General features: G+C 45.7%; 5 protein-coding genes across 7 annotated transcripts in view; 4 read left to right on the top strand and 1 right to left on the bottom strand.

The window, feature by feature from the left end:
• LOC124482645 (hepatocyte cell adhesion molecule-like) overlaps window positions 1-3,918 on the top strand; it is a 5,212-nt gene extending 1,294 nt beyond the window's left edge. The window contains exons 2-6 of the mRNA XM_047043089.1: window positions 585-745; window positions 1,319-1,645; window positions 1,886-2,143; window positions 3,241-3,372; window positions 3,498-3,918. Coding sequence (XP_046899045.1) covers window positions 697-745; window positions 1,319-1,645; window positions 1,886-2,143; window positions 3,241-3,372; window positions 3,498-3,610 — 879 coding nt within the window. The 5' untranslated portion in view covers window positions 585-696 and the 3' untranslated portion in view covers window positions 3,611-3,918. The remainder of the gene's footprint in view (window positions 1-584; window positions 746-1,318; window positions 1,646-1,885; window positions 2,144-3,240; window positions 3,373-3,497) is intronic.
• A 2,622-nt stretch (window positions 3,919-6,540) lies between these two features.
• Window positions 6,541-13,789, top strand: LOC124482643 (T-cell surface antigen CD2-like). Of its 3 annotated transcripts, none has more exons than XM_047043086.1 (7): window positions 6,541-6,907; window positions 7,329-7,604; window positions 9,356-9,523; window positions 10,888-10,989; window positions 11,637-11,708; window positions 12,094-12,174; window positions 12,506-13,789. In XM_047043086.1, exons 1-7 carry the CDS (start codon window positions 6,826-6,828, stop codon window positions 12,592-12,594), a joined length of 870 nt encoding a protein of 289 aa, XP_046899042.1. In that variant the 5' UTR covers window positions 6,541-6,825; the 3' UTR covers window positions 12,595-13,789. The 3 variants fall into 3 exon arrangements, with proteins under 3 accessions (XP_046899042.1, XP_046899041.1, XP_046899040.1); XM_047043085.1 differs by having other exon boundaries at window positions 9,353-9,523; XM_047043084.1 differs by having other exon boundaries at window positions 9,284-9,523.
• A 15,336-nt stretch (window positions 13,790-29,125) lies between these two features.
• Window positions 29,126-34,951, bottom strand: cdx1b (caudal type homeobox 1 b). Its single transcript, XM_047043094.1, has 3 exons — window positions 34,543-34,951; window positions 30,189-30,337; window positions 29,126-29,935 (listed from the first exon to the last, which is right to left on the bottom strand). The coding sequence occupies exons 1-3, from the start codon at window positions 34,949-34,951 to the stop codon at window positions 29,738-29,740; spliced, it is 756 nt and encodes a 251-aa protein (XP_046899050.1). The 3' UTR covers window positions 29,126-29,737.
• A 4,938-nt stretch (window positions 34,952-39,889) lies between these two features.
• LOC124482619 (platelet-derived growth factor receptor beta-like) lies at window positions 39,890-57,787 on the top strand. The gene is made up of 23 exons (XM_047043040.1): window positions 39,890-40,680; window positions 45,270-45,332; window positions 45,711-45,992; window positions 46,410-46,664; window positions 46,840-46,970; window positions 48,057-48,216; window positions 49,041-49,224; window positions 49,659-49,774; window positions 49,902-50,019; window positions 50,167-50,375; window positions 50,592-50,686; window positions 50,923-51,055; window positions 51,289-51,393; window positions 52,248-52,358; window positions 52,504-52,648; window positions 52,769-52,920; window positions 53,571-53,674; window positions 53,985-54,107; window positions 54,570-54,681; window positions 54,907-55,006; window positions 55,117-55,222; window positions 55,443-55,660; window positions 56,525-57,787. Exons 2-23 carry the CDS (start codon window positions 45,284-45,286, stop codon window positions 56,664-56,666), a joined length of 3,150 nt encoding a protein of 1,049 aa, XP_046898996.1. The 5' UTR covers window positions 39,890-40,680; window positions 45,270-45,283; the 3' UTR covers window positions 56,667-57,787.
• A 210-nt stretch (window positions 57,788-57,997) lies between these two features.
• On the top strand, window positions 57,998-70,143 carry LOC124482531 (macrophage colony-stimulating factor 1 receptor-like). The gene is made up of 20 exons (XM_047042886.1): window positions 57,998-58,259; window positions 60,440-60,721; window positions 60,887-61,029; window positions 61,320-61,491; window positions 61,678-61,942; window positions 62,181-62,296; window positions 62,609-62,720; window positions 62,836-63,005; window positions 63,909-64,024; window positions 64,515-64,641; window positions 65,179-65,283; window positions 65,465-65,575; window positions 65,945-66,107; window positions 66,443-66,510; window positions 66,947-67,053; window positions 67,203-67,325; window positions 67,645-67,756; window positions 67,909-68,008; window positions 68,690-68,795; window positions 69,179-70,143. Exons 1-20 carry the CDS (start codon window positions 57,998-58,000, stop codon window positions 69,386-69,388), a joined length of 2,970 nt encoding a protein of 989 aa, XP_046898842.1. The 3' UTR covers window positions 69,389-70,143.
• The last annotated feature ends 411 nt before the right edge of the window (window positions 70,144-70,554 follow it).

Here is a 70,554-nt window from a genome sequence, read left to right as displayed (position 1 = left end):
TTATCCAAATAGTGTGGCAGGCCAGATATTTTAGCTGGCAGGCACAGATAGGGTCAATTTAAAGAAATAGAAATCTAGAAATAACGTAAAAATATCACAAAAACACCGAACACAATATCTGTTTTAAAATGCTGTTCTATAGCCAACATTGTCAACCCTGGTCTATAAATAACATACTTCCAGCAACCCATGACTATAAATATCATAAACCCTTTCATCTGAGTTTGTACACTGGCCCTCAAAAGCAACACTTCAGAAACGGCTTCTAGTCTTCTAGTAGTAGTATGGTTTTAGGTGAGTAAAAAATTACTACTTCACCAGAGAAACCTTAGAATTAGTGTTACTACACTGCCCTAAAACCCTTTACCATCAGGAGGTTTTAATTTCTCAGAGATTAACTGGTTTGTCAAGCATAAGATGTTACTTTCACAGTGATTAACTATTAACTGTCATACAAAGCGGACAAAGGCTTTTGGAGTCCCTGAGCACTGGCTATATCTTGAAGACCTTTAGATGTTCAAAATGAGGCTGACATTTTGTTTGTGTGGTCTGTGTGTGTTCACACTGAGTCTCACATGAATAAGGACCCCCCTTAAGAAACATCGACCATACCACCGAGCTCATCGTACACAAAGCCAGAACGATCTACTGGGCGGTTGATGTTCCACTAGGAGTCTTCTGGTTCAGGCAGAACAAATGGATCTTATTCTGGTTGTGTTCCTGGTGGTCTTCAGAGCTACACAGGGTAAGATACGTGGCAGGCTGTACCTCGGCAGGGTGAGGTGGAGAACACTCTGTAACAACAGCACACCCAAAGATGGAGGACGGGACCTTTCTCTTCCCCTTCTTGGCTCACTCTTTTAAGCCTGGAAGCAGGGACATGTAATGACATTAAGGCTTAGAAAAGCACACTGGAGGTCACTTTCAGCGTGTCATCCAAACTCTCAGCTGTATCGTAAATATAATATTGTAACATATTTTGCATTATAGCATGGGGAATGTAACCAAAAGCAAAAAAAAAGTTGTTCAAATCATCATTTTAAAAGCTTGTGTTTACGTAAACAAGAAACCTTAATTTGTGACAGATATAGACATCTTATGTTATCAATGGATAGTGTAGGACTAAAATTCAGATAAAGTGTGACAACTATGCTACAGATACTGCTTGTATTCTTACTACTTGGGGAGCAATGTTTTAATTCTTACTAAGGTTTTTGTGGGTTCTTGGTGCAGTGTCTACGATTTCTGCTGCGAGTCCTGATGGTTGAATTTAGTTGTCAAAGAGGAAGTAATTTATTCATTTTAATTTTGGTATCAGGTTCCAGAATCTGCAATCTTTCTGATGCTGTTGGAACTGTGAAGTGTTCTGGAACATTAGGAGAGCCATTCTTCCTTCATCTGACTTCAGACACAACTGGAAAAGATATTAGGCTGAACAAAGAAAAAGAAAGTCTTGTCTTTCGATTCACAAATAATGTGTCTAAAGTCTTGGATCCGGACTATATGAATCGGATTAAGTTCTTCACCAATGGAACCTTCTGGCTGGACTCAGCAGTCAGGACCGACAGAGGTTTGTACCAACTTGAGGTCTTCAATCCAGACGGAAACTTGTTTCAGAAAGTAAACATGACCCTTGACATCCAAGGTAAGTTAAGGTATTATTTGTATTTTGGCCGTTTCCTGTTTTGGTTAAGGTTCTGTTAAGGTTTAATTCTATGGATTTTACTGTTTTTAACTTTTGTCTAAATCCCCCCTCCGCCGTGCATTTCTACGTGAACATGTGTGTGTTTGTCTATATGTGTGTGTGTGCATGCGAGTGATGGGTGTCTGTCTTTTGTATTTGTGTGTGTGTTTGTGCTTCTGTCTGTGTGTGTGGGGGTGTCAGTCCCCGTGTCTGAGCCAGTCCTGTCTCTCATCTGTCTGTCTGGAGGAGAGACTCAGGTCACATGCTCTTCAGAGGGAGAACCTGTCGAGTACCGCTGGAGTCTGGCCGGCCAATCACTGACCAAAATTGATAGCTCCAACCAATCTCATCACACCACCACCATCACCTTGCAGGGTCATATGACGGGAAGTGTGACTTGTGAAGTTCAGAATGACGTCAGCACCAACAGCAACACTATCCAGCTTTCTGCCTGCTCAGGTATGGTCAAGAGAGAACCACAGAGGAAGAAGTTAAGAATCAGGATGCACAAAACACTTTAAGCTTAATTATGACACTTAAGGGTACATTTCTCCTTACCTAAGGGATTTACTTAAGGGTGTTGCACAGAATCCCTTAAATGGTTTACTTGGCTAATGTGAAACGTTAAGGGATTTGGTACATCGAATGTGATTTCACAGCAGTAAAATTCGACCAAAGGGGAGAAAAGAAGGCAAGAAAAGCAAATTGGTCTGAGGTGGAAAATATTGTTATGCTACAGGAATACAACAATAGAAAGCACATACTAAAACGTTTGAACCATAAATAACTGCAAACAAAAAACAACGAATGCAGGAAGAAATTGCAACAAAAACAAATTCTAGAAGTTTGGTGAAGCAGTCAATTCAAGAAATAAAAAATGTATATAATATCTTGACTGTTATATCCAAAAAAGAGAGCCAATTACAGGAAGGAGTCCAATAAAACTGGTGATATCAACTTTACTTGTTGGTCTAGTTGCTACACAGGAATGTTTAAGTTACTTCTTCTAAGTGTGTAGATCAAAATGAGATCAACTGTTACTTTGCATTTACTGTGAGTCTAAGCTAGCTACTTACAGCAGTAGCGCCGCGTAAATTTAGCCTTTATGTTTAGAGCAGCACAGTACCCTAACAGAGTGCTATACGTGTGGGATGGGTTAATTTATCTCCATAAACTCTGCCATTTTGCAGTAAAGAATAAGTCTTAAGTTTTGTTCCTTACTTTGTTTGCTAAGATCTTTCGTGCAACGCTTTAACGAACTTAAGGGAATCCTTAAGTATAAGACCAAGATAAGGAGAAAACCTTGAATACTTAAGGGAACCTTTAAGGAAACCTTAAGGAGAAGACTTAAGGGTGCTTTGTGCAACCGATTATATTTTAAGGAAACCTTAACTCTGACTTTAAGGAAAATCTTAATTTAAGGTGTTTTGTGCAATCAGCCCTAGAGCTTACAAGCTAACTAGATATGTTTACTTTCCATAAAAAATCAATGCAGCTAAAATATTCATGTGTTTTTTGTCATCTCTCAATTGTCACTGTTGCGGTTGTCCCATCAGAGTTTCCCGACATAACTTTGACTGTGACTGTGACGGTTTCTATCACTGTGGCGACCCTCATCCTTCTCTTCTCTCTGTTTCTGGGCGTCAGACACCTTTTGAAGAAGACCAGGTTCCAAAATGTGCACTCAGGTGAACTGCAGGAGCCTTGTCTCTCTAATCAAATACTACCCCCGTCCTAGACCTAACCCTGTCGTAGCCCTAACCTTGACCTAGACCTAACCTACTCCTAGACTTAACCCTGTCCTAACCCTCAGGTGGAGGAGGAGAGGAAGTGATCTACGCAGACGTGACAGTGGGGAGGACGAGAGAGAAAGCCACACCCTCTCCTGTTCCTCAGGAGGTGGAGTACGGACAGGTCGCTCTGTAAAGACGCATTTGTATGTGGGGAGGAGGTGGAGGAAAGGGTGGGGATGAGAAGGAGAGGGTGGAAGGGGGGGAAAGGGTGGAGGAGGTTATGGTGGCTCCACCCTACAGGCAGACTAGCATCTCTCCTGACCAGAGAAGTTGCACACAGATCGACTGAGTTCGTGAAAAAATACATTCAAACATTCAATTATGACTGTAATTTGTCCTGTACTGTCATTCATTCATTACTGTAATTAATTACTTTCTGTAATTTGTTCTTTACTTTGGAGGAGTCAGATGGCTAAGCGGTGAGGGAGTTGGGCTAGTAATCAGAAGGTTGCCAGATCGATTCCCCGCCGCGCCACATGATGTTGTGTCCTTGGGCAAGGCACTTCACCCTACTTGCCTCGGGGGGAATGTCCCTGTACTTACTGTAAGTCGCTCTGGATAAGAGCGTCTGCCAAATGACTAAATGTAAATGTACTTACTTTAAGCTCGTCCAGTAAACTGAATAGACATCATGTAACCTGTTTGTGTGGCTTTTGTATTTTTTAGGTGGGGTTTAGCTGTGATGCAAACACACACACACACACACAGACACACACACACATGCTCACCCACACATAAACATACATGTACACACACAATTACGTACACACCCAAGCATGCATGCACACACACAAACAACCTTTGTGGAAATGTCCATTAGATACCATAGCTGGCAGGTCAGGGTTATTGTTCTCTTCCATTACAAGTGGTTAACTGTGTGCATGTGTACTTTGTGTATGTGTGTGTACGGGTGTGAGTACGCTGAGTTCCACCGAGAGATCATGAGCGAGCAGTGAAGCTAACCCAGGCTAGCTGAAACCAACAATTCTTTGTTGCTTTCAACACACAACACAATCTTTGGTGGTGTGGATGGTTTGTATGTGTGTATGCAGGACAGCCGACTATGGAAAGAGATGTCTCAAAATTATTTGTAAATGTATGTACCATGATCCACAAATGTTCCATGATTTACAAATGTGTTTTTTGATCCACAAAAACAAAATTCTTAATCGTGATTTGTAAGTTAGCATTTACATAAATGTGCTATGATTTGTACACATAGATGTCTATATTGTAATTTACAAAAAACTTTTTTATAATACTTGTGCATTTCTCCTGGTCTGTCACTTGTAAATCTACAATTCTGCATGTGAAGTGTTGAATCTGCATAGGTGGATCGCCCAATACACACGTTCAATCCTTCCAATGACATCATTTTGAGATTCTTTTTTGGTAGGAAGTAGGAATGGTATTTTTCGCCGTGAGGCTCAAACATGTCAAACATTTCTCATGCTCTCACGCAACACCTTGTATTTCTCAGGCTGAGAATTAAGGGTTTAATTCACAATCCCGCAATATACAATGAATTGCAGAGGAACAAGCATACGGAGGTAGATTTTCTGCTGAGTTGAGTGCTGTCTCGAGTCCCCCTCCAGAGCCCAAATACTCCTGTGTTTCTCAGTTCTCCGTTCTCTCTGTTGTCCCGGTTACGGTTGTCTCATCCCAGTTCCCTACATAGCTCTGACTGTGCCTGTCACCGTGGCGACCCTCCTCCTCCTCTTCTTTTTGTTTCTGGGCATCAGACACCTTCTTAGACAGACCAGGTCCCAACATGTGCCCTCAGGTGAACTGCAGGAGCCTTGTCTCTCTCTAATCAAATACTAGCCCCGTCCTAGACCTAACACTGTCCTAGCCCTAACCGTGTCCTAGGCTTTACCCTGTCCAAGACCTAACCCAGTGCTAGTTCTAACCCTGTCCTACAACTAACCTTGTCCTAGACACAGCCATGTCCTAGAGCTAACCCTTTCCTGGGCCTAACCCTGTATAATCCTAAATGGTCTATAATTGGGAGTACAACGGTACTTAAGAATGATTTGCTGAACCCAGTGCTAGTTTCCTCAAGGATCACAATGACTCTTGCTTAGAGACTTGTTGCTCTTGTTAGTGGTAACCGATTTAAACTGTTGTATTCGCTGCAAAATATTCAATTTTAGCTAATCTTATTTCTAGTTTTACTGTTGCTTGCTTTTCTACATTTAGACTTGCACTTAGCGATTCATGTTGTTTAATTGTAACTTGCTTAACTACATGCTCTTATGGTTGTTCCCTTTGGCACTTTTTTGGGGGTTGTTCACCATGTGTGCTTCTTGTTTTGGCTACCCGCAATGCTTTGGGGCTATCTTGTTGTTATTATCAGTGACCTATGCACTTTGTAAAGTTCTCTCTTGGTAGTCGCTTTGGATAAAAGCGTCTGCTAAATGATTAAATGTAAATGTAAATGTAGCTTTTTATTGATTATTTGATCGATATAGTCCAGTAAACTGAATAGACATTCTGTACTCTGTTGTTACTGTGTTTTTTGTGTGCATGGGGTTTAGCTGTGACGCACACACCCACACACAAACACACACACACAGATGCATATGCTGACCAAACCATTCACAGGCATTCACACACACAAACACCTACACACATGCACACACACAAACAGCCTGTGGGAACATTTCCATTTCAAACCACCACTGGCAGGTCAGGTTATTTTTCAGTTTCATTCTGAGCCAAGTGTTTAGTGTACGTGTGTGAGTGTGTATGTGCGTTTGTGACTATGTGTATGTGTGTGTAAGGGTATAAGTGTGGTGAGTCCCACTGAGAGATCATGAGCGAGCAGTGAAGCTAAACCAGGCTTGCTGAAACCAAAATGTTCTTACTTTTAACCCACAACACAACCTTGGTGGTGTGGATTCTGTTTGTTTGCATGTAAGTGTTTGCAACTGTCTTCTTGGTTTGAGCACCAACCCTCTCTATGGGAGGGTGAGGTTTTTAATCTTGTAAGCCATCTTACATTTGACAGGTGTATCTGATGCACTGTGCAGAAACAGGAAATGACCATTTCTTAGAAGACACAGGCATTGTGTACACACTAAAACCCTCAATAAAGCTCCCCAGCACATGCAAAAATGACAGGAGAAGCGATCCAATATTGATACAGCTCATTTAGTTAAATTAATAGATGGGGATACATCAAGCACACTGGATATTTTTTTGCGTCATGCAAACATTGTTGATGTGAGAGTGGGAGTTTGTGGTGTGTCAGGTCAAAACTCTGAACTGTGAAGGACGCAGTTCCTCCCCGAAACCTCAGACTTCACAGCTCAAGTCTCTCTTGAGCCCTCCGTCGTGGACGTCAGCATGTCATCGGGGAGGCCTGGAAGTTGTAGGGGGGTCAGCGGGGTGTCTGGATGGACACTTTTGTTCCTCACTCTAACCTACAGTAAGATGCTGGTGCCTCTCAAAGTACATTCCGTTTGTGTGTGTGTGCATGTGTGTGTGTGTGTGTGTGAATGTGCTTGTGTTCATGAGTGTGTGTCTCAGGTGATTACATTCCCATTTCCACACTGTACATCATTTAGCAGATGCTTTTGTCCAGTGCATAGTGCATATAGAAAGTATAGTAGGAAAGAAATAATTTGAAGTATACAGTTCTAATGATGTTTTGGTGGTTGAAAAGCAGGATTGACGATACCAACAGCTTGAGGCTAAATCTATATTAGCTCCAGACTAGCTCAACGTTTGTGCCGGGTTACTGCAAGTTAGCTCCCTCTCCAGGCTGGCTTCAGGTTGGCTTCAGGTTATCTCCAGACAATCCATATCCTTCCCATATGAGTCAGCTCCAGCTCTCTCTCTCCTTTCAGCGGCAACGGAGGACTTCAGGCACGTGATCAGTCGCAGCGGGGAAGCAGTGATGCTGGACGTGAACATGTCGGAGGTTGACGACCCGAGGTGGAAGCATGCTGGGATGCTCCTGGCCAGCCACAACAAGACGAAATATGAGCATTTCCAGCTCTTGCCTAACGGCTCCCTGCTGCTGCGCTCCGGGAGGAGCACCGACAGTGGGAACTACACTGTGGACGTGTACGATAAGAGGGGAAGGAAAACCCTAACCATGACCTACAGACTCCTCATCCTAGGTGAGTTCCCCAGAGCCCAGACATTGCTTTGTCCTCTGGAACACAGGCACAGAGCAGTAGTCTGTGGTGGTGTTTGTGTGTGTGTTCCAGATGATGTGTTTCAGGGTGTGTGAGAGTGTGTGTATCTGCGTGTTCCAAAGGGTGTGTCTCAGAGATCTGCAAGTGTATCTGCTTGTGTGTGTTCCAGACGGTGCGTATCTGTGAGTGTGTGTGTATCTCAGGGCGTGTGTTCTAGAGGATAGGTATTTCAGAGTGTATGTGTGTGTGTGTGTGTATATATGGGGGTACTGGGGGGATTGTGTGAGTTTCAGGAGGTCTCTATCTCAGGGCTTGTGTGTGTTCCAGAGGGGGCTTGTCTTCGAGTGTGTGTATGTGTGGGTTTGTGTGTGTTCTATAGGGCATGTATGTGTGTATCTCAGGGTATGTGTGTTCTAGAGCAGTGGTTCTCAAACTGTGGTACATGTACGACTGGTGGTACGTGTGCCCCCTTCTAGTGGTACGCAGAGGAATCTCTGAAATATTTAAATACCTTAACCATGATATCATTGAAATGTGATTTAAAATACGTTTTGCCTCCCCTATGATATTTTTGTTTCAAAACAAAAATAAATGTTGGCATGCGCTACTACCTGACTGTTCCCGGGTAGTGACGCATGCAAACATCCACGATAGTTACTGCGTGAACTGTATGTAGCTCAATAAGGTAGGCTTACGCTACTGTATTTTAACGTCATAATGGTGGTACTTGGAGACAGGGACTTGCACAGGAATTTTGAAGGGCAGTTGCTCTGGCCTAAAAAAAGCCCCCCCCCCCCAAAAAAAAAGAAAACAATGGCATGCCTACTAATGATAATAATTCATGTAATGCATTACTTCCATCAGTTATTCTTCTTGTTAAGACAAAATGATATAAACTAACCATCAGCAGACATGTAGCTTAGTTTTCCTACCAAAAATGTAACATGTGATAACAGGCTGGTTGTCTGGTAGGCAAGCTAGCCGTCTGATTATTTAGGCTAAACGTGGCAAACTGAGCCTGGATTTATGAAGATTTTCATTTATTTCATAAAGCTTGATGATGATTGTTCGTTTATTATACATTTCTACAACTTAAAACTCATCTTTTCTGACAACGTCAAAGCAGTTTTTTATCGACACAGAATAGAACAGCTGTGACCGTCTCTTAAGTGCAAGAAAATGCAGGCTCAGGTGGCGGTCGCGTGCAGTACCGCAGAGTAAATAGAGTAGGGGGCACACCCCCTTCCCCTTGTGACTTCCACTCTCGTTGCCCATAGGCTTATCGATTGGAAGTGAATAAGGCTACTTTATGAAATGTTTCGGGTGGCGATTTTTTAAATCTAGGTCTACATGAAATTCTGCAGCTGTTTAAATTTGTTATTATTTATTTATTTTCCTCGGAGGGGCACTTTGACTCGAGGAGGGCAAACGGGCAGTTGCCCGGGCAACTTTAGCCATAGCGTGTGCACGTCCCTGCTGGGAGAGTCAAATATTTTCTGAGGTGGTACGGGGTGTAAAAAGTTTGAGAACCACTGTTCTAGAGGGTATGCATTTTAGGGTGTGTAGGTGTGTGTGTGTGTGTGTTCCAAAGGCTGTTTATCTCAGGGTGTGTGTGTTCTAGAGGGTATGTATCTCAAGATGAGTGTGAGTGTGTGTTTCAGATGTCCCTGAGGTGCATGCTCGCTGTGCTCTGGATGGCAGTCTGGTTTTGACATGCTCTGTCCAATCAGAAGAAAACGTTCCGATGAGGTGGGTCGGACCCGATGTTCCAGCCAATCAGAGCATGACACTGGGATTGGAGCTGACCCTGTACCTGCCCAGCATGAAGGAGAACATCACCTGTGAGGTGGACAACAAATTGAGAATAGCACACAGCCAGCCCCCTCTGCTGGAATGCAGAGGTACTGCACCCACGGTCCTGTCAACACATGTGTTCATTTAGCAGATGCTCGTTCGTTGAAATACTGTGCGTCTCCTCAGAGTAAAAGTGTTTTCTTAATGAACATAATGTATTTTATCATGGAGGAAAATGCATGCTGTGGTAACCATACATATATATATATATATAAAGGCATAAAGGCTATATGTCTTACGGCAGAGTCTAGAACGTCCGCACATGGCGGCCATCTTGCTACAGTCAACTCGCTCACCCATAACATTGCGTTGGTGCCATAATAAAAAAATAACCATAACTTGCTCAATTTTCAACCAATTTTTAAACGGTTTGGTTGGTTATCACGTCAGAGATGTCGTTATGCCACTTGCCATGCAAGTTATGGTTATTTAAAAAGTACATGTAGCATCAACACAATGTTATGGGTGAGCGAGTTGACTGTAGCAAGATGGCCGCCATGTGTGGACTTTAGACTCAGTTGGCCGGCAGCGCGGACGAGACATCTAGCCTTTATATATATCTATGGTGGTAACCACACAGGCCTTATACATGAGGGTTTCCTGTTACATTCTGGGACTTGGGGAAGTCTGTCAGCCATGTTGATCAGAACGATGTGCATGCTTGGTCTGAGAAGGATCAAGCGGGCCTGTCAACCTCTACACGGCAAACATGCCCTGTCAAATTTAAGTGCATAAATATTTGAGCTTTCTTATGTTATAAAAAAGAATGTTTGGCTGCCAGTTCAGTAAGTGAATTTCCCTTGACAATATTTCCTAACATATTGTGTCACTCAATTAAATGAAGTCAGATAAGCCATTTATACTAGAAACAAGTCCAACTAGATTTAAAATGTCGTTTTTGATTTTCATATGTGCTTGTCCTGAGAAGTTGATCAAGTCGTGATCTTTTGCTGTCATTTCTACAGGCCCTATTTGTACATTGTATTGGATAAAAGCCTCTGCAAAATTCATAAAGTTGTCAGTTGCAGGTAGTTATCCAAATGAAACTTATTCTGTGGTTCTGTCATGATGAGCATTGGTCTCCTGCTCTAACCGTTTCATCCAGGTTCTAATAATAATGTATTCACCCGTTCATCCAAGTTCTAATAATAATGTATTCACCCGGTCATCTAGGTTCTACTAATAATGTATTCACCCGGTCATCCAGGTTCTATTCATAATGTATACACCTGGTCACCCAGGTTCTACTAATAATGTATTCACCTGGTCATCCAGGTTCTATTCATAATGTATACACCTGGTCACCCAGGTTCTAATAATAATGTATTCACCCGGTCATCCAGGTTGTAGTAATAATGTATTCACCCGGTCATCCAGGTTGTAGTAATAATGTATTCACCTGGTCATCCAGATCGTGTTCCAACAGTAGTGGTGGTGGTGGTATTCAGCCTGAGTGTTCTGACCCTGTCCCTGCTACAGCTGAGGACCACCTGCAACAGGACCCAACTCACTGGTGAGACAGCCTGTTCTCCTCCTCACACCTCTCTCTTTCTCTCCCTCTTTCCCTCTTTTTCATCTCCTTCCTCCTCACCTACCTCCCCGCTCTCTCATTCCTCCTCCCTTTCTTTTCCTCTCTTTCTTTGTCTCTTTTGTGGAGTCACATGGCTGAGCGGTGAGGGAGTCGGGCTAGTAATCAGAAGCTTACCGGATCGATTCCCCGCCATGCCAAATGACGTTGTGTCCTTGGGCAAGGCACTTCACCCTACTTGCCTCCGGGGGAATGTCCCTGTACTTAGTGTAAGTCGCTCTGGATAAGAGCGTCTGCTAAATGACTAAATGTAATTGTAATGTAATGTCCCTCTCTCCTTCTCACTCACTCTTCATCCCATCCTCTCTTTGTCCCTCTCCTCCTCGCTCCCTCTCTTTCCTTCTGTCCCCCCCTCCCTCTCGCCCTTCCTCATTCTCCCTCCTTGTCCATCTCTTCCTTCTTCTCACTCCTCTTCCTCCCTCCATGTTCCACCCCTCTCCTACTCCTCCCCATATCCCTCTCGCCTCTCCCCTCTCTCTCTCTCTCTCTCTCTCTTTTCTTGCTCTCCGCTCTCCCCAGCCAGAGGGGACAGGGTTCAAGATCTGGTTCTAACTTGTGTTTCCTTCTGTCAGCGGGAGAGGACAGTGTGTACGTAGAGATGCACGGCGACCGGAAGCCTACCCAGACGACCAGAGACCGCTCAGGTACAGAGCCCGGCCCCCAAACAGCCGATGAAGATCAGACCAACGTTTTTACCTCCAGATCAGTCCAAGGACTCGCTGTACATAAACAGCTACACCTCAGACACATACACAGTCACAGCTACACACCACAGGCACAAACCGACCACACTCATTCATGTACACATGGTATAGCATTGTTCACAGTATTACAGAAACACAAACAAAGACTGACCGAGAAAGGAAGTCCAGTCTTTGTACCATTTCATTCTGTTGCTAAAATTATAAACCCAAGCTGGTGGGCTGTGGGGAGGTCTTAGTGTCGCCATCTACAGTATCATCTGTGTGTTGCGTGTGTGTGTGTGTATGTATGTGTGGTGTGTGTGTGTGTGCACGTGTGTGTGTCCAGCTGTAGAGTCCAGCTACACCCTGATGCAGAGTAACATAGGAGTCCCACCGCAGGGAGACGCAGCAAACACCGATGTCTACGGTAGGCCACCACACTAGCACTTCCTGACAGGACATACTTTCTTATTTAGCAAATGCTTTCATCCACAGCTGCTAATGGTGAGTGTGGTAAGTACAGCAGAAAGTCAAGGAACATAAGTGTGTTGTTCCAACTATTCCAATGGTCAGAGTCAAGGAACAGTCTGTATTTACCAGGCACAGTGCAAAGTAACCCCATCTCATCTTCCAGGCACAGTGCACCATAATGAGGTCTCAAACACAGTGTAACAACAACATCTCACCAACAATTGTACATATTACAGAGCAGTGAACACAATGCATAGGTCATGCTGATAGAGAACTCTCCCCTGCAGAGTCCTGTGGATCAGGTACTGCCAGCCCTGAGGGCCCGGCCAAAACACAGCAAACATCAACTGCAGAACAGGAGAACATCTACTGCTGACTCAGAGAACTTCTACTGGTGAATGTCTACTGGAAAAAAACCTTTTGGAGAAGGTCTACTGGAGAAAGTCAATGAGAGAACAGATTTTCGGTAATACTTTATTTGAAGGGGTATGAATAAGAGTGACATGACACTGTCATGGCACTGTCATAACCATGACATGACACATGAAACGATGCTTATGAATGTTTATGAATGTTGTCATTAGGTGTCATTCGGTGAATTATGTCATTTCTTATGCAAGGTTGACATTGTTTGTGATGTCTTTGTTATGACAACTTGACATTAGCTGAGACAACATCACCTAGCAATGTCGTTGTCATGACAACTTGACATTAGCTGAGACAAAATAACCTGGCAATGTCTTTGTCATGACAACTTGACATTAACTGAGACAGAATAACCTGTCACTGTCTTTGTTATGACATCTTGACATTAACTGAAACAAAATAACCTCTCATAAACAAATCATAGAAGGCCTGATTATCAAACTTGAAGAACATATTTAGCTTTATGTGAGGTTGTCTTGCTGTAGCCTCTCCAGTGCACCTGTTGTCACTTTCATTTGCACCAAAACAGGTGATATTGATTCATAATTGCTTATGCTTCCTAACTGGACTGATTGATATCCCTGAAGTTTAAATGACAGTGTAATATTGTGGTGATTATGTGTTCCATACATTTTCAGAGCAGTGTATTTAGCTTTATGTGTTAGTATTAAATACTACTGTCATATGTGGTTGGTGGATGATCATGAGACCATTATAATTGTGTCATGAATATTGTCCTTGACCTCAAGTACAGTGGTAACATTTTCACTTGTCATAACGATTTTATTAAGTGCTATTACACTGTCAAATACTTGTATAACAGTGTCATGAATATGTTCCTTGATCTCAAGTACACTGGTAACATTTTCACTTGTCATAAAGATATCATTAAGTGTTAGTACACTGTCAAACGCTTGTATAACAGTGTCATGAATATTTTCATTGACCTCAAGTACAGTGGTAACATTTTCACTTGTCATTAAGATATCATTAAGTGTTATTACACTGTCAAATGCTTGTATAACAGTGTAATGAATATTTTCCTTGATCTCAAGTACAGTAGTAACATGTTCACTTGTCATAAAGATATCATTAAGTGTTATTACACTGTCAAATGCTTGTATAGCAGTGTCATGAATTTTTTCCTTGACCTCAAGTACAGTAGTAACACGTTCACTTGTCATAAAGATATCATTAAGTGTTATTACACTGTCAAATGCTTCTATAACTATGTCCTGAACATTTTCTTTGACCTCAACAGTGTTACAATTTTTGGAATTGTCATAAAGATGCCATTAAGTGCTATAACACTGTCAAATGCGTTTATAACAGTAAATATGTAAATATGACATATTTACATATTTGTCATGTTCTAACATAAATTTACTTCAATATGTGCTGATTGGAAGTAGATGTTGTTTCAGTTTGGAAGGCAATTGCTATGTAGAATAATAATAAAAAAGATTGTTATCAGTTTAAAATCTATAGACATGGGACTATAGTGTGAATACATATTCTGCATTTAAACTTTTTCAGAAATCTTTTAATTTTTATTGTTTTTGGCCCTCAATATTGCTATTTAGACCTGTGATCCACACGTGGCCTATTAATTTCCAACATTGTGGTAGCCTATGTTTTTCACCAGTTACATAAAAACTTGTGTGTCACCCATCGGATACCCAAGCCTGTGCAGAATTCTTCTTCAGGGAGAACCTCTACTGGAGAACATCTACTGGAGAACTTCTTCCGAAGAACCTCTACTGGAGAACGTCTACTGAAGAAGGAACAGCATCTAGGGACTGTAGAACGTTGGTATCCATGTCCACCAATGGGGGGCAGCATTGGTGTGTGATTGACAGGGAGAGTGTTCCCAACGGCCACAGATGTATGGATCCGTTTGGTCACAACACTTGTCAGGAATAAATAACTGTGAAGCATTACAACAACAACAAAATATTTTTTTTACAATCCTTTGGACCTATTTTTCAATACTTAGGTCACATTTTCAAACCTCTGCAAACAGTGAGTACAACATCAGTCTATGTCAGCTAAACTCATTTTTCATTGATTTGGCACGAAACACATTCATTGCCTTTCAAAACACATGACACAACCACCAACAAAACTTTATGTACCCACAAGCCCATTTGCAGGTGTACACACTCTTTTACTGGCTTACATTCTAAACCTACCATAACACAAAATTTAGTTGACAGCCAATTGCTACCTTCACAGTATCATTGACATATATTCTAAATAAAAAAAAGTTAAAAAAAACATCTAGACCAATTTGCTCCCTCCTGGAAGCAATGAATGTTGGTGTCCTGAATATGGTGATGGACCAGGCATTCCAAAAGGTTTTTTCCTAGGTGTATAAGATGACATAAAATATGATTTGGATGAAAACCTGTGACCAAATGTAGAAGACAGGGTTGCCCAGCATTGCTGCTGTATCAGTAGATGATATATAACTTACTGTGTTGTATTTTGTACTCAATGTAAATGTCCAAAAATATACACACATTTGTGTGTCATTTTGATGCATATTGCTCCATGTCTGATTCGTGCCCGTGAGATATACTGCAGTTAATTCTAAAAATGTAGAGAGGTGTCATTCTTGTTTTGAATAAATATTTGACAAAAGATAACATTGTAATGCTACCTGTTGCTAATGTTTTTTAGGTCAATGTGTTGAGTGATAAAGTGTGATTGTTGGGTGACAACCTTTGCTAGTGTTTTGGAAGAATGAGTTGATATGAGACATATATGAAGTGTTTTAGTAGTTTTAGTGCGTTTTGGATTGGAAATAAGTGCTCTGCCGAGGTGAAATTTGGTTAGGTGAACTACATAAAGAGAAAATTTGACCTAAGCATTGAAAAACAGGTGCTAACGATTTATGAAAAAAAAACTGCAAATAACCCTTGTTGTATAGATCTATTGTAAGGTTAAACATTATATAAATTAAACCTTAAGTTTGTTTGTAATAATGTGTCGGAATTTAAAAGTGGAAATATGTATGTGTTTCATATAAACAGGATACAATGAGGCAGAAAATCAATACAGGATCATTCACAAATTACAGTTAAATTGTTAAACACTAAGATATTAGACTTACACATTGTAAATATATCCTGAATTAATTTGGGAATTATTCCATTTGGGAACATGTTCATACACATGCTTTGTACTTTATTGTGTCAAATAATATTTCACCTTTTAAATCGAGTAAATATAGAAATATATTTGTATAATATATATCATAAATAATTAACTTTAGTTTGAATGTATTCCTTATTAAGATGTATATTAATTTACCATCATCCTAATTCAGCAAGCAAACAAATGAACAAATTATGTTAACCAATAACAAGTAGTTCAAAATAAATAAATCACCACAAATAAATTGACCACAAAGTGACAGTAGGAGAAAATAATGTATTAATAAGTTCTTAATAAAGATAAGTGACATTAAATATGAATTCAGTATATACAAAGTATTATATAAAATAATTTAAAATAATAGCAAAAACAATTGTAATAATTAAATAATTAAACAAATTATGGATACACACCAATAAAGTAAATTACACTCATCAATATGTTTTAGTGTTAGAAATTATAATTACAGTGTAAACGTGTAAAAAAAATAAATAATAAGTTCACCTGTCAAAACTTATGAGCATGTTTTGAAAGGCAGTTATTCTGCCAAGGAAATGGACCCTAGACCTAACTTCCTCCTCGCGTCAGCTGACAATCTGAGAAAAACCCCACACAACACCCCCAGTCACGTAGCATTTGCCACGGCAACCATGGAACCCTGCCCTAGACGTACGCCTAACGACGGCCCTGCCATATGGACTTACGGTCAAGTAAACAAGCTTAATCAGGAAAGTGTTTGGCAACAACAGTTAAGAAACAACGCTAACGTTGGGAGCCGGATAGCTAAACCACTTCTAGCAAAATAAAGTCTAGATTTTCAACAATAATATCAAACACACAGGATATTTTGTTGTATGTTTAAAACAAGTAGAAGGTGTGTTCTCCAGTGTTCTGGTAGGGGGCTCCGGTGGGGTTCCAGGGGCCCAAGACGAAGGATCACATACAAATGGTGTCAAGGTGAGACCATGCTCCAGTCCCCCGGGCCATAAAACCTCACAATCTTTACGACCCGCCATGATCAAACTTTCCATAAACTGCATCTTTATGGCGGGCCGGGTTAATGGTTACAGAAACAGGTGACAGAGTGAACATGGCGGCTTTTCCTCCTCCTTTATCTGGCCTTCATTCCTCTTTCTCATGGGAAACCAGACCCAGGGCGAAGAAGTGGCTGCCGGCCGTGTTCAGCTGTGAACTCTGTTACCTCGCTCAGCGCTAGGAACATACACCTCTGAAGTCCAACACTGTAAATGTTTAGTATGCACTTCTAAGCACTGACACGGTATACATCCAGTATGCTCCTCGAAGGACAAACACAATCTAAGTATAGTATGATCCTATAAGGGTTAAAACGGCATACATAAGATGCGCCTTACAAGGGGGATGAGGTATTTCAGTGGCAGAACATGTAGAGATTCACTGTAGATCAAGAGGTTCAGATGTCTGTTGCATTGGATAAAGGCGTTCGCTAAATGAATACCTTATACAGACTGCTATATGTGTAGGTGTATTTATCATGGACCAAACCCTTCATCACAAATTTCCATTTCACCTCCATACATCCAGGCCAAAGGACTCGAAGCACAGTAAAAACAAAGCAGGCGGGCTAGAATTCACACCTCCTGTCTTCACCAACCCCAGATTTATGACGGTACCATGGTGGTAAATTGAAAACAGGTAAATAGAGCCGCACATATTCTTGTTTACTGATCAGTCAACTTCCCCAGAACACACAGACACCTTTGTATGCATGCGCTCAGATGTACCAACAAAAAATTGTGTTCTGCTTAATTGAATACAATTAGATATAGAAGACCATTTTTGGGGGGAGTGAAGGATGACAACTGACTGAAAGACTTAACCATGTCAATGAAAAGTTGTAATTAGTTCCTGTTTTGTTCTATATAGCGGCACCACAGTGTTGCCGGGAAAGTTCAAAGTTGTGTAACTACATGCCGTGTCAAAATCATTAAGAAGTGAATGAACTAAAAATGTCAAGTTTTGAAATATGTCAAGATGATGTGTCATCCATAGTCTGGTTTGTAATTGTTTGAAAGTACAGCACACATTCATGCACACACACACACACATATGTACACACCCGCTTACACACACACACACACACACACATTTTCAGACACACAGGCTTACACACACAGACATTAACATACACCTACACACACATACACACACGCACATACAAGAGCACCCACACACACGCATAAACCCACCCACCTGCAAACACACACAAACATAGCATGTCCAATTGTCTTTTGTGATGCTCCTCTCTCCAGCATTGAAGCTGATCAGAGTAAGGAGCCATAATAACAAGGACCAATAACAATGTGTTCACTCAGATGATCCCATCATGCTTCTGGTTTTTACTGCCCGGGGGAACGCGTATGGGATTGCGCTGGCCTGCGATGCCCTCTGAGGTGAACCCTCCATTCGGGAGCTTCGTTCAGTCGCTGTGGCTCTGGAACCAAGAGTAATACAGGTCTCAGTAAAACAATAAATATACCATAAACTCATAAAGAGCGAGATAATCCCACCAGACAGGGCATCTCTGAGTAGGAGAGCCCCACCTGCGCCTAGCCAGTGCCCCGCCTCACTGGGCCTCCTCCACGGCTCAGCTGGACGCTTCTCGTCAGCGTCTCAGCGTTTGAATTCAAGTTCTCTTCAACTTTTGAGGGGTCGAACGAGCTTCAACATTTTTCTCGCGTCTGGTTGTGACGACCACTTCTTCGACGGAGGAAAGGTATCGCTTTGTTTCTATACGTTTTTTTTGCGGTTGGAGAAATGTTGCGCGCTATATGTACCCTGAATCTGTCATTTCTCACATATAGATGCGACGGAGGAGAGAAGGGAGGAGAACAGAGGAGAGGGGACGAGAAGCAAGGAGGACAAGGAATGGACAGAGAGTGGAAAGGGGACAGGAAAGAGAGTCTGTGTGAGCACAGAGTCAGGGCGATTCCCCAGCTCCTGCCATGGAGACAGTCTGGGGGCTTTTGTGGGGGAAGGGGGGGCGCACGGGTGGCAGGGGAAGTGCTTTGAAGTTTGCATCTGAAGAAGAGCTTGTGTTTGGAGGAGGAAGTGGAACAGGGACCACACAAATGAGGAACATTTTTACAATGATCAATATATGACTATCTCTAGCCACATCCCAAAACTTCTACAAATATCCATATATATAGATAATCTACTGTACATCTCTAAATATACTAGTTGATCAACATATCTACCTCTATCCACATTTTACATATCTAAACTATATAATCTCACACAGACATATCTCCTTTTTCACACTAGGCCGTTTTGGTGTAGGGAACGACTTTTTGCGTTGGTCTGGTACACATATCGTTCTCCAAACGCTAACCTAAACTCCACTTCTTCCACTGTGATATCATTGTTAGCTCAGTTAAACTAGGAAGCACTAGATAGTGAACTAGGAGCTTCCTCCACACTGCTGCAAGTCGAGCCACTCCATCCTAGTGTGTCACATGACTCCTTTCCAATCCAGTGCGTCACATGACTCCGCTCCATCCCAGTGTGTGGTGCTGTCATTCATGGAGGTGCTTTAGCCCAGCTTTCCCACCAATAACTCTCCCACCTCCCTGTACTTAAACATCTCGATCAGCTCATTAAAGTTGCGTTCCTATTTGTCTAGAGGTTTGCAGCAGCATTGACCCAGCACAGCTCCATGCAGGCTGGGAACCAGATAGAGTGGTGATGAGAGCGGGTGGGGCTGTATGTGAGAAGACTGTAACCTTGCCTAGATAATGATTAATCCTACGTGACGTTCTAGTGTGACGTTCATATTTGTGTTACTCACCCACTGTTCACGGCTCTGATGGACCCACAACGTTTTAGGGCTTTTAAAAACAATATACCCACCCCAATTTCTGTAAACAAAACATCAATTTGCATCTGGCTCGAGTAGCGTGTTTATTTCTGTATCGAAGTACTGTTACAGTAAGAGAGAAGGACAGAGTCCAGAACACATTTCTTTACGGGGTCATTGAAGTAAATCTTATCTTAATGAATTGATTAATGTCCTGTAATGACATTGTGCAGGTTTTCACTAGCCGTGTTGTGGTTTCACATTTTCACATACTACATAAGGATCGACAGTGCAAGAAAAGCAGATGTTCAGACAGGCAGGCAGGCAGACAAAAAGGCCCCTCGGTGCTGTGCAGCAGACCCAGGGGGAAAGTAAACGGAGTGAAAACATGCAGCAAACCTTTTTTGTATCATTTGTACTTTTTTTTTTTTACAGAAGAGACACAATTGTTTTTACCCCCCAGGTTAACATAACACTGAATGCACTGGATGAAAATGTGTCATTTTTTATGTTCTTCCCTGACCCAAATGACCCAAGGCCAGTGAGTCTCAGTTTGAAAAACATTTTGTATATATTATTTTCGTAAACATTAAAAACGGGTACCACTGACCCAAACACCGCACAAGGTGATATGCTGAATTTCTGTCAGAGAGAGGCTTCTCTCCTTCTTAGGTCAAGAGGGCAATCTCTGAACCAGTGCCCCTTATTTCTCTCTCCATCCCTGTGACACTTTATATCTATTCTTCTATCTCTCTTTCCCTCTGGCATGCCTGTGAGTTTCTCCGACACATTCGCCATCCATTCCCATTAAAATGCAATCTGTTTGAGGTGGAATTAATTAATCTGAAGGGTATATTCCTCTGATCCCCATAATTTTGACATACGTCTTCAGGTTTGTTATTTAGGGGTATTTGTAGCGCTTGGATTCGAGGTGTTTGTGTATTAAACAGTTCAACTGCTTGCTCATCTGACCCCTCCACCGTGACTGGTTAAATGATCCAATCTCATTCTAATAAACCAAGTCAACCCTTAAAATTATCGTCCATCCTTCCGGCCATTGCTTTCCATCATCCTAACACGAGTGTGCTTATGAAGTCTAGTTATCTGTGATCCCACTTGTTCCTTCAGTGCCTGTAGCCCTACCTGTAGTCACACCTGTAGCCCTACCTGTAGTCACACCTGTTTCCTTACCTGTAGTCACACCTGTAGCCCTACCTGTAGTCACACCTGTAGCCCTACCTGTAGTCAAACCTGTAGCCCTACCTGTAGTCACACCTGTAGCCCTACCTGTCGTCAAACCTGTAGCCCTACCTGTAGTCACACCTGTAGCCCTACCTGTAATCACACCTGTAGCCCTACCTGTAGTCACACCTGTAGCCCTACCTGTAGTCAAACATGTAGCCCTACATGTAATCACACCTGTAGCCCTACCTGTAGTCAAACCTGTAGCCCTACCTGTAGTCACACCTGTAGCCCTACCTGTAGTCACACCTGTAGCCCCCCTGTAGTCACACCTGTAGCCCTACCTTTAGCCCTACCTGTGATCCCACCTGGGTTCCTACAGTGCCTGTAGCAAGTGCCTTGCTGTGGCGAGGTGTGAACTCTGACACCCTGGGTAGGGGGCAGGGGGAGGCAGCAAAACCCCCACTACACGCACACACACACACACACACAGTCTCTGTCTCTCTCACACTTCACACTTACCCCTACTCATTCTAGTGACGGTCCTAGTCTAGTGTAGTCTCAGTCTTAGTTTAGTTTCAGTCTTAGGCCAAATCCCAATACTCTGTCCTACCCCTACCCCTTTCCCCAAGCCCTTAGTTTACCACTAACCCTTGTGTCTTGAAACTGAGGGGTAAGGGATACATAGCCCTATGAAATGAGACGCCACTTGGTTACGGTCACGTATATCGATGTCTCCAATGCAAGTAGTGTTATGCACTGGTATCAAAAAAATTTGTTTGAAATTCGCTGCTAATGGAGTTTAATTAAAACTGTAGACATGCATGGAGTCCATTCAAGGCAAAACAGAGAAATGCGGGATTGTTATGTAAATCAGCAATGTAACGTTAGAGTAGTAAACTAGCGATTTAAAAAAACGTTTCAATTAAGAACATGGTTGCAAATACATATGTACAGGACTTTGTAGAGCAAAAAACAAAACTGTCATAAAAAATAATAATTTTTTCATAAATTATTAAAGCCGAAAATATTACATTTATGGGACTCTCTCTATAATCTGTCTGCCATTGTTGCAGGTAGCGCAGTATTCACATACCCCTTGGTTTCAAGTAAGCTCCCGAGCTCACTTGGTTTTAAGGGATACCCCTTCGTCTTAGCCCTAGCCCTCGATCAAAAGAGTATTGGGACACCACTTACTCTCATGGGAACGCGCAAAACTAAGGGCTAGGGGTAAGGGATAGGGGTAGAGTATTGGGATTTGGCCTTTGTCTACCTGTAGTCCTACATGTAGCCCTACCTGTGTTCCCAGAGGACTTGTATCCCTACGTGTAGTTCTACCTGTGTTCCTAAGGTACTTGGGGTCCTACCAACCCAGCATGATGCAAGGCCTGAGGTTATAAACCTGTGCATGCAGTGGTTCACAGCACTTAGTCACTAAAAGTGTGTGTAGCCATAACGACTGCTGGTAGGATGTGGTTTAGTTAGGTAAGGATTAGATAGGGAAGGTGAGGGTTAGCTATGGTGGATTACGGTTAACTAGGGTGGGTTAGAGTTAGCTAGGGTAGCTTAGAGTTAATTCATGTGGGGAGGAGGGCAGCTTTTGTTGCTGTTCACAGTGACATCAGTCTACAGTCACCATAGCAATCCCCAGCTCTACCTGTGTGTTTGTGTGTGAGTGTGTGTGAGAGAGAGAGAGCGATAGAGAGAGAGAGAAAGAGAGGGAGAGAGTGTATGTGTGTGTGCGTGTGTGTGTGTCAGCTACATTAGAGAACAGAGGGGTCATAAACCTCAGTCAGCCATGATGCCCACCCTGGCTTCACATCTGCTCTCCTTTGCTTTCTCACACATACACACATACATGCACACACACACACACACACACACATGGACACACACATTTACAGAGACACAACACACAGACACAGAAACAGAGAGAGAAAGAGAGAGAGAAAGAGGGAGAAGGGGAATGTGTGTGTGTGTGTAGGCTATTGTTGCCTGCTGTCTCTTCAGCCTGATTAACAATGGCTCATAAAACGGTACGACCTCAAAGAGACTGATCTCACGTCCTGTGCCCCTCCCGCCTGCGCTTCAAAGGCCAGGCCACAGGAAGTTGGGACATCGCCTGTCAGCACCACGTTATATATGACAACACACACAGTACCTGCTGCCTCTGGTCAGGTTGGACTGCAGGCTGCAACTCTCTCTCTCTCTTTCTCTTTATACCTCTCTCTCTTTCTCTCTCTCTGTCTCTCACGCATTCTATATTTCCCTCTCTCTTTCAATCTCTCTCCCTCACTCTTTTTTTCTCTCTGTCTCTCTTGCCCATTCACTCTCTCAGTCTTTCTCTCTCCTATTCTCCCTTTTCTCCCTCCCTCTCTCTCCCTCCCTCTCTCTCTTTCTTTCTCTCTCTTTCATCCTCATCTAGCCTAGTCCAGCCACACTTGTAACCATGGTCATCGTGCTAGTAACTATGATGACCATGCAAATGTCCAGTGTCTCTCCTGTTCCCACCAGTGTTTACCCATAGTGCCCCTGTGCCAGAGACCGAGGAGGGCGAGCCTTGCTGTGGCGAGGTGTGAACTCTGACACCCTGGGTGGGGTGCGGGGGGCGCAGCAAAACCCCCACTACACACACGCTCATACACACACACACACACACACAAAATCACACAAAGTCTCTGTCTCTCTCACACTTCACACTTACCCCAACTCATTCTAGTGCCAGTCCTAGTCTAGTGTAGTCTCAGTCTTAGTCTAGTGTAATTTCAGTCTTAGTTTAGTGTAGTTTCAGTCCTGGTCTAGTTTAGTCTCAGTCTTAGTCTAGATTTGTCCTTGTCCTAGTCGAGTGTAGACCCAGTCTTAATCTAGTGCAGTCTCAGTCCTATTCAAGTAATCCTGGTGCTATTCTAGTCCCTGTTCCAGTCTTGCTTGAGTCCTTGTCCCAGTCCCAGTACTAGTCACAAATTTAACAGGAAACTCCAGTCTGTGGACTTCCTGTTGCTTCCTCATTGGTTAACCATTCACCTTTACAGCCAGGGTCCAGCAAGGGCAGGAGGGCGTCTCTATCATCCACCAAACATGAACTTGCTGAGGGCCAGGGTGCTGCAATGTCATGAGGAAATCTGGAGGATCATTATCAACAAGACAAAGATTAATTACCTGGAGGAAAGGTGAGGTCTGTCACAAGGGTGAACGCTCTCCGCCCCGACGACTCCTCTCACCTCAGCATACCAGGTTACACACATACGTACATGCACCTACACACATACATACACACGCACATACAAATACACACAGACACCCACACACACACAGACGTGTATGCACATACACTCAATAAGGAAAACATGAACACAATTCTACTTTTACTATTAGCATTTTGCTAGGCTATGCATTCCTCATCAATTTGGATTCAAACTTATTGTAAGCTTGAAATATAGAGATTGGGTCTATGGATCAGATAGCAGAGCCATCACGCCATCCCCTAGACACACACACACACACCACATACCCTCTACACATACTCACACACAGTCAGACTTGTAAGATACAGGCTAATTGACTAGTTATAGCTAGCAATAATGACAGAGCAGCCAGACACAATTGGCCAATCAGTTCAGACTGATAGGACTGCTTTACAGTAATAAACAACCTGTTGTATCATACAATGTCTTCTAACTGAACTACACTCAAATATTTTCTCACCACTTACATGTCTTAATTACAATTTATATGGAAAAATGTTGTTTTGTAAAGTGTATGCAGTACACCAGTATGTCCCAATGTACAGCATTAAAGACAAGCATGCACCCATGGACACCAGTATATACCAGTGTGTACCTGCATGCATCAGCATGTACCTGTAAACCAGTGCACATACACCAGTATGTACCAATATGTGCCAGCATGAGCCAACATATACAGTACCAGTATGTACCAGCACACACCTGTATTCAGTATATCAGTATGTACCAGAATGTATCTGTATATTACCAATATACACCAGTATACCTCAGTGTGTACCAGTGTGTACCTGCATATAGCATATACCAGAACATATTATACTGTTTATACAAATCAAATCAAATCAAATCAAATTTATTTGTATAGCCCTTTTTACACGCAAGCATGTCACAGAGGGCTTCACATGCGCCCATAGAACTGCCCCTCAACCAACCTAAACCCTCAAGGAAGACAAGGAAAAACTCCCAGAAAAACTCCCACCGGGAGAAAAAATGGAAGAAACCTTGGGAGGAGCAATTCAGAGAGGGATCCCCTCCTCCAGAGACGGTTGGTAAGAGAGAGGAGCAGAACACAAGCTAAACATAGTCATACAGTGTCAATGGGTTTTGAAACACCAAAATCCATTGTTCGGCTTTATAGACGTTGGATGGGACCGGGAAACTCGCTGTTGGCCGTCATGGAGACTGGATTCCGGGTGACGACCTGGTTCAGCGTTGGCAGACCGACGACCAAGCAGGTCCTGACAGCTCAAACCCCCCACACCACAGGGAATGTGTGGGGGGGGGACAGAGAGGAGAGCAGGGATTAGAGAATGCCAGGAACAGCTAACAGTTACAGTCAAAATAGAATGAGATCCCCACCGGTCAAGTGTGAACTAGTGCAGCAATTTAACAGAGCAAAAAGGGTATTTGATGCAGCCCCACACACCAAAACAACGACAGCCCCCCTCAGTTGGAACATGAAATCTGTTCCAGGGGAAAGAACTCTAAAGTAGGTTATACTTATACGAATAAGGATGAAAACAGCCAGTCCCCCGTTGTCTCCAACTAGTAATAAAAACTATAACAGTAACAATATACAGCAACGGAACTATAATAATAATAATACTAACAATATACAGTAACAGGTTTACTTTATTTGTAACATCTAGCTGGGCAATGTGAACATAAGCTATAATTAAAATTTAAAAGTTACATGTGATACACACATAGGCAAGCACACATCCCAGGTTTACATAGAAAGTACACACATACTTCCCTTTAACAATCATAGAATTGACTAAACAAAAAAAAAAACCTATATACCAGTATATACCAGTGTTCAACAGCATGTACCAATAAGTACCAATGTGCATCAGTATGTACATGTCATTGTTTACACCATCGCATACCAGTATATACCAGTACACACCACGACATGCCAGTGCAAAAGTATGTGGGATGTGCAGAGTGGAACACCAGTAGTTTCATTAGCAGACAAGGGCCCTTCAGGCTATCAGCTCTTTATAGATGAGCTACTGGTTTGACATGGTTCAACATCAGGATCACTTTACAGCCGCATGTTTATTCAGAATCAATCCGCCCGTAGTGGGGGTATTAGGGGGCAGTTAGACTATTGTAAATGAAAGTTTATGGTAAAACTGGCCCATAAACGTGTGGTTGTATAAGTCGGAGAGAGAGAGCGCAGTAATAGGTTTTTACGAGGTGGAGATATTTACCCGGGTCCCTTTCTGCTTTTATTTACTTTAATTAATTGACTGTTGACTCTGATGATGAAGGCATTTTGATTGGCTGTGGTGGGATTCGGTGATGGAGAGTTGCGGTGTTTCCTGCAGGAGAGGTGCTCAGGAGATCACCTGAGGCCACATCTGCAAGATGCCTGTTTAGGTGCGTTTGTTTGATCAAACATGACAAGCCATACTTTCATAGCTGCGCCACCACTGGCTGTCAGGTCTGGACTGGGACTGGAAAACGGCCCAGGACCTTGAAACGCTGACCGACCCACGACCGTGTATTATTATTATTTATATGTATTTTTTGCATTATACCGCGGCCGTTTGACCCTCCGTTCTGGTAATCTCCAGACTCTAGGACCCTGTTGGCTGTCCTCTCTACTAAGGGCCTCATCGACAGTACGGGACTATAAGAATCCCTTAAGAGTTGTGTGTTTGACACACACGCACTTATAAACATATACATATATATATACATACACATGGGCAACACGCACACAAACATACAAACGCAAACAGACTATCTACAATCCCTGCACTCACGCATACACACACCACCAGCCCACGCACACATGCACACCACCCACACACACGTACACGCATTCCACCCACCCGCCCACACGTACACACACAAACACCCACCCCGCACACACACGCACGTACACGCTATCGAAGCGTCATCCTGCCCTTGCCTGGCATATCTGTGTTTCTGTGGTGACTTGGTTTTATAACATCACCCCCCCCCCCCCCCCCCCAGCCCCAATAAAGTTTACGACCCACAGAGCGCTCGGGACACAACTGCTGTCGTGTCGACGGATTCCTTTCTGTTTGCCTAAACATGAGGCTTAGCTCACTGCTGTCGAAGGCCTAGGTAGGGCTAGCTAGTGTTGCCCTCCCCAGGACAGCAGGTCACTTCCTGTTTCCTGTCCGGCATGGCGGGTCCTCCAGGTTCCAGCTGTCCTCCATTTTCAAAACAGTCCATCCAATTACTGTACTATTGGCCTACATTAGTGCTGTTTTCTTTCTTCTGAAGCCAGAAAGAGGCTAGTATCTGCGACATTTATTCCTTAGTTGAGATTAGTGACATTGTATATATGCTTCTTTTTAATTTGAATTATTATATGCTCTGTAGCACTTTCAGATTGCTGTAATGTAAAGTGCAATACAAATCAAATGTATTATTATTATTATAGGTGATTTTTGAGACAGGCTGCGTGGGAAGGATCCGATGGTTGTTTCCAGTACGGGACTATCATGGATTTCATGTAACAGATAATGTTTTCATTCATCCAAAGCAATGTGCTGGGGGGATTTGAACCTGTGACTTATTGATCTGCAGGCCACTGCTGTAAATGAGCTATACCCATGCCCATTGGGGTGTCGTTGCGTTGTGTTGTTTTCTTGAACTGAAACTCAAGCAATGATAGGCCTCTCCCTCTCTTTCTTCCTCCCTCTCTCGATCCGTCCTCTCTCGCCCTATCTCTTTCAGATATCAGGGGTGTTTGGGGGGAGAAAAGATACAGGCTCAGGGTGTAAAGGTTAGAATCATCGTCATTTATGACTTACTGGATGACCACGCAAGTCGACCAGGAAACTCAACAACCCCCCCCCCCCCACCCTCCCCTTCCCCCCACCCCCACACACTGCATAAAGACGAACTCCCACTACCTTGCCCCTCTTCCTGGTGTCACCCTCTTAGCGGTCCCCCCTGGTCCAATCAGAAAGGACCCACTCCTCTCTGCTGTCCTCCCCCTCCATCCCTGGTGCAACGGCCTAAGAACTCCCCCCCCCACCCCAACCTAGCCTCACCCTACCCCCTCCTCCACCCCTCCACCAGGCAGATGGGTCCTGGTGTGTTTGCCCAGCCTGACCTTTGGACGACACACCCTGCCTCAGCTAGCTCCATTGGCAAATATCTGTGTCTGTGTGTGTGTGCATTCGTGTGTGTCTGTGTGTGTACGCAAGTGTGTGTCTGCATCTGTGTGTCTGTGTGTATGTGCGTATGTGTGTGTGTGTGTCATACAGCAGATAGTGATTCTCTGACTGCGTCTCACTGACGCTGGTCGCTGATAAGACCCGGACAGAGAGGAGGAGGAGGAGATGAAGGAGGAGGACAAGAAGGATGAGAGGGAGAGAAGGAACAGGTGGAGAGAAAGGAGTTGGAGGAAGAGATGTAAGACAGGTAGCTAGATATTGTTTAGTAAGTGTTTCATTGTAGCTCATCTCTTCTTATCCAGCCACTAGGTTTAGCTGTGCAAACATCCTTGTGTGTGTGACGGTGACGGCTGCCTCTATGCTGCCAGTGTCTGTCAGTCTGTGAGGGTGTATGGTGTGTGTATGGTGTGCATGATGTGTGTGTGAGTACATACTGTGTGAGTATGTATGGCATGTATGGTGTGTGTGTGTGTGTGTGTCTGGCATATGTGTACTACACCCTACTTGCCTCTGGGAGAATGTCCCTGTACTAACTGTAAGTCGCTCTGGATAAGAGCGTCTGCTAAATGACTGAATGTAAATGTGTATGATATGTGAGGTGTTTGTGTGGATGGTGTGTGGATGGTATATGTGTATGGTGTGTATGGTGTGGGTGCTGTATGGTGTGAATGGTGGTCTTGTTGAACTACCCTTGTGGGGACCAAATGTCCTCCTAAGTATTAATGCAAATGTAATTTTATGTCCATTTCCCTCATTCATTTCACCAATTAAATAATATGTAGTTCCTTAGCTCTAATGTTGTATTATGAGATAAAGCGTCTCCCTCCAAAATGAACAAGCACATCCATCTTTACAATAAAGCTTTTAATACAAATTACTTTGAAAATATACACATTATTCATATTCATGCGCAAAATCAGAACCATTTACAAGTATTTCCTGTGTGCGGGACTTCAAGTTGGGAGCAGAGCAGGAAGTGACCTCACAGCAGAAACAACAAACCAGCACAGTCCAACAGTCACCGGTTCATAGCAGTCATTTTGAGATCCTGTGCTGCCTTGGTCCTTGGGCGGGATGGATGGCACCAGAACCAGCTCCACATACCTTCCCTCTCTGTGTTCTCTGTCCAAAAATGTTTCATTGTTTTCTACCAAACAGGTACAGGAATCTGTCCTCTTCCCTCTCTGGTGTTCTGTCCTCCAGGGGTGAAGCTGGGTTGAGTTTCTTTGTGTACCGCTGTGTCCATTGGTTTTTCTTGTGGTTCTAATTCTGGTAGCGGAACCATTCACTGGGCCCAGGTTTGGGGATTGAAGGTAAGTAGAAATGCTGATCACAGGGTCAATGAAAGGATTTCTTGGTCCAGGCCCAGGCCCAGGCCTAGTTCTAGATCCAGGTATAGATCTCGGTCCAGACTAGATCTAGGTCTAGGTCCAGGTATAGATTTAGGTTCAGGTATAGATCTAGGTCCAGACTAGGACTATGTCCGGGTCCAGGCCCAGGCCCTCAATACTCCTCCTTGATGGTCATGGGGATTGAGGGAGACACCAGGCCGCTGCTGCTGCTGGTCACCATGGCGGCGTTGGGTGGGAGGCCATTGCCGGGCGGGGTGGGGGTGGTGGTGGAGGCAGCTTGGGGCTGTTGCATCTTCTTCTTGGTTACCTTCCGCTCCTTGGCCCGTCTGTTCTGGAACCAGATCTTCACCTAGAGACGAAGAGGATCATTTAGAGACTGTGTGCATGTCAGAGAGTGAGAGAGAGAGAGAGAGAGAGAGAGAGAGAGAGAGAGAGAGAGAGAGAGAGGGAGTTGTTGTGTTTGTGTGTACACGTGTGTGTGTGTACATGTACATGTGTGTATGTGTATGATGTGTCATAAAGAGAGATCCCTTTGTGCGTGCGTGCATGCAATGTAATGTATGTGTGTGTATGTGCATTCGTACGTGTGTGTGTTCGTGTACCTGTCGTTCCGAAAGGCTGAGAGCTGTGGCCAGCTCAGCCTTCCTCCTGATGGTGATGTATCTGCTGTAGTGGAACTCCTTCTCCAGCTCCAGCCTCTGGTGGTCTGTGTACACCACACGGTACTTGTCCTTGGTCCGCGTCTTCCCGCCTGGAACACAAACAGTCACAATTTGGTCAAGGTAAGGTCAAAATAGGGTCGGGTTAAGGTCATGGACAGCCAGTCACTTATGCTCAAGGCAGGTCAAGTTCTGATGTCTAGAGCCAGTGCTCAAACAGTTAGTCATAGAATGGCTAGGCACGGTTAAGTTGTGGTCAAGTCATGGTAAACCACTGATAATGGCTTTGTCACAAGGTAGTGTTCACATTTGTAGGGTCAAATATCTCAATATGTTTGAAGTTGGCATATAAAATGAATTACTGATTGAAATGTTCTCTGACTCCTGAGGGGTAGTTGATGTGACCTCTTTGTCGTACCAGGTGGGCTTGGTTAGCAGCAATTCTAATGCAATTCTCCTAGTTCACAGGTAGCTAGCAGGCTACATCAATTGCACCTCAGGTCTTGACCAGAGCCTTAAGGAAGGAGACAATCCTAAACACTGCAGTTGAACTCTACTCTGCTGACTGACTGAGTGGTGCTGTTTGACATTCAAATGCAGCGCACAACTGACTAGAAGTAGATTTGCATGAAGTACAGATGGGGTTCCCTGTGTTCGAGAGAACACAGATATCTGTGTTCCAAAGACTTGGCTGGCATGGCTGACCTAAAGACTGACCTAAAGACAGACTGAGAGACGGTCCAAACTGACCTAGAGACTGACCTACAGACAGACCTACAAACAGTCCTAACTGACCTACAGACTGACCTGACTGACCGACCTTCAGATTTACCTATAGACTGTTCTATGGACTGCCTTAACTGACCTACAAACTGTCCTAACTGACCTACAAACTGTCCCAGTAAACCTACAGACTGACCTACACACTGTCCTAACTGACCGATAAACTGTCCTAACCTAATTGACCTACAGACGGTGTAAACGGACCCATACACTGACCTGCAGACTGACCTGCAGACTGACCTACAGCACAATATCTAACACACCCTAGCTTTACAGCTGGCTGACGCCTCTCTCACAACATCTGTGACTCGACAGATAACTGACACAGAGCACCTCGAGACCATGTTCAAATTCAAGCCATCAAACTAACTGTTGCACATCTTTGGAGGACGTTCCACACAGAGAGTGATGGAACCATTCAACGAGGGTCTTCTCGGCGCCCTGTGAGCACCTCAGCACAGCCAGGTCTCTCATTAGGACATTAAACACCATAAACGCTCGGCCAGATAGCAGTGTGAGGATGATTAAGCAGGTGGGCGGAGAGAGAGAGGACATCTGGAGCCTCTTTGGGTCTTCTGCTCCAGCGACTCATCCGTCCTCTCACGAAACCACACAGCAGGCCTCTAATGAACCACCGTAAATCACAGCTCCCTCACTGCTGGCCATGGTCGTGGCATGAGTGTATACACACACACGCACAAACACTCACCCACACACACACACACACAGGCACAAACACTCCCCCACACACGCACACACAGACGCCAGCTCGGCTTCTCCATGTACCACTCCCTACAGGGACCAACCCTTGTTATCCCATCTCTCCCACTACAGTACACACACACAAACACCATTAATGACCGTTCTTCCTTAATGACAAGCGTTTACATAGAATTACACCACTCCTAAAAGACGCCGTCTGTGTGTGTGGCTGTGTGTTGCCTGATAGTCAGGCCATGTTAATGAATAGACTCTACTGATTGGACTGCTGTCAATTATGAATGAAGAGGGAGGAATAAGCTGAAAGAGAGAGAGACAGAGAGAGATAGAGATGGAGGGAGATAGAGATGGAGGGAGGGAGGGAGGGAGGGAGGGAGGGAGGGAGGGAGGGAGGGAGGGAGGGAGGGAGGGAGGGAGGGAGGGAGGGAGGGAGGGAGGGAGGGAGGGAAAGTAATGGAGTTTGAAAGAAAGAGAGAGAGCGGCAAGAGAGATCGAAAGAGAAAGAAAGAGAGACAGTGACAAAGACGGCAGGATGGGCAGGGGGAGGGAGAGAGAGGAGAGCAGGGTTAGCCATGGAGGCTAATGAGAGGCTAATAGCAGGCTGGTCAACACGATTAAGAGTCAAGACTCTCCACAGAAGTTAATATGTAACACACACACACACACGCACACACACCAACACCCCAACCCCCCCAACTCCCCTAACCCTTCTCTGTCTGGGCCAGCTCGATAGCAGCAGGGGAACGGCCTACTTCAGGTCACAAAATGTCTTTTTAACTCCCAGAGGTTGGTTAACCATCCCCTCATTAGCCACTTTATGGCAGACTGCATGTCTATTGGTTACTTTCTCCGGCGTGCTAATCTGAGCTGTCACTGTCAGATAGCCGGGGGTGATTTCTGACAGGACCCAACCCGGGGCTCCAAATATAGAGTTCACTTGCATGTTTGTCAAAGTTGAACTCCTGTACAGATAAGATAATGAACAATCATAATATGTTTGAATCCAACTGTCATTCAACCCAAACACACAGACAGGTAGTGGGTAGCTTGTTGCTCAAGAACAGCAACCATGGCACTCACAGCCTCACAACTCAACACATTCAACATGGAGATTACAGGCCTAGTTATTAGTCATCATTGATTCCATATTAAAATGTATTGATTGTACTGTTTATTCTACTTATTAGACAGTAAATAAACATGGATGGGGCCCTCTGTTTGCACGCAATAGCTTTTAGAGTGTGTGTGTGTGTGTGAGTGTTTGGTGTGTGTGTGTGTGTCCATGCGTTAATGTGTGTATGCTTATGTGTGCATGTGTGTGTTATGATGGTTTTAAATCTTTTCTTAAAACTAATTTATTTATTGTTGCATATGGCCATAGGTAGGTGCAGTGGTAAAATATTTGGGCACTGTCTGTGATTGTGTTTTGTGTCATATTGTGTGTGTTTTAATTATTCGCTATTGTACAGCACTTCGGCTAACAACTGTAATTTGTAATATGCTTTGTCAATTACATTGACTGACTTACTGATTGTTATGTGTATGTGGGGAAGGGTTTGTGTATGTGTCTATAAATGTGTGTGTTTGTTTGTGTGAGCTCCAATACCAGTACTCTACTCAGACGTATCCCACCATTGCATTCCACATCCAATCCTGCTCCCACTCAAAAATCCTGAAAGCACTTGAAGGGCTCGTGGGCGGTTCAATTCATAGGACGCACGGGCCCTAACTTTCTCAGGCAACATCAAAGATATTGACACCCAGGTATTCCCGCCTCAGGATATGTAACAAAGAATGACAACGTGGCCAGCAGCCCTAGCGCCCTATGTCACATTCAACGGGACAAAACCTGCATTTACATGACAACGTCTTCAAACCGCTCCCTCTATTTGATCCTTCGCGACAAGAACGTCTCCAACTTGCAGGCGCACTTCACAGGCTCCGCACGCTATCTCCGCGCTATGAAAATCATTTTTCAGTCTCTAACTAACTTTGAAAATATTTTTTGAGCGAAGAGCAATATAATGTAGCAAACGTGTTTGTAAGTTATTCATGGGTTCATTGTTTGATTGGTGTATAGTCATCTGTGATTTAATACATGACAATCCATCATAATCGATCGAAGAATTCAATCGTTTATGTTGATAAAATAGGCCTGCCGCGTTTGAATACTTATGTGTGTCTTATTGAAAAACAATCTCTGCTCCAAACCAATAAAATCAATGCATCGATGAGCTCTTCTTAGTTCATAAACCTGTGTTAAGATAAAGTTTAAGATAAGCCTAATGCGCCAAATAACAATGACAATATAGGGTTAAGAATATTGCCGGCAATTATGACTAATAATATAGGTGACCTTAAGCGTGTTAAACAGGCCATATTGTCTCCATAAACTCGACGAGATAGACACGCGCATTTATGAGGTGAGATTCACAAGCGCAACCATAACTGTCACTGCGTGGAGTGGTCTGAAAAACTCAATGAGGTGTAGCCTAACTCAGACCGTGACTGAAACTTAGTTTGGGGTGTTTCTTTGTCCAAACAATTAAATGGACTACAACATTAAAAATGAATGAATTCGTTATAATTCATCATCCACTCAAGTTTAACTTATTTTGTAACGAACCTATACACTTACATAAATGTAGCTATAGTAGCCTAAATCCGTGAGTCAGTAAGCATCTGGATATATTACTTTTTGGACACATTGAAAAGAACATAATCCTATTCAGTTGAACCCGGGCACACATTTAGCCATCGTCAGTCATAATCGGTGTCAATTATGTCAATTTACCGGTAGTGGTCGGCGGAGCGCTCCGTCTCATCCAGTCGTATGGATTCCGGCGCTGGGAGTTGGGGGAAAGTTGACCCACGGTGTTGATGGAGGACGGGAGGAGACCCGGCGGCTGGACCGGGGAGAACTCTGGTGGGCTGAAGCCAATGGGCCCGGGGTTTGACGTGGACGGCCCTGTCGCTGCCCCGTAGTGTGACCAATCGTCCCTCGGCGGCGCGTAAACCGGGTTCCAGGCCCCAGTCTGCCCGTGATGGGGGTCATTGTTAATCCCGGGAACGTGGTATCCGGGGAAGTCCGAGTACTGCTGCGGACCTGACACAAAGTTCTGGTGGTTGAGGTTGAGCCCTGTGTGACGCACCGGGTTAGGGTACATGTTGCTGTCCTTATCCAGTAGATATCCCACGTACATCTTTCCAGAGGGAACCTCCTGCGCATAATGCGTCTCCAGATCGGCGCTGCTGTCTACCCTGGCCCGGGTTTCTGCTTAACTAGGCGGCTACCTGTGGGACTCTACCTGCGCTGCTCAACCTGCTGTCCGGTAGACTGGCTGCCAGCTAAGAGAGTTACGCTGACGTACTGGTTTTATTGCTTTCATATCCCTCCCTCCCTCCCTTGCCTCGCCTTATCCCGCGGAGCATTTGCATGGGAGACGGGCCTTGCATTTCAAAGGCGCATGGGGAACTTTATCAAAGGACCCCGCGGCGTTGAGAAGAACGCTACAAATCGCGCAGGAGTAACTAACATCACGTCACGCGGGGACTCTCAACGGGAGAACCTGTCTCGGTATTGTCCGCGCGGGGTCTAGCAAATATGCACGGGCCGGACCTCAATGGCGCCGGGGTCACGGGCTATAGGCACAGAGACCTGTTCCAAACCCAACCTGTTTAGAGACCAAACTAGCAAGTGGTTTTCTTTAAGTTGTTGTATTTGTTTGTGATGTAGAACATTCCCAGCCTTCTCCGAATTGCAACGTTACTTATCAGCCTACATTTGTGCTTAGGCCTTTATGCAAATAAATAGGAATACAAAAATATGTATTATTATTCCCAAATTAAGTCTGTGTGATGATTTTGTGATACAATATTTGAGTTACGGGCCTACCCTTGGTTATAGTCGGTAAATATTTTACATTAATATAGCCTTCGACACGTTTACTTTAGCCTTTCTCTAAATATAAGGATCTGTTTTACTCATACCAACAACGTCAGACATAAATTAAGACCTAAATAAAAAATTCGCTTTTGTTCTGCTTGGCTCTGACAAGACAGCACGGGCTCAGTTTAGGATCCGAACAGACAGAGAGGCTCCACGCGCCTGTTTTCTGGGGCTGAACTTCAAACAGATCACGGGGAGCGATAGGCCGCTCTCCGTCTCGTCTCGAGTCCAAGCACCTCCTCGCACTGTGCCCTGAAAACGGTCAGTCTGGACAGGGAGGGGACCCCGGCGCGAGCCCCGGAGGTGAGCGTCTCTGGGAACCAAGCCTAATTTAAATACAAGTTGCTGACCTCCGCGTGCCCCCGGTTTTACACACGGTCACTCCACTTCCTCCCGACTCATTCAATAGAATAGAAGAAACCTTGAATTAACCGGTGGCTAAAGTCACAGACAAGTTAAATTTAGCCTCTGTTAAAACCGAGTCCTTGAGAGATACAAAATGTGTCCCGGAAGATTCGTTATCAAATAAATATGCCTAATAAGTTAACATTTTGAATTGTAAAAATATTCCACAATTAGGCCTACTTTAGGAACTTAGCAATGATTATATGTGTATTTAGGATAGACTACATTGATGACTGTTTCTCTCGGCGCGCAGTTTAAAGCTTGCTTCCTGAGATTTAGGTAGAATTTTTGTTTTTAGTATTTACTATTTCGTTTTCATTATAATGTAAAATCATTCAATAGATTTGTTATGTAGTCCAATAGACCTTCATATTATTGAAAACATTTTAACTATACTATTTTGAGGTGTGAGTAAATGATCACAACTTGGAAAGATAGACAGCCTATGTATGTATTTATGTTAATGTATTGTGTGTGTGCAAAATGTATCGCACCATATTAGCCTAATAAATGTTGAATGAAGAAAGCATAAACACGACAACATCGATTGTAGCATTATTGATTGATAATTGATTATAATTTGTACTATTTATTGTATTGTGTTGGCATAATAATAATAATAATAATGAATACAATAATATAATTGTTACCCAATATGCTTTGTATTTTTTTAAATTTCTATATTCTTATTCATGATAAATGGGGTCACAGCCTCAAATGGTCATATTCACCTCAAACACCATACTCATGTTGTCAAACTCACAGGTTCAGAATCTATCTGGCAGAAGGAGAGGAGGAGGAGGAGGAAAGGAGAGAAGGGAGAGGTCCATCACTGCTTTGTTTCACCAGGGTCTCTCAGGCACACACACACACACACACACACACACACACACACACACACACACACACACACACACACTCTACCCCCTCCCACACACATACACACACTCTGACCCCTCCATCCCCACCGCCACCACACAGACACTCTCTGCCCCCCCCACACACACACACACTCTGCCCCTCCACCTCACCCCACACACTCTGCACCTCCTCAGTCTGCCAGCCCTGTATATGCCCCCCCCCCACACACACACACACACATTTTAACCAAGACTGCCCCCCCCCCCATTGGACCTGCCTCTCCCTTCCTTTCCCTGCCTCTCCCTTCTTCTCTCTACCTGTCTCTCCCTCACTCACCCCGCCTCTCCACCCCTCTTCCTCTCCCTCCATCCCCCTGCCTCTACCTGCCTCTCCCTTCGACTCCCTCCATCCCCCTGCCTCTCCCTGCCTCTCCCTCAAACAAGTCTCCATGAAGAAGAGAAAGTTTGTGTCCTTTCTCAGTAGGTTCAGGGGGTGAAAAAGACTTGTGGATATGGACAGGAGGAGAACGAGCCAAAGACCAGTTCTGTTCAGACTGAGGAGGGGGGAAGGTTGCGGGGGGGGGGGGGGGGGGGGGGGGGGGGGGGGGTCAGGAAGGTGTGAGGTCACACTTCACAACCAGGTGTGACTTCCTCGACAACAAGGGGTGCCATGGAGACAGTGGGGACAGTAGAAGTGCTGACCAGCTGCAAGAACTCTTTCCCGTATGGGCCTCTAATATGTTGTCACCCCCACACACATGCACACACTCACAGATGCATACACACACACACACACACACACACACACACAGCCGTGCAGACAAGCACTCACATACACAGGGACATGCACTTGCACTTAGTCACACACTGACAAATACGATTTTTGATATTTGTAATGAATACATTACAGAATACATTTTGTCTACGCAATAATAGAAATTAGTTGAATTTAATGATATTAATTTAGCGGATGCTTTTATCCAAAGCTTCATATAAACGGAAAATAAAGTAGAATGTCAAAGATTAGAAGTGCATTGTTCTAACAGTATTTTGTTGGTGAGAGTCAAGGAACAGTCTGCATTTACCAGGCACACTGAAAAGTAACCACATCTCAGCCACCAGGCAAAATGCAACGTTACTAATGAAAACTAAAGTGCAACAATAATATCTTGACTACAATACTCCAGAGTACAGTGCAGCAAAGTGAAAGTAATATCATAAATATAATATCAAACATTACATAAATTTAACAGCAATAAAAAGTAATAAAAAAATTACTTCAAAAAGCTGAATAAAAAGTTATTACCTTACAATCAGCTCAAAACAGAATATTACAGATTACAGAGTCTTACCTCCTTGGGGATTAATGAACTGCATTTCTCAGTGGTCAGCCTCATTTAGCTTGTAATCGTCAAGCTTTTGCTGGAACTCTCCTGCTTTATAACGTGTTATTATTGACATATTGGACAGTATAATAAACCTATAAAAGTGGACATAATGATGATGAATTCAATTTATTCGATGGGTTTATTGCTGCATTTATTACATCAGTTCAGTGCAGGAAAAGCCTGAAAAGCATATCTCTTAGCCTTGTCCTAATATATTAACAATATTCCATATGTTTTCAAACAGCAATTTCACAACACAACATCTCAGAATTATTTATTGGTATGAGACAAGTTCTTAAAGCATCTTAACCTGCAAACACAACAAAAAATAAATAAACATTGGCTACATGAAGAAATACAATTATATTTACATTGCGGCGTTATGAATAAAACTACCAGGATGGTCTTTCCTCAAATACGGTTTCTGATAAGAATATAAATATAATGCGTATTATCCCCCTGTAGGAACGGTGTTGGAGTTAATCATGTAAGGCTGTTCTTTCCCTGAAATCTAGACAGGGATGTCCTCTGGCGCCTCCTGCTGCTAGTTAAGATAATTGCAATGGGAATACTTGATGTCCCTGTTTGCACTCAAAGGATTCTCTCTTCTCCTCTCCTCTGTCCACCACTCTCCCCTCCCTTCCTCTCCTTTCTCCTCCCATCCCCTCCTCTCCTTCCTCCTCCCCTCCTCTCCTCTCCTCTCTCATCTGTTCCTGCTGTTCTCAGAAGGGTCACATTCTGGGCTCCAGAACTGACGGTTTCTATGTGAACGAGAACGTACAAACACACACATGCAGCTGAATGAGTCCTGTGTCTGTGTGCTCCCAGTTTAGTCCTGGTTCCGGCATACTCCATGTGTGTTTAAATATGCCACATGTTGACAGGAGTGCTGAGTGTGTGGAGCTGGTCAGTCTGGCTGCACAGCAGACATGCTGCACACGCACACGCACACACACACCACACACTTGCGCAGACATACACAAACACAAATGCATGCACACGCACACAGGCGCGCATATCCACATCTACATACACAAACAAACGTATGCAGGCAAAAACACACACAGACACACATACATGCACACAGACACACACAATACCTTGGAATAGATACCTTGTGTGTATAAAAAGAAAATCCACATGCATGCACACACACACACACACAACACGACTGCACACACATACACACACATACACACACGCACATCCACGTACCCAAACACACAAACACACACACACTTTATATTTTTTACAGACTCTAGTTGAAGGCTGCCCCCCTGCCCCACCGATAAAGACAGAGCAGAATGTCTGAGCTCAGCTCCTGGCCTCAGCCCTGCACTCTCCAGTCTCACACTCACTTCCTGCCTGGGGAGGGGGAGGAGGGAAGGGAGGAGGAGAGGGAAGGAGGAGGGGGAGAAGGAAGGGGAAGAGGAGAGGGGGGAGGATGAGGGAGGAGGGAGAGGGGGGAGGGTGAGGGAGGAGGAGGGAGAGGGGGAGAGGGGGAGAGGAGGAAGAGCGTGCTGGCGGGCTAGGGGGAGAGGGAACAGAGACGGGGTGCACGGAGGGAGGATAAGAGAGGGAAAATAAGGAGGGGGGGAGACTAAGATTGAAAACAGACGCCGGCTCTTTCTGCTAAAAGGAGACTTCTTTAGCAGAGCAGCTCAGACTTCCAGAGAGAAGTAGAATGCTCCCTCTCTTTCTCTCTCTCTCTGTTTCACGGATCTCTAGGAACAAATAGATTTCAAGCATTGGAGCTGAGGGACACAGAAACCGTGGTCAAGTTGATCTTTGATCACCTTCTCTTGTTTGGATTATGGTCAACAGGACCAACAGTACCAGAACCCCCCTGATCCTGGAGGATTACAGCCTGTTGTCCAGGTGTGGGTTAGGATTACGTTAGGGTTAGGGTTATCCAGGCTGGAAGATCCACAGGTAGAAGATCCACTGGGAAGGTGCGACCACAGAACATCTCTCCTTCTTTTAAGAGCTTCAAAGACTGACAATAACTGAAAGAGTCTATTCCAAGCCTGCAAACTGAGGGAGTCTTTGACAGAGACCTGCAAACGGAGGGAGTCTATTCCAGACCTGAAGACGAAGAGAGTCTATTCCAGACTTGCTGACTGAGGGAGTCTATTCCAGACCTGCGGACTGAGGGAGTCTATTCCAAACCTGAAGACTGAGGGAGTCTATTCCAGACCCGCTGACTGAGGGAGTATATTCCAGACCTGGAGACTGAGAGAATCTAAACTAGACTTGCTGACTGAGGGAGTCTATTCCAGACCTAAAGACTGAGGGAGTCTCCAGCCCAGGAGAGCAGATCGGATATACAGGTCTGTGGGTCCACTCATTCACTGTTAACCCACATAGTAGGAAAAAGTGCTTCCAGTTGCATTACAACGTCTTCATGTGTGTTTATGTACGTATGTGTGCCTGTGTGTTTATGTATATTTGTAAGTGTGTAAGTGTGAGTCTGTCGGTGTGTCTGTGAGTGTTTATGTACGCATATCTTTGAGTGTGTATATGTGTGTGTGTGTGTGAGAGAGAGAGAGAGAGAGAGAGAGAGAGAGAGAGAGAGAGAGAGAGAGAGAGAGAGAGAGAGAGAGAGAGAGAGAGAGACAGAGAGATAACTTCCTGCTGGTCTCTGTCAGACCGCTGTGGTGATTCCTAAAGGGACATTCCTCTCTAACTGTAAACCAACATCTGTGTCAGACAGACACAGGTCAAGCTTCATCTGCAGGGGCTCTGACAAACTATTACATACAATACAAGTCAACAACAAACAACAACTACACGCTGTCAACAGCTGGCAACAACTATAAACTCCCATCGTCTAACAATGCATAAACACTGTTAACAGCTAACAACAACACGCTGTCAACAACTAACAACCATTACATGAAGTTACTAACAATTACATTTACATTTACATTGATGCATTTAGCAGACACTTTTATCCAAAGCGACTTCCAAAAGAACGCTTTACAAAAGTGAATAGGTCACTGATCATAACAACAAACATTGCGGGTAACCAAAACATGAAGCATACTTTGTGAAAACGAAATAAGTCCCAAAGGGAAGAACAAGAAGAGCATGTCATTAAACAAGATACAATTAAACAACAGGAACCTTGAAAAGTGCAAGGGTGTACCTGTGGAAAAAAGCAAGCAACACAATTATATTACACAGCAAGTACAATAGATTTGTCAGTTACAACTAACCAACAAGAGCAACAAGTTTCTCAAAAAGAGTCATTGTGATCCTGGAGGAAACATCAGGTCCAGCCAAACATTCCTAAGTGCCGTTGTACTCTCTGAACAAGTGTGTCTTGAGCCTTCTCTTGAAGGTGGGGAGACAGTCAGTGTCTCTGATGGAGGTGGGGAGTTGATTCCACCATTGGGGGGCCAGACAATAGAAGAGCTTGTGTTGGGACAATTGCAGTAATTACAATGACTACAACTACTAACAGTAACTAACAGTTACTACAACTAACAATAACTACACACAGCCAAAAACGAATGACAAATACACACTGTCAACAAACAGCAGGTCTGTTAATGCTGACCGTCTTGTCAGGGTTCAGGATGGGGCCAGCGGACATTTAGAGGAATGTTTATACTTCTGACAAGCCACTCACACACCGATTTAACCATTTATTGCAATGGAAATAGGTTTGTGTTTAGAGGACTGGTTCTGCAAGAGGTGAAAACTCCGTGCCTTGGAGCAGCTAGCATAGCACAAATATATACAACATACAAGGCAGGGAGCATTGGTTATTGTAACTCTTCTGTGGACAGGAAATCAAATCAACTTGGGGTTTAGCCCTTTTAGTAAGCAAAGTCAAACCGCTTCACACAGAGCCACAGATCAGCATCGATGACCAACCTAAAACCCTCAGAGAAGACACGGAAAAACTTGGAAAAGATGGAAGGACTCTCAGGTGGTGCAGTAAAACACATGTCATACATTGAAAGTCAGCGAAATCCATTGGAGTTTCCATTGGAGAGTATCAACAACGTCCCGTAGTTACGATTCAGAAGACAGCGTGATGGAACTGAGGATGGTGGAGGGTGGTAGCAATATCACAATATGCCTGGAACGCATGGGGTTTCAGCATGTGTTCAGGTCTGTGGATGAATGCAGTGTTTATTTTCCCTGGAGGATAAGGCCTGGACCTTAGATTAGCACACCTGCAGTGATTGGGTGAGGGATGTCAGCTGATGACACGGCTTGGCCTCGGAGGGCCACTAGATTAGTCCATTTTGTTTGAGCATACTGTATACCGATGCATAATGCTGGGGTATAGTAGATTGTCATGGTGCTGGATTATATAGGACCTGTCTAGACATGACCCTCCTAGACAGACAGACAGACAGACAGAGCAGAGGTTGCCCCCTTCATCTGCATTTGATCTTCATCTTCAACTTTACCTTCACCTTGACATCTTCACCTTCACTTTTATCTTTGCCTTCACCTTCACATCATCACATGACTCTTCAGGCGTCCAACCTCGTCAGCAGAGAGCAGCCGTGTGTTTTCCAGCCCAAAACCCCATTGCCCCAGAAGTTTCCATCACAGGATACGCTGCTAACCCCACCACAGGGAAAAGTCATAGAGAGAGATTTTCCCTCAAATGAAAACAAAGTCTTAAAATACTCCCCTCTCCATTCTCTCATTGTGGTCACGTTCAGCTAGCTGTTCAAATCCACAGTCACACTCCCCTAAATCAAGTACTCACTGCATCCTCCCATGTAAGCCTTTAGGAGGTGTGCTTAACAGTGTGTTTTGCATGAATCTGTCAACTCCCTGCTGCAGAGGATGAGAGCAACCAAGCAAACCAGACGAGAAGTCTTCATGTTTCTGTTTGTCAAAGCAATCTGCCGCTATGAATTATTGCAGAAGAACGCAGAGGAGAAGAGACCATCAACTCTGTATATAAAATACTTAAAGTAGTGTTTTTATTTTCTAGAGACATAAACACTAAACTTGTATACTGTAGAGAGACTGTGGACTTTCAAGCAGTAGGGAGACTATTCAATAACTAGAACAAACAGTAGAATACAAATAATGTTCAAACTGAAAAGGCATGAATGTCTTTAAACAAAAATATTGAAAGTGTTGAATGGAGAGGTTTGTTTGTAAGTGGGTGTGTGTGTATCCTGATTTTCTGTACAGTAAATGCTTTGCTTTTAGCTATGTTTGCACATCAGGAGACCTGCCAGAAACACATACGCACACTCACACACATACACACAAATGCACGTACACACACACACACACACACACACTCTCACACACACACAGTCAGCACACACGTAGACATATCAGAATATTCATCACAACCTCAGCCAAACACCCAGTGGAAATTCCCCACAAACGGACCCTAGCAAGAACTCTGTAAAGAACTCTATAAAACCGATGATTAATGCTGCTTGCAGTGTTCCTATTGGTCATCCACCTCTCTCTCTCCCTCTCTCCCTCTCTCTCACTCCCCTTCTCTCTCTTTCTTTGTTTTCTACTCTTTCTCCCTTGTTGTGTATCGTTTTCTGTCTCTCTGTCTCTGTCTCTCTCGCTCCTCTCTCTCTTTATTTTGAGCTGAGATCCTGCTTTAGTGTGGTAGGTTTTCTAATGTCCAGGGTGATGTAACCTGCCAGTTTTGACTGCTCGATAAAGACTTTTACAAATCAGAAATGTCTCCCCCCCCCCCTCTCTCTCTCTCTCTCTCTCTCTCTCTCTCTCTCTCCACTCCACCACTTTCTCTTTAAAACCGTTGGCTTCAGAGACATGGAATTTCCTGACTTGGCACACATGGTTCGACCATCAGATTTATGAACAACACATTGATGCTACTGACGTTCACTGTGATGAGGTGGATGAGAGGAGGAGGGAGGGATGGGGTGGAGGAGAGGACAGGACAGGAGGAGAGATGAGAGGGGAGGAGGACAGGAGGTTGAGGTTGGTGAGAGGATTGAGCAGTGTGTGTGTGTGTGTGTGTGTGTGTGTGTGGGGAGGGGGGGGGGGTTGGGGGGGTGGAGGGGGGGGGGGGTATCTGTGTCTTAGATCTTGTAAAGCCCAGAGGAAGGACACAGAAGGAGGAGAGAGTGGGACGTTGACTGGCTGGCTTACTGGCAGGCTAGGTTGTTGGTTGGTTGAATGGTTGGATTGAGTGTTTGATTCATGTCAACAGACGGCAGTGTAGTTCTGCTCCAGCTGTTAAACTTATCTAACCTTGTATGACGTTGCAGAGCAAAAGGCAGCCCCGTAAACTACCCAATAGCCAGGCACTACTGTGAGCTGCTATCCACCTAATAGACATACTACAAAGCGCGCGCGCGCGCACACACACACACAAGCAAAATCTCCAAGGTGTAAGAATAGGACATTGCATTTGAGCTGAAAGAAAACACACAAGTCGAAATTCCTGAACTAGTGTGTCACCCCCCTCCAGCAGGTTACTTCTCCTCTCCCTTCCTCTCCTCTCCTCTCCTCTCCTCTAGTCTCTCCTCCCCTCCTCTCCTCTCCTCCCTTCTTCTCTCCTCTCCTCATGTCCCCTCTCCCAAGTCTTTGATATGAGCAGCCTTAATTGTTTCCACACCACAGTTCTCCCCCTCCACTCCTCCATCCCTCCATCCCCCAATTTAACAACATCTCATACTGTGTACGGCTAGAGGTATGCTTCGCCTCTCCCTGTCGAACTTGTTTACTACCTCTGACTCCCTCTCTCTCCTTCTCTTTCTCTCCCACCCTGTCAGCCTCTCTCTCATTCTTCTCTCCCTCTCTCCTTATCTCTCTTATCATTTTTATTTCCTTCCCCATCCCCTCTCTCTCTCTCTCTCTCTCTCTCTCTCTCTCTCTCTCTCTCTCTCTCTCTCTCTCTCTTTCTTTCTTTCTCTCTCTCTCTCTTTTCTCATTCCATTATCAGTGTGTCCTGCAAGGATGGAGGGAATCAGGAGAAGGTCTATGGTCCTGGTGTCTGTCATGGCAGGTAAGACCTTCTCGCTTCACACCTGTCCACTGCTCCTGGTCTTTACACCTGCCCACCAACTAGACACCTCTGGTTTCTCTTTTGGTCTCTCTCTTGGTCTCTCTCCTGGTCTCTTTTCAAGTCTCTTCTGGTCTCTATATTGGTCTCTCTCCTGGTCTCTCTTCAAGTCTCTTATGGTCTCTCTCCTGGACTCTCTCCTGGTCTCTCTTCTGGTATCTCTTCTGGTCTCTCTCCTGGTCTCTCTTCTGGTTTCTCTCCTAGTCTGTCTCCTGGTCTCTTGTCTAGTCTCTCTTTGTCTCTACACTCATCCACTAACCGGACACCTCTGATCTCTCTCCTGGTCTCACCCGGGTCTCTCCTTGTGTGTGTGCTCCCCAGCCCTGCTGCTGAGTCCTGACCTGGCTGCTGGTCTGGAGCTCTCCCCCAGCCTGACCCAGGCCATCCTCCAGATCAACTCCTCTTTCTCCATCACCTGCTCTGGCTGGGGCAGAGTCACCTGGAGGGTCCCCGTAGACCCCCCCCTGGAGGGGGTCCAGGTGGAGGACCAGGGCGCCACCAGCGTTCTGATCCTAGAAAACGTCACCGCATTGCATTCTGGGAACTACGTCTGCCAGGAAGGCATGGAGGAGGACACCAGGGACCTGGCTATCTTCGTACCAGGTGAGATCAGAGGAGGACCAGGTGAGACCAGAGCAGGAAGAGAGAGGGGAGGAGAGAAAGAGACAGGGAAGTGGATGAGATAGTGAGAGAGTTGACGAGTAGGAGAGAGAGGGGATGAAAGAGAAAGGGAAAGAGAGCTAGAGAGGGGAAGACCGAGGGGGAAAGTAAGAGTGGGAGAGAAGAAGAAAGTGATCCTCTTCATTCTGGAAGCTAATTTACGTATGTTGGTCTGACACATGGTTAACATGTAACCATTCCCTCTTCCATGGTCCCTCTGTTCCTCTTCCTCCCTCCCCGCTGTCATCCCTCTCTTCCTCCTGCGCTCCACTCTCCCCTCCCCCCCCTCTTAACACCCCCTGCCCTCCCTCTCTCTCCCCCCCCGTCCTCCAACTCTCCCTCCCTCCCTCCCCCGTCCAGACCCTGACAGATGGTTCGTCCCAACGGCTGGGGTGGTGATGAAGGAGGAGGAGGAAGGGACCATCCCTTGTGTGGCGTCCGACCCGCGGGTCAGCGTGAGCCTGTACGAGCGGGCGGGCGAGGGGCCACTACCGGGCCAGTACGAGGCCAGCCGTGGGTTCAGGGCGGTTCTGAACGACACTGCCTACGTCTGCAGAGGAACCCTGGAGGGACAGGAGCGAGAGTCCCAGGTGTTCTACGTCTACAGCATCATCGGTAACGCACATGCACGCACGCGCATGTGCACACACACTCTCTCTCATACACACAGTCGCACACGGACGTCTCCACGCGCACGGAGGCACTCAAACACGCTCGTCTCTCCACACAGAGAGACCACCCAGCTTGACAGTTTCTCTACCCCTCCGTCCCCCACCCCTCTTCCCCACAGTCCCCCAGTCAGTGAGTGTGCACTTGACTGCGTCTCGAAGCTTGATGATGCAGGGAGAAGCTCTCAGTGTCAACTGCACCGCGATGGGTGCCGAGATGGTCTTCTTTACCTGGGAACACCCTCGTAGAGAGGTGAAGAACACACACACACTACACACACACTACACACCTCTTCCTCCACACACGTACGCACACGCATGTCACACATGACACGTACACATACACAGCTACATACAAAACTAGACATGTCTCTTTCACACTTGATGTTTGTCTCCCTCTCTGGTCATGTCTCAACTCAGCTCTCGGTTGAATACGTCAAGGTTCAGGCAGGAGGCCTCAGTAGAAGTTGGGTCAGATAGCTGAGTGGTTAGGGAGTTGGGCGATTAATCAGAAGGTTATTGGTTCGATTCCCGGCTGTGCCAAATGATGTTGTGTCCTTGGGCAAGGCACTTCACCCTACTTACCTCGGGGAGAATGTAGTGCTTACTCTAAGTCGCACTGGATAAGAGCGTCTGCTAAATGACTAGATGTAAATGAATAGTGTTTACTTGATACTTTATTACACACGATACAATACATATTTTGGCATAATGGTTTTGCTCGCAGTGGCTCCCTGCCGTGACCAATGGAGACTGTCTCGACATCCGAGCAGAGAGCAGCGAACCCATTCCCCCTACAAAGGAAACACAGAACCATGGGGGGAGGCCGGGGTGGCGGAGGCGGCAGGATAGAAACAGTGAGCATCTTGTGTCGCATTTAGCAACACAGAGTGCCGTGATATCCTGTTTAAGTACCCCGCCCTGCTAAGAAGGTGTGCCCTAACTGCGGGATATGACGAGATGCTAGTGACGCGCTAAGGTCTCGGAATCTCCTGCATGAACCAGCTCCGCCTGATTCAGACAAAATTGCAAATGACCATCAAAATGTGGATTTCATGGGCTCACTTTCAAGTCAGCTAAATTTGACATCCACCATTCAGTCAGCCAATGCTGGCCCAATGTTGGTGTCCATGAGCAATTTCTCTCATAAAAAGACTCATGGGTAATGAACGTGTCTTATCCTTCATACTGTGTATTAATCCTGGACCAGGAAGCAGGAAGTAGGTGTGTGGTGTGGGAAGTGTGTAACAGTAAGTGTGTGTGTGTCTTGATCCTTGACTTGGCATGTTTTTGAGGTATGATTGATACGAACTCCCTGACATCTCGTTGGGCTACCCAGAAAATCGAGCCGGTGACAGAGCTGATGTCCAGGAAGAAGATCCGGTCGTTTCTCAGCATTCCAGATGCCAGACTGGAGGATTCTGGGATATATACTTGCACGGTTCAGGAGTCTGTCGAGGGACACACTGCCAAAGACAACCTGACTGTTATGGTTGTAGGTGAGTGTACACACACTCACACACACACAAAGACACACAGACACACATCAAACACGCATGGAAACTCACACACACACAAATGTATCATCATCATCGGCGAGTCAAGTATGATTGTCGTCCTGGTGGGTCTTTTTTGTGGATCTTCAAATGACTGAAGAGGCCAATTCTGGAACCACAAAAGTGCTTGCAGTGTTGGCACTGATGTGAGGGGCTGGAAGTGAGATATGGGAGAGCCTTTTTTGGCGGGAACCCTCTCCTTTCCTGGCTTTCTATGCACACACACATACACACACACAAGCACACATGAAAACACGCACACAGGCATACACACACATACACACTGATGAAGAAAGTGTTTTGTCCGTCTCTTCATAAACGGAGTGACTAAGTTCAGTTGAGTTCTGGATTTAACTACTCTTATTAATAGCTAGCTTACATGAGAACATACTAACTATTATCCGATGACTAGTTCTATTAATTAGTGAATAGGGAGTCAGATGGCTGAGCGGTGAGGGAGTCGGGCTAGTAATCAGAAGGTTGCCTGATCGATTCCCCGCCGTGCCAAATGACGTTGTGTCCTTGGGCAAGGCACTTCACCCTACTTGCCTCGGGGGGAATGTCCCTGTACTCAGTGTAAGTCGCTCTGGATAAGAGCGTCTGCTAAATGACTAAATGTAAATGTAAATGAATAATGTAAGCACACAGGAAATAGCAATTTCTTCCACAGTACATACATACATACATACACACATGCACAAACACATGGTCTAGCGGTCTGCTCCACGAGGGTTAGGGTGTGTTTGATTTGTCATGGTGCTCTACAGAGCGGGGCTACGTGGAGCTGGAGCCGAGGCAGCCCACCAGGGTATCAGTGATGGTGGATGAGAGCGTGGAGATCAGAGTACAGGTGGAGGCCTTCCCCGAACCCTCAGTCACCTGGATGAGACACAACTCCACCCTGATCGGAGACAACGTCTCGACCAAAATCAACAAGGTGCACGAAACCAGGTAACGGCTGCACGAGGTGACAAGCACACAGAGCACACGAGCACCAACGACACAAACACGCAGCTACACACACATACACACAGAGTATGCTGTGCACACACACAGAGAGCCTGCTACACCCACACAAACACAAAGCCTGTTACACACACACTCACACAAAACCTGCTTCACAACCACACACGTACCCACACAGAGCCTGCTATCCCCAGCCTCAGGGCCAGTCCAAGGCATAGGCGACATAGGCAGGGGCGTCATCAAGAGGGGGGCGGCAAATTCCGAAGTTCATCCATTAATTAACCGTCCCGCACCACCAGCAGAGGGCGCCAAGTCACATATTCCGCAACAATAATTTGTGACTTGGCACCCTCTGCTGGTGGTGGCGCCTAATGTGCTAAGACCGGCACTGCCCAGCCTGTGTGTGTTTTCCTCTGCAGGTACCTCAGCACTCTGACCCTGGTGAGAGTGAAGGCCGGCCAGGCTGGGCTCTACACCATCATGGTAGCCAATAAGGAGGAGGCCAGGAATGTGACCTTTACCCTGCAGGTGACAGGTGAGGAGACACCGGGGACCTAAGAACAACGTTCAGTCACCCACAGTGAAGATGCATTTCCTGTGTGTGTGGGGTGATGGCGTGTTTTCTGTGTGTAGAGGGGTGATGACGCGTTTCCTGTGTGCAGTCCCTCCCAGAATTCTTCACCTGTCAGACGAGAGGGGGGCGGGCCAGGACATGCTGTGTGTCACCGAGGGCGTTCCCACGCCAACGATCAACTGGTACAGCTGCTCCAGCACTAACAGGTTGGGAGCCCGTACACACACATACATACACACATACATAAACAAAAACACACACACACAAATGCACTCACACACACACAGACACACAAACACACGCTCAAACACACACACACACACACACAGAAATGTCTATTTCCTTCCCCCCAGGTGCAGTGACCAGTCCACACCCTGGCAACCTCTGACCACTGGCCCGGAGGTCGTGGTGGAGGACAACGTGACCTTTGTGGAGGAGAAAGGGCTCAGCCGGGTGGCCAGCCGGCTCACCCTAAACAACATGGCCGCCGTCAATGCCTTGCGCTGTGAAGCTCACAACGAAGGAGGGATTCGTGCCCGGGACATACGCCTGGTCTCTAACTGTGAGTGTAGAGGGCGTGGTTGGGAGTTGAATAACATTGGTCTTTTTGGTTTACTGGTAGACACGGGCTTAGAACAGAGTTTGATCAATATTGATTACAAATGAGAGTATCCTTCCACTCCCCCCCCCCCCTCCTCTCCCATCACCCCTCCCCCTGCTTCCTCCTCTCCCATCCCCCCCTCTCCTCCCTCTCTCCTCTCCCCCTCCCCTTCCCCAGCTCTATTCTCGCAGGTAGCAGTGCTGGCTGCGGTACTGGCTCTCGTGGTCATCGCTATCATCTTCCTCATCATCCTCATTGCTCTGTGGAGGAAGGTCAGTCAATCAATCAGTAGGGCTCGCAAGGGTCACGCATTTCAGCAATTTTTTCAACACCTTGTATTTCTCATATTGAGAAGTAAGAAATAAGTTGTCCCGCTATATACAATTATGTAATGGGAGTCAGGTGGCTGACCGGTTAGGGAGTCGGGCTAGTAATCTGATTATATGTAATATGGAGCCCCCTGCCTTACCTGTTACCTGTGTGTGTGTGTGTGTGTGTGTGTGAACAGAAGCCTCGCTATGAGACCCGTTGGAAGGTGATAGAATCTGTGAGCTCGGATGGTCATGAGTACACCTACGTTGACCCTGTGCACCTCCCCTACAACCCCGCCTGGGAGCTACCCCGTGACAGCCTCATCCTGGGTGAGGAAACAAACACACCCCCATCTCACCGTTGAACCTGGTGACTACAGTCCTTCTGGAGCTGTTCTGCAACAGTGCAACTGCAACCGGTGTTACAACAGTGTCATAAAAAACCCCTGCCCAAGATTTTGAAGCTGACCACCCTCTCCTTGTCTCCCCCTTGCCACCCCTCCCCTCCCCCCCCACCATTTAACCCTCCCCCTGTCCCTCCCAACCCCTTCCCTCCCCCCCAGGTCACACTCTGGGTTCGGGGGCTTTTGGCAGGGTGGTGGAGGCCACTGTTTATGACCTGGGACACAACCACACCTCCACCAGGGTGGCTGTCAAGATGCTGAAGAGTACGACTCTAGTCTGCTCCACTGTACTCTACTGGGCTCTACTCTGCTCTACTGTACTCTGCTCTACTCCCCTATACACTTCTCTACTTGACTATACTGCACTGTACTGTACTCTACTCCACTGTACTCTACCATGGGCGTATCTAGCTCTATTTTGGGGGGGCTGATATGAAAAGTTTCATTAGCCCCCCAAAAACTTTTAATAAATAAAAAAATCTATGTTTAAAAGGATATTTTCAAAAATGTATTCTGGGGGAACATGCCCCCAGACCCCCCCCCCCTAGTTTTGCGGGGTCACAGGAAAAATAATAGGTTTTATCTAGGGGCTTAGCCCCCCCAAATCTTGGAACCTAGATTTGCCCCTGTACTCTACTGTACTCTACTCTACTTTACTGTATTCTACTCTACTTTACTGTACTGTACTATACTGTACTCTACACTTCTAGACTGTCTCGACTGTATTACAGTCTTCCCTACTGGTAGGACATTTAGCTGTGGTCGTCTCTGTGTGTGTGTGTGTGTGTTGTGGTTGGGTGTGTGTTGCTGTAACAGCAGCTGAGCCCCATTTGTTCCAGTGACATGTGGCCACAGACCTCTCTCCTACTGCCTTGGCACAGTCACGCAATGCCTTTGTTTTTGTGCGTCTGTGCGTGTGTGTGTTTGTTTCTGTCAATGTGTGTTTCCTCATGTACGTGTGTGTGTTTCTGTGTGTGTGTGAGTTTTGGGTGTGTGTGTGTTTGTGTATCTGTGTGTATGTGAGTGTTTGTGTGCCTGTGTGTCTGTCTGTCTGTCTTTCTGTGTGTGTGTGTGTGTGTGTGTGTGTGTGGGTGGGTGCGTATGTGTCCACGCTGCAGCTACTGCCAAGAGGAGTGAGACCCAGGCTCTGGTCTCAGAGCTGAAGATCATGAGTCACCTGGGCCCTCACCTGAACATCGTTAACCTGCTGGGGGCCTGCACCAAGACAGGTGAACACATACACACACACACACACAAGCACCAAGATGAGTAGGTCACCTGCCTACCCTACACCTACTACCTGTTTTTCTTAATCTCTCTCTCTTTTTGCGTCTCTCTGTACATGTATATCACATCTCTCTCTCTTTTCCGCAGGTCCCATCTACCTGGTGACGGAGTACTGTCGTCATGGTGACCTGGTGGACTTCCTGCATCGTAACAGAGCGTTGTTCCTGCAGAGCCAGGCTGACCAGCAGGGGGTCATCCTCACTGAGGAGAGCTCACCTGGAGGAGGACGCAGGTAAGACTGGACCCCTGGACACACACACACATGCACACACGCACACATAACCTGACTACACACACACACATACACACCACACACACACACAAACACACACACAGTGTCGCTGTGTTGCAGTGGGTCAGATGGGGGCTACATGGACATGTCCATAGAGCAGTGTCTGGAGTATGAGGCCATGAAGGAGCAGGGTGATGCCATCAAGTACGCCGACATCGAGCCCTGCGACTACGAGACGCCCTGTCCGCACAGCAACGGCTACCGGGAACAAGGTACCGTTGCCATGACAACGTCAGACGGTTTCATAAAGTGCAGGGATGTCAGTCAGCTAGATTTGACAATGTTGCGCTTGGAAGCCAGCTTCTCTTGTCTCCAGGGGTCTAAAGATCCTCCTTTTTCTGAATTCTGTACTGTCCAGTGTTCTAAAGGTTCTGCTGTTTTCTAATGGTTCTAATGTCCAGTTTTCTAAAAGGTTCTCCGGTGTTCTACATTTGCATTTAGTCAGTTTGCAGACTTATCCAGAGCGACTTACAGTAGGTACAGGGACATTCCCCCTAAGGCAAGTAAGGTGAAGTGCCTTGCCCAAGGACACAACAAAATTTGGCACGGTCAGGAAAAATGAACCGGCAACCTTATGATCAACAGCCCGATTCCCTAACCGCTCAGCCATCTGACCCCCAGTTCTAAAGGTTCTAATGTCCAGTGTTCTAAAGGTTCTCCAGTGTAGTAAAGGTTCTCCAGTCTTCTAAAGGTTGTACTGTCCAGTGTTCTAAAGGTTCTCCAGTGTAGTAAAGGTTCTCCAGTCTTCTAAAGGTTGTACTGTCCAGTGTTCTAAAGGTTCTCCAGTGTAGTAAAGGTTCTCCAGTCTTCTAAAGGTTGTACTGTCCAGTGTTCTAAAGGTTCTCTCGTTTTGTCCCCCCAGCTCCGGTGCTGTCTCTCAGTGATTCCACGGGCCTCAGCCTCCCAGACCTGGTGGCCTTCGCCTTCCAGGTGGCCCAGGGCATGGACTTCCTGTCTTCTAAAAATGTACGTCCTCATTCTCACTTGATTTTCATGACCTTTTTGCCACATAATCCAGGACGCAAATCACTGAAAGCGTTGATTTGATTCCACAATTCAGTTTGTCACGTTCCCTTAACCAATCACCCAAACACATACACACACACTGAATTTCTGTGCTTAATATAGTTCAGGTGTGACCTGACATCACACATCCAATGTGCCCATGGGTGCACCGGGTTTGTTCTTGGGTGCGCACCAATCTTTGGTATGTGTGCGTGTGTACATGTTTGTGTGCATTTGTGTTTATGTGTGTGTGTGCATGTGTGCGCTCCAGTGTGTCCACAGGGATCTGGCAGCCAGGAATGTTCTGGTGTGTGAGGGGAAGCTGGTAAAGATCTGTGACTTCGGACTGGCCAGGGACCTCGCCAACGACAACAACTACGTCGCTAAGGGCAACGTGAGTTTGTTTAGAAGAAGCTTACCTAGCTTACCATAAAGATTCAGTATTCAGTGTGTGCGCGTCTGTCTGTGTGTGAGTGTGTGTGTGTATCACTGTGTAGTTGTGCATGTGGGTGTGTGTGTGTGGTCAGGCCAGTGAAGGGCAGTAGTGGGCAGTCGGTAGTTCCGAGGGACCTTATCAGGAACGACCACACACACGTCAACTCAACTCACGTACATCATTTCCTGTTTCAGTCATCGCTTCCTTTTTTTGTAGGACAGAGGGGGTTTATGTGGATATTCGGAGGCGCTGTGGTAATAGAGTGTGTGGGTGGTGGCTTCTTCATTGGAATTGTACACAGCAATTTGAAACGTGTTTGTCTCCATGCCTGAATATGTTAGGTCCCTGTGTGTGTGTGTCTGTGGGGGGTCTGAATGTGCATGCTTGTGTGAATGTATGTGTGTACTTGTGTGTGTGTAGACATTCCTGCCAGTCAAGTGGATGGCTCCAGAGAGCATCTTCCACAGCCTGTACTCCAGCCTGAGTGACGTCTGGTCCTACGGCATCCTGCTCTGGGAGATCTTCTCTCTGGGTACTCCACACACTGAACTAATATACACGCTGAACTAATACACACACTTGACTCAACTGGACCCAACTGAAGTGAAGCACGTTTCATTGAACTGAATTGATAAATACATTGAACGAAACTGGACTAAACCGAACTGGACTGAATCGGATTGAATTGATAGACACACTGATTGAATTGAATCGATCAGAATTGAATCAAAGTGAATCCCGACTCCCTGTCCTCCAGGAGGCCCTCCCTACCCGGACATCCCCATGAACGAGCAGTTCTACACTGCGCTGAAGAGCGGCTACCGTATGCCCAAGCCCGCCCACGCCTCCCAGCCCATGTGAGTCCGTCTTTCATCACGCTTTACGGTTACATCAACTTACAGTCACAACATGCTTTCCCCCGGGTACGGGATAATGGGCAGGTCTAACCCTAACTGTAACCCTGCAGGTATGAGGTAATGTGCAGGTGCTGGGAGGAGAAATCCGAGTCGAGGCCTGGGTTCTCCTCCCTGGTTCAGACCACTGCTGACCTACTTTCGGACTCCTACAGGGAGGTAAGGTGTGTTTAAGTATTGTTAGGGTGTGTGTTGCTCATAGTGCATGTGTGTGTAGGTGTATTTGGTGTTTGTTTGCGCGTGTGAGTTTGTAGTTTGTGTGTTTTGCTTGTTGCTGTTCTGCTGAACTGCAGGGAAGCGGTTTTTGCAACCGCTTCTCTTGGACACCAGCAGAGTCGAACGTTTACAATCTCCTTCTTTTGGTTCTACTTCCTGTCAGCGCTACATCCAGGTCAGTGACAACTTCCTGCGCAGCGACCATCCTGCGGTGGCGAGGACCAGACCCCGGGCGGCAGACACACAGAATGCAGACCCCTCAGAGGGGGTGGAGCTAAAGGAGGCTGTCCCCTCCCACGTTGCCTACATCATACCTATACCTGACGTCACCATCGAAACCATAGTGGACGTGCTGGACACTCCCAAGGAGGATTCAGACAGGTACAACATCAACCTATGTACTGTGACTGCATCTATACATCCTAGTCCTAAACTCAGCCCTAACCCTCGCCTCTAGCCCTCTAGACCCCCTAGTTCCTAAGCCCCCATCCTAAATCCTTACTCCTAGTCCCCTTCCTAACTCCTTGCGTCCCTAGCCCCTATCTTAACTTCATACTCCTTTTAGTTCCTAACCTAACTCCTTGCTCCTCCAAGCCCCTATCCTAACTCCTTAATCCTAGCCCTAACTCTTTACTCCTCCTAGCCCCTATCCTAACTCCTTGCTCCTAGCCCCTATCCTAACTCCTTGCTCCTAGCACCTAACCTAACTCCCTATTCCTTTAGCCCCCTATCCTAACTCCTTGCTCCTATTCCCAAGCCACTATTTCCTGTCATCTGACCTAGAGGAGATAAACATTGTTGTGTGCTCAGGGAAGTCGTGTGACTCACAAGCAGCAGTCGGCTACATAACGACATTTCCCAATTCTGCCTGCATTTAGATGGTGAAATACTCACTGCAACCATGACCCCCCTAGAGCACTGAAATCTGTGTAATGTTGTTGTATAACTATTTTTTGACTGTAGAGTACCACACACGTTGTCTTATTCTTTTTGTGTGTTTCTATGTTATTATTTAATAATGATAATGTAATAATGCAATCGTTTAGCAGATGTTTTAGATAACAGCAACAGCACGTACGGCAAACGCACAGGGGCAATCTCAAACTTGGGACCCTTTCATCTGCGGTCAAACATGAAAACAAATGTTTTTCATAATAGTTGGTATGATCTTTATCTGTCAAACCTGCTGTTCTGATTTAATTCAACCATTCAATAAATTACTTGATGAATTACCAAATCATCCAGCCCACAGGAGTCTGGTCTCCATGGCGATGGAGACCCCACCATATCTGAGCCCTCAACACCAGTGATGCAAACCCACCCAGAGGAAGAGGAGGAGCCGAGCCAGTCTCCATGCACTCCTGAGGAGGAAGAGAGCTTCCTCTGAGGTCACCTGATGAATGTCACATGACTCTGGTCACCTGACTAAGGTCACCTGATTAAAGATCTTCTTGACAACCTCTGTCTGAGAATCATGTGACCACCACAGGAAGCGTTTTAGAAGAATATTTTGTGTTGGCTTTGTATATTGGTATTATATGTATGTTTAAGGAATGCTGCAAAGTGGATAAGAATGTATCAATTGCTGTATTATTTTTCTATAATCTGTGTTATACTGCAGATGTAAGGGTGTACAATGTTTGAGAACAACATAAATACACACAGTATCACAACATCTGCAAAAGCACTGAGGAGAAGGTAGACTTCTGTACTCCTGAAGGCTCCTATAGAGGAGAAGGTAGACTACTGTACTCCTGAAGGCTCCTATAGAGGAGAAGGTAGACTTCTGTACTCATGAAGGCTGCTATAGAGGAGAAGGTAGACTTCTGTACTCCTGAAGGCTCCTATAGAGGAGAAGGTAGACTTCTGTACTCCTGAAAGCTCTATAGAGTATAAAGGTAAATCGATAAACTTCTGAAGGCTCCTGATGAGTCTGGAGGAGAAGGAAGGAAGACGTCTTTTCTGGGTCAGGGGGGAGTTTCCTGGTTAGGAGTTTCAGTCCATGTCACCCTCTGAGCAGCATAAACATGTTGACTTGGTCTGTTATGTGTGTTACGGTACACAGCCTAGGCAAAACCTGTAACCAGCCAGACCCCTGAGTACCTCTTTGCCCTGCAAACGTTATATTTACGTCATATTAACTTAGCAGACGCTAAATTCTTTAAAGGAAGGTACAGCGGAACATCAAGGATCAGAAGTGTATAGCTCTAACATTATTACAGCAGTAACATAGTCCAGCTTACCAAAGTTGATATCATGCTACCTGATGACATCCCTGATGACAAGCGTGTGTTTATATTTTCTGTAAAGGTACCAAAGCTAAAACTTTTCTAAAATACTTTAACCAAAGACAATGGCAGGACCAGCTGAATAGATTAGAAAGGTGAAACGATTAGAAGTGTATTTTAGTGTCTGAAGAGTATTTCAGATGGGGTTCTATGTTATGATGCTTTGCTTGCATATGTGTCCATTTTTAACAACAATAAAGGAACACAACAGGAAATGTTAGATGCTTTACTCGTTATTATACAACTTTCTATTTGACAACATTCTATTCCATTACATTGCATTCAATCATGTTATATTCCACCCTTTTACATTTCTTTCTAGAATGTGAAATTATATTGTATTTTATTCTGGAATGTCTCATTCTTCAGTATTCTGTTCTATTACACTCGATTCCATTCTAGTATGTTCCATTGTAAGAAGGTAGCTTGAATGAAAGGGGTCCTCTCTAACCACAAAGGGGGCTGGGGTACCGGAGGAAGTTCTGACAGCCTCGTACGAGGGAACGGAGGAGAGGTGCTGATTGAGCAGTTCCTGAAGAACAGAGAGGAGGAGCACAGACAGCCAGCCGAGAGACCCAGACGCAGGCCGACTGAGACAGACCCACAGAGACGACACAGAGAGGTGGACACCGAAGGAGAGATGCTGACCTTGCTGGCTCTACTCCTGGGGGTACTACCCTGCTCAGCCCCAGGTAAGTCCCATCCTGCTCCCTGCCCAAGCCCTGGCCCCAGGCTGGGGCTGGTGTGTGGCTGTCTGCACCCCTTCTGCTCATCCCTGGTCAGCTAAAGCCAGGACACAGGTGTGGGGACTGACTGGTCTGTCTGACAGGATGAAGGCTCGGTGAACAGTTGGTTCAGTGTGTTTTCCATAGATCAGGATACTCAGTGTGTTTTCAGGATACTTGTGATGCTGTATGTGTGTGTGTGTGCATGTGCGTGTTAGCATTACACACCTGATCCGTCTCACACACACACGCACACACACAGCATCACAAGTATCCTGAAAACACACTGAACTAACTGTTCACAGACTCTTCAACCTGTCAAACATATCAGGTGGGCAATGCTAACACACACACACACATTGTTTTCCTGCTGAGTTACAATTCAAAGGCTTTACCTGCATTGAGAGATGGAGCCCACTACTGTACACACAGACAGACACACACACACACCTTATGTGTTTGGTACTTCAAACGTTTATTAGTCTTTCTATGTGGTGAACCTGAAATGGTTGTAATTGTTGGACTGTAGTTAAGATGTTATTATTATTGCACTGTGCCTGCTATCTGAAACAGGGATTTTGACTGTGTCTGAAAAATACGGACCATTTTTTGACGCTGACTTTCGAAATGCTGTTAGAACTTTGCCCTTCTGATCCTCAATTTTCTCCTGTGTTTGCATTATTTTTGTATCTCACAATGGATTAAAGCGTCAATTAAATTGATCAAATGACGTTTCCTGTTAGTCTCCAGAGGGCGCTTGTGATTTGAACAGACCGTTACCGTGGGAACAGGTGTGAATCTTTGTGGGTTTCAACCTGGGAGAGACGTATGTGTGGGTGTGTGTGTATGTGAGGGATGTGGTTGTGTGCGAGTGGGTGTGTGTAAAGGTGGTGGTTGCGTGTGTGTTATGGGTGTGTCTGTGTGTGTGTGTGTGTGTGAGTGTGTCTGTGTTTGTTTGTATGTGTGTTAGGGTTGCGCGTGTGTGTGTGTATAGGTCTGACATGCCACAACCACCGCAACCACGACCCCTGCACACAAACACAAACACACACACCAGAGGAAGGAGAAGTGAAAGTGGGAATGGAATCTGGAGATGCTTTGTATCACCAGCGCAATGTGTTTCCTGGAGCCAGCACTGGACAAAGTTCCGTTTAAACCATTACCCCACACCCACACCCATCCACACACACACCACAAAGCAGGCACACACAACCACACACACTCACCACAAAGCATGCATGCATGCACACACACACACACACAAAATGACAACCCCTGCATTACTCTCGTTTCTCCTTTCTTCAGACTACAGAAATATGTAAAACACACAGACAAACCAATAAAAAAAATGACAATAATATACCATCATATAAAATATAATATTTCTGTTATAATGTACAAAGATTTAGCAGGCATACACAGTTTGAAGAGTACATAAAACAAGTGATTAATTCTTTTTTTGTGGTACCAGGTACACCGTTCAGGTACACCGTTCAAAGACTCAGTATATGATATTTTATGATAGGATATTTTATAATGTTATTGTTTTGTATTGCTTGATGCAAAAGTATGGAGAGCTACTATTCCATAATTCAACAACGTTTTCAGTCAGTTAACTTTGTCAGAAAATACAACATATTAATGTTGCTAAAGCTGTAGTTTGAAAAACATAGGATATTTTAGAGTGGTCTGTCTGTTTTGAGTCTGTCTTGTTGCCTTGGGAAAGACCAATCGCCCACAGCCTGAACCAAACTAACCTATATAGAGGTCCACCAAGCTCTTGTTCAGTTAAGTTGTAGCTAAGCAATTCAGTTGATCAGGCAATTTCAGCTCATTTCAAATAACGTCATTGTCAAAAAATCCTATATTGTGATGGGATGTGAGGTGAATGGTAATGTAATGTGATGTAGCAGTATAGTGGTGATATTGTAATGTCCTGTTTCTGTAATATTATCTTGCTATTATATGATATTACTGCAATGAAAAAGCTGGCTTTTGACACAACACAACAACAAAAAAACTCTTACTCTTGGATGCAGTACATCCACAAAAAGTCCTCTGGCTTGTTCACATGTAAAGCGTGTTCACTAACATGTAGAGTGTCTACATACGTGGAGTATTTATTTAAGTGTGTTGTTTCTCTACAGACCCCAGTACTATCTTCGCTATGCCTCGGAAGCTGAAGCCAGTGAGAGAGGGGGCGGACCTCGCCCTTGGCTGCCTACTCACGGACCCCAGAGCCACCGACCTCACGCTGAGGTCGCTCGGTGGCGGGGCCCTCCCTGCCGGCATCAACTACACAGCCGACCCCCGGAACGGTGTGGTGATACACAAGGTCCAGGCCAATCATGGCGGCCAGTACTTCTGCAGCGCGAGGATTGGTGGAGCGGAACAGCGGTCGTCCAACTTCCTGGTCCAGGTCGTTCCAAGTGAGATGTGAACACTGTCCAGACTGAGTTTAGAATAGATGGATAGGACTTTGTTAAAGTGCAGGAACTGCAGCTGTTCTGGACTCCCTCACCTGAACACCCCACAGTATCACCTGTACACCTCATGTGCCGGCCTCCTCTCAGAACCATGTGACTTTGTTTCAGGCCGTTATCCGCCTCCGCCTCCACCTTCCTTGGAGACGCAGGAGGAGTTCGTACGCATCGTGGGAGAGCCACTCAACATCACCTGCACGGCCAGCGACTCCTCCCACTTCTACACCCTGACCTGGAAGCACTCCTCCCTCAAGGTCAGAGGTCAGGGGTCACCTGGTGATGGCATAGCTTAGTGGTTAGAGCACTTGACTACAGATCAAGAGGTTGCAGGTTCAGATTCTCCACTTAATGTAGGTCGCTTTGAATAAAAACGGCTGCTAAATTAATCCATTAAATGATTATTATCTGGGGTGTTGAACCCATTGATGGTGTTAGCAGTGGTAGTACTGGGTACAGTAGTATGTGTGTGTGTGTGTGTGTGTGGGGGGGGGGGGGTCTGGGGCCTTTATCCCAGCTGTATTGACCTGTTGGCTGTGTCTCCCAGGTTCTGGTGAGCTCGTCCAGGTTGGTGAATTCATCCAAGGGCTCAGGCCTGGTGATTTACCACAGCACCGTCTCGGTCCCTGCTGTCACCCACAATGACACAGGGACCTTCACCTGCGTGGCCACCAACAAGGGAGGCCACAGCACCACTTCCACACATCTCACCGTCGTAGGTATGCACCAGGTTCAGGACTGGATGACTGGTTTATATAGATAGATTAGACAGACAGACAGACACATAGAATGATTGATAGATTGATAGATTGATAGATTGATAGATACATATGTACATACACGCACACATGCATACATGCATACATACATAGACGTGTTCACGTGTTCCTCTCTCACCTCCTCAGATGAGCCCTACATCAAGCCGCTTCTTCCAGCCTCCACTCAGACCAACGTATCGCAAGATGAGGACACAGGAGATGAGGAGGGAGGACACAAGGACGCAGGACACAAGAGGACGTTTGGAGGAGAGGTAGAGGTGGGCGAAGGGGTGGACTTGGACCTCCAGGTGGAGCTGGAGGCCTACCCCCCACTCCTGACCCAGAGGTGGGAGACCCCCAGGCCCCTCAACTCCTCTAGCCTGCAGCCCTTCTTCTCCAGCCACAACCACAGGTGTCCACGGGGTTCCCCCACCCAGACACAAACTTTACAGGGTGAAGGGGCGATTGAGATGACAACTTACCCAGTCTTGCTCCCTCTCTCTCCCCGTCTCTCTTTCCCAAACCACCTCACTCTCTCTCTCGTCCAACTCCTCTTTCACCCCCCCATTCTCTCTCTCTGTGTCTCTCTCTCTCTAACCACTTACCTCACTCGTCCCCTCTTTCTCCTCCCTTCTCTCCCCCTGCTGTAGGTACCGTGCCAGGCTGCAGGTGATCAGAGTAAGGCCAGAGGACAGAGGAGCGTATGTCCTCCACAGCAGCAGCCGTCTCCTCTCCAGCTCGGTGCACTTCCTCCTGCGCGTCGCCTGTACGAGACACCGCCGACACGACACGGCGCTCTGGAGCTTCCCCGCCAAGCCCAGCACGACCAATAACTCGGTTATCTGATCCCTGCTTGCCTCATTAATCCCTCGTCCACGCTCTCTCTTCTCTCCCCCTTGACCTCTTCCCAACCCCCCCCCCCCCCCCTTTTCCACATCTCACCCTCCCTCTCTCTCTGTCTCTCTCTCTGATCCCGCCCCCTCCCCTTATATCCCTCTCCGACCCCCCCATCCCCTCTTCCTCTCCCTTTCCCCCTCTTCCCCTCCCCTCGCATCCCCCTCTACTCTCCATCCCTCAGATAAGCCCAGTGCAGTGATCTTGAAACAGAACTCCTCCTTTTTGACCTGCTCCTCCACTGGCTACAGACTACCCACAATCCTCTGGTACCTGTGTCCGGGGAACCAATACTCGTATGTTGAACATTCCCTTCCCTCCCCCCCAAGCTTCTCATCCCTTACAACATCCTCCTGTTAATAGTTTGCCAGGCGTGTCATGAAAACCCTCCTGTTGTCACTGTGTTGCCAGGTGTGGTGACAATGACACCCTCCGTGTGAGTCCCACTCCTGAGATGACTCTCTCAGATGACGGGGAGGTGGTCCACAGCCAGCTGCCCTTGCCGTCCACTACTAATGATGTCACAGTGGAGTGCGTGGCTTCCAACAGTGAGGGAACTGCCAGAGACATCTTGGTCACACGTGAGTGATGCTAGAGAAACCTGGGTTAGAGTCCAGGTTAGAATCTGCAGTCATTTACCGTCAATCCTTTAGGTGTCTTTCATTTATCCTGCGCCAGGGCTAACTCATTCTTACAGTTTTTATTCGACTGCTTAGATACATTGGTCAAAACTGAAGCCACGTTTTCACACATTTCACTTTTTTTTTTACTATCACGAAATACTGATTAAAATGTGTAATGTGATAATTTACTGCTGTAAACTGCAAAGATATAAGTTCATATTTTTTGTAATGCTCTATGTTGTTAGTGTTTTTAATTTCAATGTGTTGTTTCAATGTATGCTTTCAGAGAGAGAACTGTTGCCAGTGTCATGGTCAAACAAGCTCCTTCTGAGACATGTATAAAGTATTTTGGTGGTTAGATTACTACTGTTTTGTCAATATGCATGTTGCTACTGCAGACTGTGTTAAGAATGGAAAATGTGACTTCAGTTTCAACCAATGATAAGCAATGGAAAAATACTGTAAATAGTGTCCCTCACTGATTTGTCAAAACTCACGCTAAAATTAAAGAATGACCCCTTGCGTGGTTATCCGAGAACCCAGATCATGTTAAGAGTGGAACACCCACGGGCCATGTCTCACATCCTCACACACTGTCTTAGGTCCAGGAGAAAGCAGAACTGAGCCAGCTACTGCAGCTCTCATTAGTCATGTACGTTAGGCACCACTGGCCATCAATACTAGCTCTGGGGTTTGTGGTTGTCATTGTTTGTTCTGAACCTTCTGAGTTGCAATGCTTTGTGTTGATGTTTTTGTCTTTGCCATTGTTGTTATTGTTGTTGTTGTCGCCGGTGTCATCGTTGTTGTCGTTGGTGCCTTCTTGTTGTTGTTGTTGTCGTTGTTGTTGTCGTTGTTGCTCAGACATGGCTGCCACTGGAGTGTTGTCCCAGCTGGGTACACCCATAGTGATAGGAGCGAGCTGTGCGACTGGAGTCCTCCTTCTTCTGCTGGTTATCCTGCTGTGCAAGTACAAACAGGTACATATGCCTGGATACACCTGGTTACACAGGTACACACACTTGGATACACCTGGGGGGTATTCCAGAAAGCAGGTTATGTGACATGCCCGGGTAAGTTAACTCCCCAGCTCACGCCCAGCATTGTAGCAACATTGCCAGTAGGTTGCTGCAACATTGTGAATCAGCAGGTGGGTTAACTTACCCGGTTATGTTACATAACCTGCGTTCTGGAATACCCCCCCGGTTACACAGGTACACACACTTGGATACACCTGGTTACACGGGTACACACACACCTGGATACACAGGTACACACACACATCTGGATACACCTGGATACACAGGTACACACACACATCTGGATACACCTGGATACACAGGTACACACACACATCTGGATACACCTGGACACACAGGTGCATACACACACGAAAACTGAGATATAAGTACAAAGGTAAAAGAACACAGGTACACTAACACACTTGTATGTACTGTATGTGTCTTCCAGAAGCCCAAGTATGAGATCCGCTGGAAGATAGTAGAGAGCAGCGATGGGAACCAGTACACCTTCATAGACCCTAACCAGCTGCCCTACAACCAGCAGTGGGAGTTCCCCCGGAGCCGGCTCAGATTGGGTACCACGCATAACATGTACTAACGTACATGACATAACATGTTAACTAACATATCATACATAACATGTTTAATAAAATACATCTCATATACCAACACGTACGGCATAACATATTTACTAACATAACATACATGACATGTATACTCACATGTATGACACAACATGTATACTAACAGAACATACATAACATCACAGGTCAAGATCACAGGTTAACATGTATGAACATGATCACAGGTTAAGATTTGTTTGACCACAGGAATACATGTATGATCATCGGTTAATGGTTTAACATGATTGACCACAGGTTAACATATATGTCAGTAACCATGGGTTGGAGTATTGACTGTAACATACTTTAATTGAAACGGCTGTGTATGTATGTCTGTCTGCATTCTGTGTTTTGTGTTGTGATGAAGCAGGGCCAATCTGAGAGAGCAGATCAGTGTGTCTTGTGAAACATTGAAATAAACAGAGCACTCCCAGCTGCCAATGTTTTAATGTTTACCTGTGTTTACCCCCCTTCCCCCCTCCCGACTAGGTCCGGTGTTGGGTGCTGGTGCATTTGGCAAAGTCGTGGAGGCCACTGCCTACGGCCTGGGTAACCATGACAATGTCACCACAGTGGCTGTCAAGATGCTCAAACGTAAGTAACCTCAACTTCAACCCCACCTAAACCCAACCCTGAACTGTTACCCTCAACACCAGGCTAACCACAACCTTGCCCTAATCCCTAGCCCCAAAATGACCCAAAACTGAAGTGTGTTAAGGGGATGTCATAACAGAAGTGCCGTCGTCCTCTGCATACCCCTCCCCCTCACAAACAGCAAGCGCCCACTCGGAGGAGAGAGAGGCGCTGATGTCAGAGTTGAAGATTCTCAGTCACCTGGGTAACCATGACAACATCGTGAACCTGCTGGGGGCCTGTACCCAGGGAGGTGAGTCTGGCTCAGGACACCTGGTCTGAGCCTGTGGATTCGATGAACTGAACGAGCTTGTATGTATGTGAAGTTTGGACTTCAGCTGTACTGACCTGTGGACTACAGGTCCCATGCTGACAATCACAGAGTTCTGTAGTCATTATGAATTTAATGAACGTCAGTTGTCTGCAGCATAGTGACTTAGAGTAATGCACTTCAACAAGATGTATTTTATGGTATGGGTTGGTAAGAAGTGTTTATGAGGTTTGTCCATGTAATAAGTCTCTATATTCTGTACAGCTGTGTATATACCTAATGCCTGTAGAGTACAATAGTTTGTTTTGATGTTAAGTGTGGACTACAACTCTACTCCACTGTGGACTCCAGGTCCCATGCTGATGATCACAGAGTACTGTAGCCATGGCGACCTGCTGAACTTCCTGCGAGGGAGGGCCCAGGACTTCTTGGAAGACATCTTGAGTTGTCCGAAGGCTCCGGAAGACAAGAGCCTGTACAAGAACACATCCATCTCCACTGCTCGCATCAGAAGGTGAGAGGTCGCTATGCACCAACGTAACAGGCCAGTTTAGGGTCAAAAGTCAGAGGTCGCTGGGTTAGAAGATCAGAGAGCTGGAGGAAGAACCAGGCTGGTGTGGGGATGAGTTACACACACTTCCGTGAGTTAGTTCTCTTCAGTTCCTGCATCAGTTAACATGAAGCAATGGTTACAGTGTGTGCATGCACTTTAACCACAGCGTGAAGGAAGGTTATTGTTCCCTGTAGCAGGATCTGAGAAAGGGGAAGCTGATCTGATACTGTGTGTGTGTGTGTTCCCCCCAGCCTGCCAGTGATGTGTGTGTGTGTTTGTGTCTGTGTTTTCCATAGTGACAGTGGGATTTCCTCGTCAGACTCAGACCACTACCAGGACATGCAGCCAATCAGAAGCCCCCTAGGTAATCCCTTTACGGCTTCATAATGATTTTGTGATGTGTTCAATTACCAGATGCTTCAATCCAAAGTGATGTAGAAAGGAGAACTTGAACCTGCATCCTCTTTATCTGCAGGCAAATGTTCTGTACTGGTCCCATCCACAATATACAGTATGCATCCAATCAATGACAAGACTGCCACATTCAATTAGACGAGACTGCCACATCCAATTACAGACAAGACTGCCACATCCAATCAATGACAAGATTGACAGTTGAGACTGCCACGTATAATTGCAGACGAGACTTAGCATCTAATCACAAACCAGCAACAGGGGTGGGGAAGATATAATCCACCTGTCTTTTGCTCCGTCTTTCTGTGCTTTTTTTCTTCCCATCTCCACCCTCCCCCCTCCAACCTTCCCCGCTCCTCTCTGTCCCTCCCCCCCTCTCCCTGCAGAGCCCCAGTGTGAGGATGAGCAACCAGACTGGACTCTGGAGATGGATGACCTCATCCTGTTTTCCCATCAGGTTGCAGAGGGAATGGACTTCCTTGCTTCCAGAAACGTAACTTTTAGTTGACAAACACACACACATACACACACCACACAGATGCACGCACACTCCTATGCAATGCACACACACACACCATACACCTCCCCCCCCCAACACACACACACGCACACACACGTCTCAGCCCAGCGTGTGTGTCTCAGTGTATCCACAGAGACGTAGCAGCCAGAAATGTCCTGCTGACGGATCGTCGCGTGGCCAAGATCTGTGACTTCGGCCTGGCCAGGGACGTCATGAACGACGCCAACTATGTGGTCAAAGGAAACGTGAGTTCAGTCTGACAGAAGACCTAAGAACGGCCAGCGTACAGATAACATACCACCTCCTAAAGTCAAACCCTTTATTGCCTTCAAATTGCAATGATGTGCCTTTGGTGTGTGTGTGTGCGTGCGTGTGCATTGTGTGTATTTGTGTGTGTTGAGTGTGTGTATTTGTGTGTGTGCATGTTTGTGTGTGTATGCTTGCATGTGATGTGTGTGTATGTATGTATGTATGTATGCATGTGCATTTGTTGTGTGTGTATGCTTGTATGTGTGTGTGTGTGTGTGTGTATGCATGTGTGTGTGTGTGTGTGTGTGAGCACAGGCTCGTCTGCCAGTGAAGTGGATGGCCCCAGAGAGCATCTTTGACTGTGTGTACACGGTCCAGAGTGACGTCTGGTCCTATGGGATCCTGCTCTGGGAGATCTTCTCTCTGGGTAAAACTCTTTACTCTTCACTTTAATTCAATAGTGTATTCCATTTGATCACTTTATTTGTTAACTGACTGGTGTTTGTTTTTGAATTGACCAGTGTTTGTTGACAAGTGTTTGTTTTTTGACGAGTGTTTCTTTGTTTCTTTGTTGTCCAGGTAAGAGTCCGTATCCCAACGTGGTGGTGGACTCTCGCTTCTACAAGATGATCAAAGATGGCCACCATATGTCCCGCCCCGACTTCTCCTCTCCAGATATGTGAGTCCCTGCAGTCTAACCCTCACAAAGAGACACACACGTATCACTGCAGGATGAGAGGCCAGTCTAGTCCAGTCCAATCCAGTCGAACAGACGGTTAACTGCAGTCTGGTCTAATTCAGTCTAGTCTAGTCCAGTGTTTCTCAACTGGTGTTTCCACACCAGCTCGTAATCGGTGCGGAGTGGGTCTCAAACATGTGCTTAGGCTCCATCAAATCAAAGTTACCGAACTTCCGATGTGCACTTTTATTTTGAAAGCCGTCTAGAGTTATACCTGCACCTCACCCTCCCCCACCCCCTCTATTGTTACTTGATGACCAGGGACAAAAGTGGGTCCTGAGGTTAAACCAGTTGAGAACCATTGGTCAAGTCCATCCCCGCCCAGTTTAACATAGAAGCTCCACTACAGTCTAGTCAAGTTTAACATGGTCTAGTCCAGTCCAAAATATAGGTCACTGCAGTCTAGTCCAGCTTAGTACAGTATTGTACAGTCTAAAATAGATTTCTCAGTTCAGTTTAATCCAGTGTAGTAGTCCAGCCTTGACCAGGCTAGTCCAGTACAACAGAGACACTCATTCTTGCATCTGATTCTCAATAACAACTCACAGAGCAGCTCATGCACAACCAAAACTGGTTTTCCCCTCTGGTATTCAAACTGGCAACCTCCTCTGTGTTTCTCAGGTTCAGAATCATGACGCAGTGCTGGAGGCTGGAGCCCACGGATCGGCCCACCTTCAGAACCATCGCAGAGCTCATCCAGAACCTGCTGCCAGAGCATACTCAGCAGGTCTGGGTTAAGGTCTACTGCTGTCAGCTGAAACTGGGGACAACCCTGGGTTGGGGCTAGCCTGGGTGCTAACCTGAAGGAATGGGTGGAGCTAGCCTTGGGGGCTGGGTGGAGATAGTCTGGGGTGCTAGGTGGAGCTAGCCTGGGGGGATGGGTGGAGCTAGCCGGGGGGGCTAGGTGGAGCTAGCCTGGGGGACTGGGTGGAGCTAGCCGGGGGTGCTTGGTGGAGCTAGCCTGGGTGGCTGGGTGGAGCTAGCCTGGGGGGCTGGGTGGGGCTAGCATACCGTGCTGGGTGAACCTAGCCTGGTACTGTGCTGGGTACTGGGATGGATGGCCAAAACTGTCTCCAGATGTCTGGTCTAATGTCGGTGTCTTCTCAACAGGCCTACAGGAACATACAGGCTGGCAGACCAGCCCAGTGGAAAGGAGGGGAGGAGAAAGAGGAGGATGGAGAGGAGGGGGAAGGAATGGAGGAGGGGAAGATGGAGGAGCAGGTCATTAAGAGCTGTGAGGAAGACTGTGGGGTTCCCACCGTGAACCAGGAGGAAGAGGAGGAGCCTCTGATGAAGGGCAACAACTATCACATTTGCTGAGGTCAGAGGTCGGGAGGTCAATTGAACTCTGCCGGCAGCTTGGGGTCATAGGTGTCTGGGTCAGTATTGGGTCTATGGTTAGGGTAAGTGGTTGGGGTTGAGGTTGGGGTTAGGGTTGGATTAAATTCAAACTGTAGCATTAATTCTTATCATCAAAGCTGAGCTGTATGAGTTAACATTGCAGGTACTAAACTAGGCAACAATGTAAACAGGCAGGTACTAATGTGAGTTTTGTTTTCTGTTTTACAAGGAAATGATCATAGCTTTGTCGTTTTCTAACCTTTGAGATTATGTCTTAAATGGTAAAGTGATAGTATCAGCCATGTGTTACCGGGCAGAATTCATAGGAGAATGTTCTCAGTTTTATTCAAAGCCACGTACAGAGTGGATTTGAACCTGTGACCTTTTCATCTTCAGTCAATGCTATACTACTGAGGTAAACAATGAGAAATACAACAATACAAATGAAACGCTTTTATCCAAAGCGACGAAGGGGGATTTTAACTCTTGATTGGAAGTTAAATGCTCCACCACTGGCATAGACTAATTCCCAGCATGTTGTCAATGGATCTTAATCTGGTAAAATTAAGGTTAAATGAAAATTGTTTGAAATATTCAATGTTTTTACTTTACAGTGTATGCAAGCAGGAAAGTTAAGGGTGCTAATGTCTCTATGATGTCATAATGTGTTTCTGAAATAAACTGTCTTTACAAATGTCGACATCCAATGACTTCTTGCTGGGGAAGACGGGGGGTGAAAATCAGGGAGAGAATGAGGGAGACTCATACCGGTGCGACGAAAACATGTCCAAGTCTAAATCACCACTGCTGGGTCAGCATCTTCATGAGCTTCCCCAAGCAAGTTCTCAGTTTGAACATCAGGAATCGGAACTTCCAGAAATAATGTGTCTTGAAAGCAAAGATTTCAATTGCGCAAATCAGTCTAGTTCTTCTCCTTTCTGTTCAGGAAGTGTTTTGTAACCTGGAGCAGATGTTCAGTCCCCCCCCACCCCCCCTCGCCCTTCAAAATCCCACTAGTGACTAGAGACAAATCTGGTGACTTTTTTTGTTACTTTAGCAATCTCAATTTTGGTTGTTGAGCAGCAGTAAAAATATCTGTAATTGTACTTCTGTGTTGTCATAGAAAGTAATACCCCCCCCCACAC

Source organism: Hypomesus transpacificus, chromosome 20, assembly GCF_021917145.1.
Source record: "Hypomesus transpacificus isolate Combined female chromosome 20, fHypTra1, whole genome shotgun sequence".
In the NCBI taxonomy this organism is placed as follows: Eukaryota; Metazoa; Chordata; class Actinopteri; order Osmeriformes; family Osmeridae; genus Hypomesus; species Hypomesus transpacificus.
Note: the sequence above shows the minus strand (reverse complement) of the source record. Positions and strands in the feature narration are given on the sequence as shown.

Bases quoted from the DNA above. Each gene is read 5' to 3' on its own strand.
- LOC124482643 (XM_047043084.1), top strand. From the start codon at position 6,826: ATGTCATCGGGGAGGCCTGGAAGTTGTAGGGGGGTCAGCGGGGTGTCT. The intron at 7,605-9,283 runs GTGAGTTCCCCA...TGTGTGTTTCAG, and splicing joins CTACAGACTCCTCATCCTAG to ATGTCCCTGAGGTGCATGCT. The intron at 12,175-12,505 runs GTAGGCCACCAC...TCTCCCCTGCAG, and splicing joins AGCAAACACCGATGTCTACG to AGTCCTGTGGATCAGGTACT.
- cdx1b (XM_047043094.1), bottom strand. From the start codon at position 34,951: ATGTACGTGGGATATCTACTGGATAAGGACAGCAACATGTACCCTAAC. The intron at 30,338-34,542 runs GTAAATTGACAT...TTTGTGTTCCAG, and splicing joins CGCTCCGCCGACCACTACCG to GCGGGAAGACGCGGACCAAG. The intron at 29,936-30,188 runs GTACACGAACAC...CTTCGTCTCTAG, and splicing joins TCAGCCTTTCGGAACGACAG to GTGAAGATCTGGTTCCAGAA.
- LOC124482619 (XM_047043040.1), top strand. From the start codon at position 45,284: ATGGAGGGAATCAGGAGAAGGTCTATGGTCCTGGTGTCTGTCATGGCA. The intron at 46,971-48,056 runs GTGAAGAACACA...TGGGCTACCCAG, and splicing joins GGGAACACCCTCGTAGAGAG to AAAATCGAGCCGGTGACAGA. The intron at 49,775-49,901 runs GTGAGGAGACAC...TCCTGTGTGCAG, and splicing joins CTTTACCCTGCAGGTGACAG to TCCCTCCCAGAATTCTTCAC.
- LOC124482531 (XM_047042886.1), top strand. From the start codon at position 57,998: ATGAAAGGGGTCCTCTCTAACCACAAAGGGGGCTGGGGTACCGGAGGA. The intron at 62,297-62,608 runs GTACGAGACACC...TCCATCCCTCAG, and splicing joins CTTCCTCCTGCGCGTCGCCT to ATAAGCCCAGTGCAGTGATC. The intron at 65,284-65,464 runs GTAAGTAACCTC...CCTCACAAACAG, and splicing joins GGCTGTCAAGATGCTCAAAC to CAAGCGCCCACTCGGAGGAG.